We start from the raw sequence: 72089 nt of genomic DNA, 5'->3' as shown, positions 1-72089 counted from the left end.
AGCCCCTTGAATTTGACGTTGGCGACTACGTACTCCTAAAGGTATCACCTTAGAAGGGTGTAGTCAGATTCGGCAAGAAAGGGAAACTACCGCCTCGATATGTTGGACCTTTTAAGATTCTGGAAAGGATCGGAAAAGTCGCCTACAGACTCGAACTACCGGAGGAACTTAGTAACATCCACCCGACTTTCCACGTGTCAAACCTCCGAAAGTGCCTGTCTAAGCATGATTTAATTGTACCTCTCGATGACCTTCAAATAAACGAAACACTGCACTTCGTGGAAAGTCCTGTGGAAATCATGGATCGCCAAACCAAGCAGCTCAGACGCTCGCGCATTCCTATTGTGAAGGTCCGATGGGAAGGCAAACGAGGCGCAGAGTTCACTTGGGAACTCGAAAGCGACATGAAGGCGAAGTACCCGCAGTTGTTTAAGTGAAAGTCTAGAGAGAGAAAGTTCTCAAACGTGATTCACGGTGTTGTACACTTTTCGGCCTAATTTCGGGACGAAATTCCCTAAACAAGGGGAGGCTGTAACACCCCGTGTTTCCGGAAGTCAAAGTCAAAGTCAATATTCAAGTCAAAGGAAGAAAAGATCGCTTATAGCAATCTGTCTCTCCTTGCTCAATCCCTGTTTTGACTTCTTTGACTGTAGTTAGTCTATTTTCATGTTTTTACGTTAGTTGTATTATGTGGAGTAATTAATTACAATCGAAGTAATCGAAGTATATTTCTCAATGCGAACCGCTTTACAACTGTGAATAACAGGAAGTAACAATGCGATAAAGTCAATTAAACGATAATCGAACTAATCTAATCAACATCGCGCTCGCAACTCAAAATTCGCATTTTGGCTTATTGTTATACGTGTGTGTGTGTGTGCCTTATGTGTTACTTGTGCATGTTTACTTTATGTTATGTGTGGTAATCAATCGAATCGCAATCGAAACGCAATCGAACTTAATCGCAAAACGAATACGAAATTACGGATGATTGTACTTTGATATAGTACGATAATTAGTGGAGAAGGGATAGTGCAAGATATGAGTAGTTGGGATTAAAAGTAATTTGAATAGGAAACTCTACCGTATCCGCATCGTTCGCAATCGAAATCGAAATATCAAAAATCGTCGCACCGAACACTCGAATCAGGCCGCTGATCGATCAGGCTACCAGCCGATCGAACAGGCAGCCAATCGGACTGTTGTTCGATCAGACAGGTTGTTCGATCGTGCTGACCAACCGATCGGTCAGCCATTACCTCTTTTGGCATCCTATAAATACCCCTGTCATTGTCAAACTTTCTACTTTTGGAAACCTTTGTCCGACCAGCACGTTCAGCTCACTTTCTCTTAGATTTCTCTCGATTCCGGTAAGATTTCGTCCTAAATCTTGTACTTTCTTGATCTACACGCACTCCTACACCTTTCTATCTTTCAAATCTTAACTTTTAACCGTGAAATCATCAAGATTCAAGTGTTCTAGGATGATGTCATCATGGGTTCTTGAAGAACTTCATGTTTTGGCCTCAATCCACCAAGAATAACTTGGATCTAACCGGTTTCCACATAAACAAACAAAGATCTTTCACAGATCTAAACATATTCACGGTAAAAAGGGATTGAAAGATGGTTTTCCAACTTTCTTTCAACTCTTTTACACTCAATGCCTTCAAAACCGATAGAAACGGAACTTATGCTGACTTACTAATCATCCTAGTAGTTGTGCGGTTCAAGATCCGGGTTCTATCCACGAGGTTTACCGATTTCGGGTTAAACGCTAAACAACCGTCCCGAACAGTTCACTGGCCGGATTGGGTGATTCCTGTCCGATCAGGAGAACCAAGTAAAGACGAGTTTTCTATTGTTTGGCTCGTTCTCAAAATACCTCGATAATACGACAAACAATCAGAACAACCAAAGTGTTAGACGAATAGGCTGATCGGACTGTTGTCCGAACGGACAACCAGTCGATCGAACAGTCAGCCGATCGACCGGCCAGCCGATCGGCTAGCACAAGGTCCCACACTTAATCAATTATTCCTCTTGAAGTTGAGTATTGAACGAACTGTTGTTCGATCGGACTACCGTCCGATTGGATTACTCTTCGGATCATGAGATACTATACTTCAACACTTAATCGATTTTCAACATGTTCGACGCACTAGAAGTGCCACCCGATCGAACAACCGTCCGATCAGGTGACACCCCGCCAAGAACTTGTTTTTGCTGAGGTACCTAGCCGATCGGGTTGCCGGCCGATCGAACGACCATTCGATAGATCGACCTGAAAGGTAAAGATACTTCAATGTTTTAAAATACTACAACAAAAACTTCAAAAGGTCAAACCATCATACACAAACACATCCTACACAAAGGAAGAAACAATCCACTCGAACAACCATCCGATCGGACTCCCGTCCGACCGGACAACTATCCGAACGGACTGTCAACTGAACGGTCAGCCGTCCGATCGGACTACCGTCCTATCGACCGGCTGTCCGACCCTCCAACACTTGTTTTCCGTTTTACGCGTTGCTTATCATTATGCTATCAAACTATTCAGGCTAACCTTACTCTCAAGCGCTCCCTTCAATCCATCAACCACTGTGAGTATACTCGATCCCTTTTTGCTTTAAGCACTTTTGGGTGTTACATACGTTACTTATACGAAATCACATCGAACACACTACGCAACATTTTAAACGCTAACCGTTACCGCATGTACTACGTGACTAAATGAATGCTTGTTTATTATGTTTACACATGGAATGCTGTCTACCTGCCTTAACGACGATAGTACTATAGTTTGGACTCAGCACCCGTTCACACGGGGGTTGTTAAGGACAATTACTTGCATGGATTACGGTGGTAATCATGTATTGCGAACTGCCTCGGGCAGTCAACCCGCAGTCATTGGTATCGATAGATTCGTGTCGATAATTAACATGCATCATTTTCCTCTGTGTACGTGCTGGTTATGCGTAAACTATTTCGAACTCTATTATACTATTATCAAACTTGTATGTTCACCTTTACATTTTATGTATTGACTTTTATTTTAACGTATGTGACAGGTGTTTAAGATTCTTATCTGCTAGGAAAGCGTGGCTAGAATAAAGCTCTAGAGCCCAACAAATAGTTGTCTGTAGTAGTCAAATTTAGGGTCTCTAGAAGCAGATAAACAATTGCTGTTTATTTAAATCTGAGTTGTGGGAACAGAATATTTGCCTGGATTTTATCTGTAATAATTTATTTACTGTTTGAGGTACGGTATGGGACGTATTATTTAAATTGAATAGTAATGATAATTGTTATGGAAAATTCTGGACAATCTGTTTCGCTCAGTGCCATGCCCCGATGATTCTGCCATCGGTTGGGGTGTGACAGTTTAAGATAAGGGGAATTGGCCTGTAATAATCCTACCTAAACCTTATTGGCCATTATTAATCCCACCTCAGAATATTCCCCCCACCAGTCCCACCTTTCACCTATTTTTCCTACAATGGTCCCCTGTTAAAAAAACTTAACGGAGTTAAGCTTTTTTCCAAATTACAAACAGATTTTTTAGGGTTTTTGATCAGAACGATGATACGAGTCCATTGTTGTAAAACTTACTTCGAAATGGTGCTCCAAGTTACTTGATTTTGGTTAATTGGAAAGTTAAACACCCGAATTGAAGCGTCGTTTTCATTGTTTAGAGCACCGCTTCGAGGCAAGTTTTACATCAATGGACTCGTATCGTCGTTCTAATCAAAAGCCCTAAAAATCTGTTTGTAATTTGGAAAAAAGCTTAACACCGTTAAGGTTTTTTAATGGGGGAATATTGTAGGAAAAATAAGTGAAATGTGAGACTGGTGAGGGGAATATTCTGAGATGGGATTATTAATGGCCAATAAGGTCTAGGTGGGATTATTACATGCCAAATTCCCTTAAGATAAATGGGTCAAAATATCGATGCAAAAGACTTGGTTCCAGGCCTAAAAGACACAGTCCTAACATCTGAAACTGGGTCAATTCGCTTTGGTCATTTTGGTATTGTTATATTATCTAAAAAGTTGCTTGAAATATTGGTGTTTTTGTTGTTACTTTTAGTGAAATTGACTTGGAAACTCAAAAATGGAACTGTGTTTGTGAAGATAGAGCATGATGAGGTGCCATTTAGGTTCAAAATAGATTAAAGATTTTGCAATATGGACAACAAGAAGGCATTTGAAACTGATCCTCATAATAGGCAATCTCTTTCTTCTAGATTCCACAATATACTTATATTAATGAGTCGGTAGTTTTGAAATCAAATAGTTTTGTTTAGAATGAAATTCAATATAGTGCATTATGACATTACAGTCGGACATGTATAAAGATAGTTGCCAGAGTTATTAACACATGATTTGACAATTCTACTTTTTAAACATATTTACTATAGTTTAATCATTCGACTATTGTGTGTTCACTAATTAAAATGATAATTATCAAGAAAAAAGTAAAAGACCACATAATTCATTAATTTAAAAGTACTTATTTGTGCACTAGATGCCACCTACATGTACAAAATAGAGCTCACTTTTTACCTTTTTATGAGAATAAATGTATTTTCAAATATGTATTTTATTCTATATTGATTTTCATGAAAGATAACTATTTTAGGGAAAAAATTTAACAAGAAACTATCAAACCATAAAAGAGAATTTTGAATTTAGAAAGTGTTATGGTTGACTTTGAAAGTCATGTTACAGATTGCAGGTTCACTATGGGTGCATGATTCAGCAGTAAGGGATGCCCATACGTTGATAAAAGCATTGACAAATAACTTCATTGATCTTTGATCTTGAAGGTGCAATATGCAAGTTCTCGACGCTATCCATACTGATATGTTTTTTTTTCCTTTTTTTTGTTGAATCTGCATAAATATATTGAGTTAATTAATTTAATGAACTAAAAACTCTCAATTAGATCATATTATGTTTGTTTTGTGATCAGGCTCTTGATTTCGCTCATCTTACGAATTATGTATAAAAGGTTGATAATTAGTCATGGTGATGTAAGTGTTTATTGTATCTTTGAGATATCATATATTATATATATTATGACTATTTTCAATAATTAAGCTTACACATATACGGGTGAATGAGTAAAATTTGGTGGAGCGATTTTGAAATACTACAACCTTAAGGCCTAACATTATATATATATATATATATATATATATATATATATATATATATATATATATGAGCTTATTTGTTTTAAATAATCATAACATATCTGTTTATGGCAAATATAAATGCAATGAGGTGGCTGTTGTTATCTTTCGTTTATTTTATATCAATAGTACGTTAGTTTGTTCTATTTACTTTATAAACTTCAGATTTTCATAATAATTTCATTCGTAGAACTTTATTATGTTCATCATAAACGTAATTTTTTTTGTCAAAACGTAAAAGACATATCATTTTGTCAAAACCGCGATATTTGCGAGTATTAGCACTAGTTCTATTATATATTAACATATCTCAAAATGGTTTTCATGGTAGCCATTGTTAACTCATGGTTTCCCTTTTTTTGTTTCCTTTTCTTATTTTCTTTTTTTTTATAGTTTTAGTCTTTTATTTTTGGTTTTTTTTGTTTGTTTTTTTCTCAAATATAATGTGTTTTCACTAGACGGTATAAGTTTGAATGACTTTACGTTTTAATGTTGCCTCAACGCCCGATACCATTCTTTAACTAAAAAAAAACTACTTTCTTACATGTTTTAAGTACGTTTCGGCATAACTTCAAGTTGGTTTATGTTTTGACGTAATTTTTTCTTGATAATGAGTTAGATCAAATATAATATATTTTCATTCTTATTTTTATGTATGTTTTCATTTGTTCTACATTTTGATGTAAATTTTGTTCGAAACAAGTCAGATCAAATATTTAACAATATAAATTCGAGTTATTTTAAGTTTCATTGCCGCCGCAACGTGCGGTGGGTGAAAATACTACTATATAACTATTCACATATAGCAAATCAATGTAGCCAAGTGATTTGCTTTTCCCTTTTTTTGTTTTTTTTATTTATTTTAAGTACGTGTCAGAATAGATTCAAATTGGTTTACGTTTTGTCATACATTAAAAGGAGTCTGGTCAAACATACATCATACGTTTTTACTATGCGGCATATAAGTTCGAGTTACTTTATGTTTCAACGCTTCTTTAACGCACGGTACCATTCTTTAACTTAAAAAACACTATTTTCTTACGTGTTTTTTTTTTAAATATGTTTCAGTGTAAATCTAAGTTGGTTTACGTTTTGACATAATTTTTTCTCGGCAATGAGTCAAGCAGGTCAAATATAATACGTTTTCGTGCTTATTTTATGTATGTTTTTAGTTGGTCTACGTTTTGACATAAATTTTGTTTGAAAACGAGTCAAATCAAATATTTGACGGTACAAATTCGAGTTACTTTAAGTTTCGACGTCGCCGCAAAGCGACGAGTCAAAATTCTAGTTTTAAATAATGGTTGAGATCAACATCTCTTATGTCCATGAATCGGGATCATTCCCTTCCCATATCTGATCCGTCATGATCAACTGAAAGTATGATCCGATATTGAAAACGGGTTGTTTTTTGGTTCTTAACTATTATAAGTGCCTGATGGCTAAAAACAATATATTTTTTTTGGAAGGAGACTTTCTCTGTACAAGACCGAATTGGTCTCCGGGGTCATGTCAAAGACATTCCCCCGTCAGCCCCGTTCTTCCGGACGCGATGTTCGATCGGGCCCCGGCCGTTGCGCAAGCTGACTTCCGCCCGGAAACCATACTGCCCCCACACGAGAGACTCGCTGGGGTAACAGCTGGGTAAAACCGGGTTACCCTCAGGACCGCACCATGCCTCGGTAGGAACGATCCATCATTGGGACTCCCACCCCCGTATGCCGCAGCCAGAAGTCAAACCGGCGACCTCCAAGGAGGAAGCCGGCCCAACTTAACCCAAGTGGGGATACCCAACTGGGCTAAAAACAATATATAACTAAAAAGTTATGCTTAAGAGTATTTAATAAGTGCCTGGTGGCTAAGACATTTTATTTTTTTCAATCTTTATCTTAGATTTTATATACTTTTAACTATGTGTTTTAGACTTTTAGGTTCTGTTTGTTTTCCTGCCAGAAACACTTCTGGCCACTTTTGTCTGCGTCGCGCAGACGCGCGCAGACCTTTGGGTCCTGCAGCTTGTTTGTTTTCTCGCAGACCTTTCATTAAAAAAGGTCTGCGAGACCTCTTCCCCACACAGACATTAGCCCATGTCTTCTAACCTCTTCTCACCTCTTCACCAATACTCCTCTTCTCCATCTCCTCCGAAACCCACCAACCAACCATCATCTTCATCTGCAAACAAAACCTCCAAATCGAAACCCACCACCACCGCTGACATCATCAGCATCATCCAAATCAAAACCCCCAAATCGAAACAGAGAGTTATAGGAGAACAGGGGAAAAAGATGGGTGTTTACCGGTGTGATGGCGGTGGTGAGATGAAGGCGGTGGTGTGATGGCGGAGATGAAGGTCGGAGACGGAAGGTCGGAGACGGCGGCGGCTCCGCCAGTTCTCTCCTCTCTCTGGTTCCCTCTCTTTCTTTCTGATGGCAGCGGTGAGATGATGGCGGCGGTGAGATGATGGCGGCGGTGAGATGGAGGTGGTGTGATGATGGCGGTGGTGTGATGATGGCGGTGGTGAGATGATGGTGGTGGTGCTATGGCGGAGGTGGTGGTGGTGGTGCTATGGGCGGTGGTGGTGCAGATTGTAGAGAGAGAGAGAGTAGAGAGAGTAGAGAGAGAGAGGAGTCTTGTGTGTGTGGTGTGTATGAGAACTGTGAAGTGGTTTTATTAGGAAAAAAAAAACAAACGCTCTTCTCCTTGCAGACTGCAGACATTTGGTTCACCTCTTCTTCTGCAGATGCCTGCAGATGTGGTCCGCAGACTGCAGACATTTTCCAGCAGAAAAAACAAACACAACCTTAGTGCTATAAACTATTTTTCATATTATTTGTATACCAACTCTTGTTGTGTTATTAAAAAGTTAATGAAACCGACGAAATGCTGCGTGTATGTTATCTTTATATTTTGTTTTTATTTAATCAAAAGTTAATTTAAAGACTCAAAGTTCGAGATGAGTTTTGATCATTACATGTCCAAATATGTCCATGGTATTTCGGTTGTCTACTTCCAAAAATATGAAAGCCACATTTACAAGCATAATATGTAGGTGCTATTTTATAACATATTTACATAATATAAATTAAAGTTAAGAGATTGTGGTGTTGTACTCATGTTTTGAGGGTTTTTTTTTTAAAAAAAAAGAAAAATGATATTTCACTTTACACCATAAAATACATAATATAAATTGTAGTTTTTAGTTTTTCCAATATAATTTCACAATTTTTCTACTTTCAACTTTGATCCCTTATGTTTTCCATATTTTTGCAAAAATTTTCGTTTTATGTTTAGTTCTAAATTTTGCGAGTTAACACGGCACAATGTGTGTGGGGTTCAATGATTTTACCTTTTGTTATACGCTTCGTTCTAAATTTTGCGAGTTAACATGGCGCAACGTATGTGTATGGTTCAGTGTATTTATGCCGTCTGTTTTTTCCCCATTTAATAAGTTCGTCACAACGCGCGAGTCCTAAATCGAGTTAGTTATTATTTTCTATATTTTATATGTCGGTCTAATTTCTCCACGTTAAGACGTCACAACTTCAATGTTGGTGGTCGTTGGCTATAGTGTGGCATTGGTGCTATTTGTCACGGTTTTACGCGCCCACCGCAACGCAAGGGGCTTAATACGATAGGTTATATATATGGATACAAGTCATGTAACGTAGTAATTATGACACCATTAATTGTATTGAGCTTATTTGGTGAATTACTTATTTGTATAAGATAGTAATACAGACTTAACCGACAAAAACATCTTTAACATATTGTAAATGTGAATCTGATCAACAACATGTCAATTTCTTTGGCCGCAGCGCAACGCGCACGGGTCAATCTTCTAGTTAACTAACAAAAATGACAAGTGAGCCGTTACGAGATTACCGAGTCTTAAGAAATAACCAAAGTACTAAAGGGTTGTTTGTTTAGCTCTTAATGGTTCAAACTTCTCATTGTTTCAGCACTTCATGGTTCAGACTGTTTGTTTCGCGAGAAGATGTCTGTCTGAATGATTCAAACATTTGCCTCTGAATGGTTAAGCATTATACCGAGTCTGAATGGTTAAGATCTCTTATCTGAATTGGTCAGACGTTTGACTCTGAATGGTTAAGCATTATACTGCTTATTAATGGTTAAGACATCTTACTGGTTCAGCACTTACCCATTCAGAAGTTGCCAAACAGCCCCTAAGTTGCTAAGTAATACTTGACGCCACGATACCTATTAAAACGTTTATGGTAGCGTGGTCTGTCCAAATGACGATTTGTTTTCATTTGTCAGACGTGTCTATACTCCGTTCATTTATGCTTTCATCTTTAGGTTTTAGGGTTGGAACAACCTTTGATCCTATGTTCGAGTTGTCTGTCTACAAGCTCTAGAGTTGGATAAGTGATGTAAATTACAAGTTTGTTCGACAAACATAACTTCAAATTATTATTGCTACAACGACATAACGTCAGAAAGTCGGTTTTATTAATTTTCTTGTTATAAAGCTTCATAAGTTCTATACGATAGCTGCTCTAAAGTTTTAATAAAAGTTTTATTCAAGTAAGGGGCTGTTTGTTTACCTCTTAACTAGGCTCTTAATGGTTCAGACCTCTTACTGGTTCAGCACTTAATGGTTCAGACTGTTTGTTTCACGAGCAGATGTCTGAATGGTTCAGACATTTGCCACTGAATGGTTAAGATTTATACAGAGTCTGAATGGTTAAGACCTCTAATCTGAATTGGTCAGACATTTGCCTCTGAACGGTCAAGCATTATATATGCTCCTAATGGTTCAGACCTCTTACTAGTTTAACACTTAATTATTCAAACATCATACTGGTTCAGCACTTAACCATTCAGATGTTTCTAAACAACCCCTAAGAGTAGCAACTCGAGTATATAATTTGGACTTTTGAGCAAGTTATTAAGAACTCATTCAAGTACACGTTTATTAACAACTAATAACTACAGGAGCGGATCTAAGCCATTTTTGTGGGTTCCCAGGAACCCATCCGGTTTGGAAAAATAGAAAAAAAAAATTAGTCAGGACCTTGTATGTTTAAAAAAAAATAGTGAGAATTGATGAGAATCTACTAAAAAGAACCCATTAAAAAAAGTTCTTAGATCTGCTACTGAATAACTACTTGGTGAAGATAAAAATAATGAATACAACAAAAAATAATAGTTTACGTTTGCTCATCAATTAAGGTACATATATCTCAACTATGTTCTCTTGCTACTAGTGTGCTATAGAACTATGGATATTTTTCGTTACGTTCTCAGTTCATTTACATAATCAATTGTGAAAACAACATAAACACTTAAAACACCAGCTAAAAGGCATTGAGACATCTGAAATATTAGACACAACAAGACCATCGTTCCGAGAGGTGCCCCAAATTTTGGCTTAATTTATCTTATTTAAAGGAAATAGCTTCGTGTAACAGCTAGGAAATTGGTGGTAACATACAAGATCAACTTAAGGGTTTCACCAAATATCTACGGTTTGAACCTTTCAAGTGAGACATCGGATTCAATACTAGCGGTGTTCCTAAAGATATGATTTATGTCTTAGCCTCTTAGGGTTCTGTAAGATTTTATCGAAGCAAACTTGTATTTCTCCTTTTGTTATTAGCCTTACTTTAATACTCAATATCTTATCTATACTATATTATAATGCATGAGGAGGGATATTTTAAGATACCCAAAAAAGAATAACATTTCCCTCTTTATTTATAAAAACACCCCTAAAACGAGGGTGACTTTGTCTTTTAAACACTAATTATATTTTAGTCCATCGTATTATTACATTTAAATCCCTTTATTTTAACAAAATTATGGCTAATTAGTTACATTTTTCCCCTTCCACAACAAACTTATAATTCTTTTACGTATGTCTGCCATATCTTATCTATACTTACTATATTATAATGCATGAGAGAGAGGTATTTTAAGATACCCAAAAAATAAGAATTTCCCTTTTATTTATAAAAACACCCCTAAAACGAGGGAACTTCGCCTTTTAAACACTAACTATATTTTAGTCCATCATATTATTACACTTAAATAACTTTATTTTAACCAAATTATGGCTAATTAGTTACACTTTTCCCCCTTCCACAACAAACTTATAATTCTTATACGTATTTTTTCCACATCTTATAAAATATAATGTTTTAAAAAAATCTAAAGGTACCGTGATGACCTACTCATTTTTGTCGACGTTTCGATAGTTGTCTTGGTCAGTATTCTTGTGCTGATTAAAATGTACAAGTAGATGACGCATTAGTATACAAGTGATTAAAGCAATGTTTCCTATCACATTTCAAATGCTCAAGACTTTTATCACACCCCGATATTTCCACATATTACCGGTGTGCCCGGCGGGGAGTATCGTGACGTAGTTGACATTATCATAGTCAAATATACACAGTTTATTGCACATCGGAAGTCTTGGTAGAAAATACTATTACAAACCGAAATGTGAAGTACGAATAAAATATTATACAGACGGTTGTAAGAGGATCCACAGGCGGATCTAAAATATAATACAAAACGTTGTTCAACAGACTTTAAGCATTAAGAACTTGCAAGATTCTTTAACTAACGCTCAGAGCTCCCATCCAATTTCGTATAGCACCTGTCACTTAGTCTTTTTGAAAAATACGCCAGTTTTCACTGGTAAATACAATTAACCGACTCTTTTGAAAGCATTTATGAAAATTGATTTAAATGCACAACGCACAAATATTCTTTTATAACTTGGGACAATTATATTAAAAATAATCTTGTATCAGATTTACATGTTTGTCCAAGATTAACCAACACACCACAAATATAATCCCACGGCGGGTCACCCCAGCAAGTGAGTATATCTTTTACATACGCAACTGACAGGTGTATGCCTACACCCCGTGCTTAAGTCGTGGCCATTTACGATTTTTAAATGAGCCAAGGATATCCAGGACACGGTCGTTAACCCCCAATGTTATTTGTTATCAAGCAACACTGATTAAAGCGGGATTATGCAATTTAACCATATCCGATTAAAATGTTTTTACACCCGACCAAGCGGTAATATTTTACCGAATCCCAAGCCCATATAAGGGAAAAATAACTTAAAAGTATTTATCTGAGCTTAAAATGCAAGTTTTGTATACTCAGCCGTATAATCTACTCAAACAAGTGTAAGTAGCTTCTACCAGGGCTCCTAATCTAGAACGAAGATTTTATTAACCCTTTAGATTACTAACAGGTCTTATTTAAGTTGTAAACTTAGACCGGTTAGTTTAAAGAAAGGTTTACGGCACGAAACGCTAGATTAAGCGATGACCGGATTGGAATGTAATTTAGACCCGACAAGTATGGAGACTTGTATAAAATGGGTAAACTAAATACATTCTGGATTTTGAAGTTAAAATGATAAGAATTGACCCGTTTCGGCTAATTTATGCAAACTAATTACATAAACCGTACCGAACGCGTATATGCATAACGGGTAGCCGGATGAGTCATGTACAAGTTCCATAAGTTATTATGCTTTAAATATGATATGATATCAGTAGGATATCAACAATTATGCCCCAAATGATTTTAAAACCAATTTAAGTCCCGTAAGGGCATTTTGGTCATTTTAAGATTAATAAAAGAGGTTTAATCATAAACTGATGTTTTGGTCTAAAACATTCTGGAAAAAATGTTTATTTTATAATGTTATAACAGTAAGATATCATACATATGTGTGGTTTACCATTTATGGCCAAACTATGCACCGTAGAGGCATTTTGGTCATTTCCCATATTTCTTTTAAGGATAAAATTGGAAGTCTGAGTTCATGACTTATACCTACTGTAAAAGTATTAAAATTTATTTATAAATTTAGTAGGTAACAAGTCTTAGGTGTTAAATATGGTTTTAAACCATACTATGCATCTAATTAGCGTAAAAATAGATAATTGACGATATTTGCGATGTTTATGAAATTCTGAGATTTTGATCAAACTTGTATGTTTAAAATATTTTATTTTTCATATAAAATCAGTAGGAAAAGGTTTGGCATGTTAATCATATATAAATCTCATTTTATTAACAAAAAGGGCATTACCATCATTTATCGAATTTATACAAGAACTCAATGATATGGTCAGTTTATAATCTGACCCAATATTACAAAAATCCCTAAAACTAATATCATAACAATAGGTAATAAGTTTGGTGCCAAAATTTGGTCTAAATATGATTTATGCACAAAAGCGTAGTTTAATTAATAAAAAGTTCAATTTTTAGATATCTTGTGTCACACCCCCAAAATCCACACGCGGAGTACCACCGCTTGGGAGCGTGACTGACCAGGATCAAGCCACCAATCATATCGAACATGTAATTAATATCAAGTATAATAAATGTAAACCAATCATTCAATACGATAGGTGGTCAAAACATAATCATAGTTTCAAAGTATAGCGGAAGCATAATAATGAAAATCCAAAGTAAAGTTATGAGTTCAATTGTTTAGCATAATGTCTGCGATCTGAATCCCACAACGACCTGCTCCTCCTTGTGCAAGCTCCATAAGTACCTAAGGTCCTGCAAGGCATGCAGCAGAGAGTCAACAACTAGTTGAGCGAGTTCACAGTTAACAGTTCAGTAATAGTATGGTATGAGTAATAGTATGTTCGTTCGTTTATATCATGTATCATGTTTCCATCGCGGCCTCCCAGGCAGGTGTGCGAAGATATTAGGGGATGTTCCTCCCAAGTGTTCTAGACTAGGTTTATTTGTATCGCGGCCTACCAGGCAGGTGTGCGAAGATTAGTAAGTTCAGTTCGCGGCCTTCCAAAGGCAGGTGTGCGAAGTCGGTCATAATATCGCGGCCAACCCTTGGCAGGTGTGCGAAGATCAGTTCAATAAGAGTTACTAGTCTAGTTGGTTCGTATTCGTTAGGTTCTACCATCTGAGTATACACAATAATCCATCAAATCCCATTCCCACCCGGGAACCCATGCCTTGGCTGTGTGAACTCACCTTGGGTTTGCTCGGTATGCTAAGTTAAGTGCTCACAATAAATCAGTCAAGCCCTATAGTGCACGTATACTCAATCAGTTCACGTTCGTAATATTTCGCATGCAATCAATATCAGAGAGTGTTTTTGACAGTTGATATCATATAACATACATCAGTTAATCATGTTCAAACAATCCATGTTATACATAGAGGTCTTTTTGTAGTTTATTCTAATATGACAGTCCAGTAATTCACTCAACAGAATTAGCATCCAAATCAGAACTAACAAACTGATTGGGTTTACAGAACTAACAAGGTTAATAAAACACAAGAGCCGAAAACACACACATGGCCGAATTCACTATATGGGCCGAAATCACCTTTAGTGATTTCGTCCAGTTTATAATTGTGGGGTGTTTTCGTTAATATCATCATCATCAATAACACGGTTACATGCAATAGCACCCTAATTATCTCAAACAGTTTCCCCTACTGTGACAACCAATCGACCAATCAGAAATTCTAAATCCTCTAGTGGTTACCCCTTTTAACTAATAAATCAATTTAAACATGTAGTGCGGCATATGATTTCACAACCATTTAAAGCAAATAAGTGGTCACGTGATATTACTTACACAATTCATGTGTGTCAGGCACATGTGAGATCCCTGACCTATTCCCTTGTCATCGGCCCAATCACAAAAGGTTTAACATATTCATACACAGCAACAAAATAATGATTTCCAAATATTTGGTTGACACCCATGTATAAGTGGGCCGATAATAGTGACCAATGCCCTTATAAGGGCCGCCCATACCCACCAATCAACATGGAACTTTCTTTGTCACACAAAAATGAATTTCTTATTCACCTAACAGATCCCCATGTATGCCAAAGACTTATTCTTGTAACCTGCACCATACCAACCCACCATTTGTAGTAATCATTCCCCCACCACTATCAATTTATCATGAACCGACAACTTTTAACCACCTCAATGTTTTATTGGCCAATTAACTCGGTGGGTTTGACACTATACAACACTCCAAATTTCAATTCATTTAACAGTGCAAGAAGAATATCAAGGAAATAACATTAATAATGACAATCATCAATAGTAAAAAATCATCACAGATGACAACTACAATATCGATAACGATGCCAAAAGCTCATTGGCCGACAACTATAAAAATCAAATATCATCACAGACGACATGCAAGAATAGTATTCAAATAATCGGTTAAAAAAAACATATAATTGGATAATGATTCACAACTAACCACAATGGTTCTTTGAGGATCTCGCCGTCACAAAATCACCGTCGGTAGGGAAAGGCTCTAGGGTTTTGTGATTTCTTTCATACGTAGAATAAGAGCAAAATATTAAACAGCCTACTAATGGGCCAAAAGCCCAACTTATCTTTGCTGGCAACATGGTGGACGAAAACACACTAGGTGTTTTCAGCCATGAGGTGTTTTCATGAGATGCTAGTTTTCGACTAGGGGTGCTAGGCACTGTTCCATTTTTGATCGATTAAACAAAATTCAAATGTGTAAACCTATGCACACATACAATACATATCACAATTCACACTTATATTGTACCTCAACTTAGTTATTAAACACGCTTGATAACACAACGGATATATAGTCACAATACGATTTAATGTATTACCAACGTGTCCAATTGTAAAACCAACAAGTCGCGTAAACAAACAATCTAAACAATTATCGTGCAATAAATGCGAAGATATAAATCGTGGAAATTCGAGTTGTCACATTCTTGCATATCTTTAATTTGAGACCAGAAAATTATGTCAAAATAGTTTTGACATATTTATATATCAGTAACTAACTTATCTATATGACCATATAATTCAAAAATCTCATTTTTAAGCTATAAGGGCATAATAGTCAAAATTAAGCATAATAACGGAAACATGCAATAAACTCAGATTGCTAAGGGACCAAGTAGTATAACCTCAGAGAGTTATACTAACATATAATATGGTCACAAAGGAACCTTAAGGCATAAAGAAACTAAGCTAATTCGGGTCAGAACTGAAAGTCAAAGCAAAAGTCAACTTTTGCGACTTTCGGTTGTGAACCGATTCTATACTCAGAATTGTCGGGTTGAACATGTCTAGACATGTTCTAATAATATTTACCAAGTTATTAAAGTGATAAAACATATTTTATAGCTTCTACATTATCAGTTATGAATTTTTATTAAAAACTGACCCGTTTGACTTTTATGTTAATTACTTTGACCCGACAATTAACTAAGTAAACGTGATAATTAGTAGGTGCCCTTTTGAGGGATTAACACCTACTTAATTATCAACACATAGCCACATTCGTTTAGAACCATGGCTGGACCATTTAAGTTTAAACTAATAGTCAAAGCCTAATTACGATTACTTTGACTTTCGGTCCTTAGACATATAAAAACTGAACTATAGAAGCTAAGAACACTTACACAAGGTCCTAGCTCAAAGTTTTAACTGATGGGAGTCTCCTTATAGACCAGGATGCTCCAGAGAAGAAGTTGTGAGTGAAATTTGAGAGTGCAAGTTCAAAATGATCAAACAAGCACGTATACATAGAGATTTAAGGGTCCTTGAGATCATTCCAGCTGTTGTGGGGAGTTACCAGATGATTACACATGTTAAGGTGGCAGTAAAACCCATTAAACAGCCCCTGGTATCGATTAGTAGCCATGCAATGGCGGTGGACAGGCCTGTACATGCAGCTGTCCAGTTTTTGGTCGCTGGAAGGTCCCTCGCGGGCTGCGTAGACATCAAAGGGAGCTTACGCGCCCCGCGACACTCCCTGTTTCCGGTTAACATCTTTCAAATATTGCATTTTCAGTCCCTGGTCCTTTATAACTTGAAATATCTTTCATTTATTGCACTATTGACCCCCATAGTTAACTTTTAAGTATCTTGGGACATATAATAAACATCGTTAGGCTTCCGATCAGCTATGAGATCACCCGAAAGGTACTATTTCTTTTCGTTGACGCTTTTAACCCTTCTTCTTGGAATTTGCAAATTAAATCATTTAATTGCACCGACATTTCATGAAATCATTATCCGACATTCGTGAGAGTATAATAAAATATTACAAAGCCTAGGGATCGTTAAAAGGTCACTCAGAGGTAAGAATTAACATGTTGACACGTTTAACCCCTGTGCTTTATAAACTTTCGATTTTAATCACAAACGGCTTCTTGCGTCCGACAATTTACTCATTAAAGAATACGAACATCGTGTGAGGTCAATCAGAGGCACAAGTTTGGCATGTTGACGCTCTTAGTCCTTCCACATACATCTTTACACTGTTAGTCAACTTTAGTCCCTCAAAGTTAACTTTTTACATGATTAGGGTTTATGACACGTGTCATTACTATATTGGACATGATTTTGCGAGGTGTTACAACTTTCTACGTTGTTGTCATTATTATCAATTTAATAATGTTCCAACCCTTTTCACTCTGATTTTCGTTTAATTAAGATTGTTCACCAATTTGTTATGGCAACAAGATAAAATTTCGAAACCGTACACATACGGGTTTGATGTGAGTTTTGTTCGTATTCTGTATGTTTGTGTATTTACTTGGTTGGGTGCACACACTTACATGGGTTTGCAGGTACTAAATTGACATCAAACAAGCTCACTTATTTTATCTAACTGGTTATATTAAAATAATGTTTAATTAGTTTTCTCCATCTAATAGTGTTTATACCTAATGAACTGGTATGTGGCCGTAATGAAAAAGAAAAACCTTTAATAGGCTAAAACATAGTTGTTTTAGTTGATGATGTCTCCTAAATAATGGAATAACCTTTTTTTTTGTCAATTTTAGCAGATTATTTGCATTGCGCTTTTTAGTCGAAGATCCACATGTGTATGCAAAAGATATTGTTACATGTCCATAATATTTTATTTTAAAGGATAAGCAGGTTGAACAGAAGTAAACACCATAAAATAATATCATTTTACTTGTGCGGATGAAAATGTACAACGGTACCTTGTTCGGGTTTGTCCAGTTTACATTGTCACATTCCAACCCTTTTCAACGTGTTTCCTACAAGCATAACGGCAAAAAAAAAAACAATAAAAAAGCCTGCAGCCAGATCAACAACAAGCCCACGAGCAGATGACCGAGTCCACCCAGCCGCGAAGATAATTTTGACCTGATCTTCTAAGCCGTTGAAAAATGTTGCTGTTTATTTACAAAAAACAAGACAAAGTCAGTAATTATAAACAACTTAGTGAAATCCTCCTTTTTATATCAAAAATAGTAGCTCGTAATTAATGATAGTTTACACGGTCCATAACTAAGAACTCAACTAAAATAATTGATTAACGAACCAAAACCGAAAGAGCTAACAAAGCAAACAAGCAAACCAAAATAACGAACCTAAGCTAATAACTGACAGTTTGGTCTTTTTAACAGGTAGTTACGCTTCAATATCGGTTATGCCTCGCTCTAAAACCAAACTGAACAGAATCAAACAACACCGAGCTTTTTCAAATGTTTATTGTTAAATATATAGTTCAATATCATTATTTTTGGCCAAGAATTTTTAGCCCTAATTTATTAAAAAGACGATAACAAAAACTTTAGTACAAAAGTTTTTAGCCCAATTATTTTGGAATATTTTTATAGGCCTAAACGTTTCAAACCTAAATGAAAAAACTCATAACTGAACTGAACCGAACCCACACGTAAAAACCAAAACTAGAAAACCAAAACCAGAAAACCAAAACCGGACAACAGTCTAAAACTTAAAAACCGGATTTTCCGTTTTTGTTCGGTTTAAGCCCAAAGCTGACACTTATCGACCCATGCAAATCCTTGCTGGTATTAAATTACAAAAAGATTCTCAACTTTTTGTAATTTATATCATATAGCAACATGAATGAAAAAGATATGAGAACTTGTCTTATCAGAGACATGTCTCCTACAAGTAAAATAGCTATAAACTAAACTAAATTAAATGCAACAAAAATAGCGTTATATTTCGCTGTGGTCAGTGGCAGAAATATCTAATTAAATCTATGTTCAATGAAGCTTCTTCATTTTCCATACCTTTTAATAAATATATCGTAGAAACTTTTTGTCATGCTATAATAAATATCTAATTAAAAAAACTTATATAAAAGCTATTCTATTCGTCTTAAAAATCTAATTCAACAAAACTTTATATAATACCACATTCAACAAAATGGAATTTAGTTTTCATAAATAAAATTATAAAAACATTTTTAAAAGCATTTTAGTTTTCATAAAACCTTCTTTTTATAGACACGTTTTTTTAAGTTTGGTAAATAAGTTTTCCACCAACAAACTTTTAAGAAAAAACTTCATAATCTAAGCATAATACATCTTCAAAATCTGAATACAAAACACAACACACTTTCTAACTAAAGGGGTGCCAAATCTGATAGAAAACAAGCAGGAAATACACTCTTTTTAAAATTAAACCCTAATGCACTACTAAAGTTATCCTATAAATACATAATAATAATGCATATCTCTATTGCCAAACAAAGTAAAAAATGGATCAAATTCCAGATTCAACTCTTTGGAAAGACCGAGCATGTGAGATTCAAGCTTCTAAGGTCAGTTTGGTAAATCAAAGCAATGCATATACAATTTTTTTACTTTTATGTGAATGTTATCAACATATTTGATTTTTCAGATTATGTTGCACGATGAACATAACAATTTATACAAGCTAATCGCCGTACAAGCTTCTAAGGTATTGATTTTGCATATTTTTAAGATTTATTTTTTGTGTACATCTTTCATATTAACAAGTTTGTTATGTTAATATATGTGTTTACTGCAGAATGATGGTGAGAAAAGTGTTGATATTATTTGTTATGGTGCAATTTTTAGTCAATATAAGTCTGATTTTCAACATGAATCTAGTGAAGAGGTAATTTTAATGTATATTTAATCTTATCTTTAACTTCTATATTTTTTTTTCATTTTTAAGGATCAGAAGTTTGAAACTTAAAGAAAAGATCCAAGAGCCTCTCTGAGTGGAAATGGAGTGAGGTTATTAACTTAGATGACACTGGTGACCATGACAAAGAAGACGGATTAGAAGATACTCTAGATTCAAGCACAAACAAGAAAACCCGATTTAAAATACATTGGGTCTCAATTCAGAAGCGGAACAGATTTTATGCAGTATATTAACATAGCTATCAAGTTTGTTTTTTTTTTTTTTTTGAGTTTTTCCATTTTCATTTTCTCATGTTCGAGCTAGACCTATGAATTTTAATTTATATTTGAACTTAATTTTTGGTGTTATGATGAATTTTATTTTATACTTGAACTTAATATTTTGATGTTGATAGCATTAAACTGCTGTTAATGAATTTAAAATGTTGACTTTAAAAATATTAACTTATTTTATTTAATTAAAAAACTGCATTTACTATGATATTTAAAAATATTGACTTTAAAAATATTAACTTATATAGATCATGAGAAATTGAAAAACATGTTTTTAAAATATATACTATCCCTTAAAAAATTCAAAAGACTACTAAATTATAATTGTTCAATAAAAATTTGAGTTAATTACATAGTTAGTCCCTGCGGTTTGCACAAAATAACATACTTAGGTACTAATAGTTTAAAATCACCTTTTAGGGTATTAACTTTTCATTTTGTAACGTTTGGAGGTATTAATGTTAATTGTTTGTTAAACTATTAGTAACTAAGTATGTTATTTTCTGCAAACCACAGAGACTAAGTATGTTAATATCCTAGAAGTTAATACGTTCAAACGTTACAAAATGAAAAGTTAATACCCTAGAAGGTAATTTTAAACTATTAATACCTAAGTATGTTAGTTTGTGCAAAATACAGGGACTAACTATGTAATTAACTCTAAAAATTTAGACCTTTATATGTGTGCTTCTATATTGATTCTTAACATCCTATTTGAATTTTATATGTATAATTATAGATATAAAATCTTAACATCCAATTTTTTTATAAAAATTATTTATTTAAGTTTTATAACAATAGAGTTTTTTGTATTTATAAAAATGAAATTTACAACTGAAGGTAAAGGTCAAAAACATATTTAAGAGTCAAATACTATTTCAAATTTTTTACAATTTTAAAGTTAATTGGATGAGTACTATATGGATATTTAAAAAAGTTATGAACTTTTTAACAGTAGACAGTAGTAGTAGTAGTAATAATAATAATAATAATAAAGAAAAAAATTAAAAACTTATCAATTTAACCATAAAATAAACTTACTTTACAGCTACAACAACTTATTTTTTATTTTTTTTTATCTCTTAGTATTATTTTTGTTAAAAAACAAAACTTTACATGTCTAAAACAAACAATTTTTTTATTTTATTTTTGAGATACACAAAACATTCTATTTAAAAAAACAAAATAATGTATTTTTATAAAAAAAAAAAAAAAGCTTGTAAAAGGTAACAAAAAAGTAATCCAGAAATTTTTAACCTTGACTAGATACTTACTAGATTATGTTGCAATTTTAAGGGATAATAAGTTCAAACTATATCTTATAGATAAGTAAGGGATAATAAGTTCAAATTTTATTCTTATGGATCAGACTAGTTAGTTGCAAAAAAGCTTTTTACTTAACTAGATACATACTAGATGATGTTGCATTTTATTTAGAGATTATAAGTTCAAAAATACTCTTATAGATAATATTAGTTAGTTGAAAAAAGCTACAAGTTATTTAATTCGTTGGTTTATACGTTCTATATATAGTATAGTTATTCATTAGTTCTTTCCCTTCAAGAAATTTCTTGTTCTTTAGAATTCTTGGTTTACAGGTACCTCTGTTGTGTATAACTTTGATTTATTCTTCTAGAGTAGGAGTTGGGTGGAAAGTCTATTTTTCCTAGAAAGTCTAGGAAGGAATAAGAATTGGACATGTGTCATTGAGGGATTTTAAGTAGAAGGGCTATCATGTAATTTCACATTTTAATTTTATTTTTGGAATATATCTTCATTAACTAAAATTCCATGATTTTCGGAATTTTTATTATTTTCGAATTCAAATTTGGAAGTCAATGTGTTCATTAACTAAAATTCCATGTCACGTTACATCGCATATTCCATTGTTCAGAAGATTACTGGAATTTATCAGCATGTTCTTGGTGCTGTGTCTTAACAGTTTACAGGGCTAAAGTCAATTTTTTTTATAGATCCCACAATATAAAGATGGTAAAACACAGGGTATGAATCTGATTGCTGTTAAAACACAACTGTATGAATCTGAATGCTAAAACACAACTGTATGAATCTGTTTGCAGTTAAAACACAATTGTATGAATCTGATTGCAGTTAAAACACAACTGTATGAATCTGAATGCTAAAACACAACTGTATGAATCTGCTTGCTGTTAAAACACAATTGTATGAATCTGTTTGCTGTTAAAACACAATTGTATGAATCTGAATGCTAAAACACAACTGTATGAATCTGCTTGCTGTTAAAACACATCTGTATGAATCTGGATGCTAAAACACAACTGTATGAATCTGAATGCTAAAACACAACTGTATGAATCTGCTTGCTGTTAAAACACATCTGTATGAATCTGCTTGCTGTTAAAACACAACTGTATGAATCTGTTTGCTGTTAAAACACATCTGTATGAATCTGAATGCTAAAACACATCTGTATGAATCTGCTTGCTGTTAAAACACATCTGTATGAATCTGGATGCTAAACCACAACTGTATGAATCTGCTTGCTGCTAAAACACAACTGTATTAATTTGCTTGCTGTTAAAACACAACGTCAAGAAAACGGGGATGATAAGAACAATATTTGAATGGTGATGATGAACTCGGAGATGGAGAAGTGTTTTAATTTGATCCGGTGCTCTACATCGTTTCTAAAGTTATATTCTTCCATGATTGTAGTTATTTTTGGTAGGGATTGGGGTTTCCAAGATGGGTTTGGAGAGAGAGAGAGGGAAATCGCTTGAATTTAGGAACTGGGCAGTTATCTAATTGATTTAAAACACGGCCATTGACAAAATTGCCCCTACTCATTTAAAACAATCAATTAATTAAACTCAAATATTACAAGATTGCCATTGATTTAATCTCAACCCTTAAACGCACCAATCAGATGGACCAGATCGCTTCCTAGACTTTCTAGGAAAAACACACTTTCCGTGCGAACCCTACTCTATTCTTCTATATGTTCTATATATAGTATAGTTATTCATTAGTTCTTTCCCTTCAAGAAATTTCTTGTTCTTTAGAATTCTTGGTTTACAGGTACCTCTGCTGTGTATAACTTTGATTTATTCTTCTATGCTCGCACTTAACATTCATCTTATTTATTATTCAATGGTTTTGAAGCTTCAATATTCATCTTTTCAGATCTTTACACAGGTATGTTATTTCTAAAACATGACACATTGTTTTCTTTTATATTATGTTTAACTGTGAATGTCGTTTTTTATCCTATATTATATATAACGATAACATGATAAAAATATATAACTAAAATGCTTAACATTTTTTTCAGTTCCCCAAAGTGCTTCAACTACAGCTACTACTGATGTATCAGTTAAAGAGGGGAACAAAGAAGAAACTCATGCTCCAAATGATGTAACAATCAAACATGAAGAGATAGAAGAAATTATGGAGGATGTTGATCTCGATGATGACAAATGGTGGTGTGACAATATAGATGACATATTTGAGATGTTTAAGCCGTATGATTACTAAATTGATCTTATCATGATGCAAAGTACTTGACACTTTAACTTTTAGTTTTCAACTTTTATGTTTAAGACTTATATTTCCGTATTCGTGTGCTACTTTATATAACTTTTATTTATGTTTAAGACTTTTTTTTCTTATTCGTGTGTTACTTTATTGCATCAATGGTTTCTTGAAATACTTGATAATTTAAATTCTAAATTTAATAATTACTAGACATGTGTAACACTTATGACATATATCCACCACAATAATACTACCATAAATATTAGGTTAAAGGGTGTGGGAATCATGATTGGGACATGATTTGCCACCTAGGAACATGAATGGAAGGCTACACCACCCCCTTGCTTGATCCACCATGGTTTGTATGGATTAAACAATGACAACCATTGTCCTCCTTTCCATTTTTTAACAAACCATTTCCTTTTTCTTTAGACAAAGATAAATTAAAATAAATAAGTAGCTAGTGGTTTGAGTCATGACCACACCCTTAGGGTAGTGGTTTTGGATGGTTGATTATAGGTGGGTTACATGACACTGACATGGAGGGTAATGGTGATCATAAGGGTCATGGCCACACCCAATAGCCTTATACGAATAAAAAAACTACTAGAAACGAATGACGTAATGCAAAGTGTCGCCCCCACCGCATCACGCGGACACCCAACTAGTTACTTATAATACTAATGATATCTATGGGTGTATTTAAAAGGAGGTTAATACCCGCATATTTCTAGAAATAGAAATATGAATATGTTGTGAAAATGGTGTGAAACTCAGGGCTTTTGTTGGACGCACAAATTTCGGCCCATTGGCCCGTTCACCGTTGGGTGACACTCTAATCCGGCCCGGTCTCTTTGGGTTCTTTTTAGTTTGCTTATTGGGCTAAAAAGTTATCTGGTATTAATTCGACTACATGGTAAAATAACCTTTTTAGATAATGGGCCAAACAAATTGGTTTTGGTTGACTTTTTTGAATCTTTTGTTTTGTTTGTTTATTAATAACTAGAATTACCACCCGCCGCAATACGGCGGGGGATTCATTAGTCATATATCATGTTAGATGAAAGACAAATGTTTCTCATATGACCACGAGCCTGTGTGTAAAACCGAGAAAAAAATAACTAAGTCGATCTCTGACTTGCACGTTGCGACAGACCTATCAAACGGGGAAAAATAGACGCGCTGCGACGGACGTGTCAAACAGGAAAAAATAGATGAAAAAACGTTGAACCCCACACACACGTTGCGGTGTGTTAACTCGGAAATTTAGAACGACATGTTAAACGGAGAACTTATGAAAGATGAAAAGTATATAAGAGACTACAGTTAAAAGTAAAAAAATGTTGAGATTAAATTGCAAAAGATGAAAAGCTTTGGGTTGAAAGTAAAAAAAAAAATAAAGGGGTTAAATTGCAAAAGATGAAAAAACTTTTGAATTAGAAGTGAAAAATCAAATTAATCAAAAGAGATAAATAGATTTAGTTAAATTGATGTTTAATAATATTATTATTATTTAATAAAAGAGATAAATAAAAAAACATGAGTGAGAAATTATCAGAGAATGACATGTGTCCAAAAAGGATTTTTGTTTATTAGCATAGAAAGATTCAATAAATAATTAGTTATACTTGTAAATAGAGTTAATTGACAAAATCGTCCCTAAGGTTTTAGCAGGTTTGTCATTTTCGTCCAAAATGACATTTTTGTATCAAATTGCCCCCAACGTTTGTAACTTTTTGCCATTTTCATCCAAACCACTAACTTAGTTTATTTTTTCTGTTAACTTGAGGATATTTGGATGAAACTGGCAAATATAAAACCACAGGGACGATTTTGGCAATTTACTCAAACTCTTTTAAATTTCTTTTATTTAATTAATTTTGTTACATATATAATAAAAAAGAATATAGATGCAATTTTTATATGAAAAAAATAATAGCTTTGTCACATAATTTTTATAAATTTTTATCCAACCACTAACTAAGTTAATTTTTTCTATTAAGGCGAAGGATGTTTATAAACCAAGACAAAAATTAATTTCTATTTTTTTATATAGATCAGTTTTATAAAAATAAAATCTACTTAAACCTCTAAATTTTTAAAACTAAAATGTTGGTGACCTTATTGAAAAAGGTCAAATAAAAACATTTTATTTCTACCAACATATTTCCTAGGTGCTCAACACATTTAAAATATATTTAACGTTTTACAATTTTTTTCTATCTCTACAACTAATAAATATTAAAAGTTGTAATCGAATGTTATGTGTTGCACACCAATGACGTTTTATCTTTATAAAACTGATTTATATAAAGAAACCGTAAATTAATTTCTGTCTTAATTTATAAAATTTAAAACATCCTTCACCTTAACAGAAAAAATAAACTGAGTTAGTGATTTGGATGAAAATTTATAAAATTATGTGACGAAACTATTAATTTTTTTTCTAAAACTCCATGTATATATTTTTATTATATATGTAACAAAAATAATTAAATAAAAGAAATTAAAATGGGTTTGAGTAAATTGCCAAAATTGTCCATGTGGTTTTATATTTGCCAGTTTCATCCAAATATTCTCAACTTAACAGAAAAAAATAAACTAAGTTAGTGGTTTGGATGAAAATGGCAAAAATTTACAAACGTTGGGGGCAATTTGGTACAAAAGTGTCATTTTGGACGAAAATGACAAACGTGCCCAAACCTCAGTGACGATTTTGACAATTAACTCTTGTAAATATTTTATTTTGTTATCTGAAATAAAAAAACAGTCTAGAACTTTTGACAAATTTATCAACGCTTTGCAATTGTTTGTGTATTTGAGCCAGAGCTTGATTGGTTTTTTTACAAGACCTAAGAAATATATTTAGTATAAACTAAATGTATAATGGCAGATTAACCTAACATAATATAGGGTAAAGTTATTCTACAAAGAATCATAAAAATAAGAAATGTACAAAAATACAATGGATCGCAAAATATAACATGATGTTGAGCAAAATATAACACAATGCCAAAAAATATAACACAACATCGAGGAAAAAAGACAGAATGAGTCGTAAAAAAGACACAATGACGCAAATATAGAAAAGGTACAATGATAAATAAAAAGACACAATAATGTAAACAAAAAATCGAAATTCTACAAGCTAAACATCTAGAAGCAAAAACCTAAAATCTCATATCGTAAAGTTCGATAAACGATTCCAATGCCGGTTGAATGAGGTCAATCGAAGGTCGTTTAATACCCTTCTTACGATTTCTTATTTTTAGGAGACTTTGTATTTTATCCTTGTTAATATATTAACAAAACCATTGGGTGTCAGCCAAATGGTTTTGTTAATATATCAATCAAAGGTTTTAAGGATAGGGATCCACTTTTAAAAACTTCACGAATTTAAAACTTCACGAATTTAACCAAGATTTAAGCTGCAATCTTTTAAAACAATTGTGTTTCTAGATTACAATTAGAATAGAACAATAATGACTTAAAAAAAAATTAAATAAACATATTATGACATGTCAACAACTTATATGACTACAGTCACCAAAAACAGGGCCTTCAAATTTTTGGGGCCCAATTAAAATATTTAAATTGGGCTGTCCAGTCCACTCTCTGATTTCTGATTTCGTCTTTGGGTCTCCGGTCCACTAACCAACACGGCAACACACTTTCGGGTTTTCATCGAATGGTACGTACAAAATATATTTTGAAGGGATTTTATTTTTAAAGAAATGGTTTTTTTTTTCACTCTTTCATTTCAGGCATGGATTTAATACGTGGGAAAAAACAACTGAAAATTTTGAAACTTGAGCTATGTACAACCGGAGCTTGACCAAAAGTACTATAGTTTATTTTTATAAATTTTCATACTTTAATAACAAGTCACCATAACTAATGATGATTAGCTAAATGGAACAGAGTTCGGCTACAATGAGATCCAAAGAAACTTGAAAAAAAAAAAAAATAAAACATTCAACTAAGGAAAACATGTTTGAAAACACCCAAGAGATAATGAAAACAAAATAAAAGATAAACACCAAATAAAAATAATAAAAACAATCTTCCAAATCAAAATTTATAAATTAAGTACGATGCTCTTGCATCATACTCTCCTTTTTCGACAAAAAATCATCCACGAGTTTGCCTCGAACCAGTGGCGGACCTAGAAGAAAAAATGAGGGGTATCCTCAGTTTTTTTTTACCTGTGGTCGTTTTTGAGAATTAAAAAGCCTGTGCGGGTAGTAAAAATGGGCCCTTGGTTTTGTTTTTTTTTTTTAATCTGGGCCTGTCCCCTGAGAATTCAAGAGCCCTTAGGGGACCTCGGCGGCTAGTAAAAATGAGTCTTAATATATATAATTACACATATGTGTGTTACACGGGTTGAAATTATGTATTGTTAGGTATAGACACATTTATATCGAAATTATTTTTGAAAACAAAATCGTTAATTATTTCTTTATAATCCATACTCTATAATAGAGTGTTACTCTCTAATAAAATGTGAGAACAAAAACTATTGACTTGCAAGATCCGAATATAATTTTATTTCTATATACATTGATTATCATTTTTTACTAATGAGTGTATGAAACACATAGTAGAAGGTTATAAATTATTTTTATAAAACTTTAAATGTTATTAAGAAGTTTTATAGATATAATTTGTAATAAAAATATATTCAACAACAAAAAGAATCAAAAATTAAAAAAAAAGTTAATCTAATACTTTTTTTGAACGACAAATTTGGATCACTGACGGACCACTGGAGTATCATCGTGCCACCAGCGGAACCACCCGATCATATCCATCTTCACTAAGCATAATACACTTAATAAAAAGGATAAACAAAGAAATAAAAAAAAGACAAACAGATAATGTTTACAGTAACAAATTAAATATACTAAATGTTTAGATATTAATTAAAGTAAATTGTTTTTTTTCTTGGTAAATATTTGCTTACAACATTTTGTGGTTTTATTAATACTGGCCTCTAAGAAAAAATAGAGTAAATGGTTAAATGCAATAGTTTAACTATTGACTTGAATATAACTTCTGGCATTCCAACTTGTTTTGTTTTTTATGTTTCCAATGCTCCTTACTATTATTATTTATTAAACTTCATCTTTTCCATCTTAAACAATTCTTTTGCACGTCGACCGGAAACGTTTCCGTCGATGGAAAATTTTGATTTCATTTCATCTTCACCTATTTTCACCTTAGGTAGTTGTTTAGGGGTGTCCTCGTAGTTGTTTAGGGGTGTCCTTAGTATAAAAATCGAAAAAAAATAAAAAAATTTACACTACCGGAAAAAAATTGAGCCGTAGCCCGGGCTACGCCTAGACCTACACTAGGTCCGCCCCTGCCTCGAACCAAAACCATCTAGGTTAAAGGGAATGGCCTATTCTCTTACAAGTGTTTGTGTTTTTTATCACATCTACGGTAAGAAATATAAGTTTAGAGATTATGATCATTGATTTTAGAAAGTATAAATGGGCAACTATGTCAAATGAATGGAAATATGGAATTGAATGCAATACAGTCGCATGTTAAATCATTAAGTTCTCAAGTATCATAATTTTATTATTAAATTAAGATTTATTGTTTTTAAATGATACTTTTTCTGATCAACCATATTTGTATCAGTAAATTACACTTTGCATTCTTTATATATTACTAGAATTATAAAACGTGCCTCTAAAAACAATTACAGATTATGTCTAATATCACTATGTTATGTAACTGTTTTTATCCTCTAGGGCTAACCTAGTTAAGAAACTCAGTTAACCTCGATCTATTTAAGTGCAAAAATGTCTATTCACATCTTTGACTCTAAAACTCAGTAATCGAACCAACAAAAAACACCCAGATCCCCTTTTCCCTATCCCCTGACATTGATCCCATAAAAACAAGTATTTTATTCTCTTTAATTTGAGTATAGAATTATTAATTTTTTTTAATCTAAAGATGGTTTTTTAAATTGAATATTCTTATCTATATTTATATCTATACTATATACAATGCATAACACAAGGTCATTTTAGGATATCCGAAAATTACAAACTTTTGTTTTGCTCAATGCATAAATTACAATTTAAATGTGGATAAATTAGTCTTTTAAACATTAATTAAATTTTAATTCTCTCATCCTAATTACACTTTAAGAAAATTATAGGAGTAAAATACTCGGATAGTCTCTGTGGTTTTGTAAAATAACACCTCTAGTTCTAAACTTTTGGAAATTACACCGGTGCTCCCTGTGGTTTGACGGGTTGTTACTCGGATAGTCCCTGGAGTGAATGTCCATTAGTTTTTTCTGTTAAATCTATGTAAAATGACAAAATTGCGGTTTCCTTTTATTAAAATATAAGAAAAAACTAATTAATAATTTAAATATCAATTGGACTCCACAATTAATTATTAATAATTAAATACAAATATATAACACCCCACCCCCACCCACCCCACCTCTCTCTCTCTCTCTCTCTCTCAATCTAAATATGTGAATTTCTTTTCAAAACAACCACTACCACCACCATGCCATCACAAAACCACCAGTCACCACCACCATACCACCACAAAACCACCAGTCACCACCACCATACCACACCACATCTACCAAACACCACTAATCAACCACAATCACGACGCCGCACCACCACCGCGACATCCCAAATTCTCTCTTTAATCTCGCAATAACCCACTCAAACAATCTGTATACATAATCCCCACCCCTTTGCCCGTCGCTCCTTTTACTCTGCAGATTTTATCGGTGCAGCTCTACTTTTAACCTCCTATATGTAACAAACCATTCATACTTTTGGCTACATTTAATTAAAAGAGTAAATTGTCATTTTAGTCCCTGAGTTTTGTTCAAATTTGCCATTTTAGTCCAAATAGGTTTTTTTTGCCTCTGGGTCCCTGACTTTTCTCTTTTATTGCCATTTTGATCACATACACTAACTCCATCCAAAAACTCCATCTTTAACCAGGGGTATTTTGGGGATTTTCATTTTAAATGTTTTCAATTTCCATTTTGATCCAATTCCAAAAAATCAAAAAAAATTCCAAAAAATTCTAAAAAATCATAAAAATTCTAAAAAATTCTAAAAAATCCAAAAAATCCGTTTCGGCGCGAACCGTTTCGAGCTGAACCGTTTCGACGCGAACCGTTTCGACCCATACCGTTTTGACCCGAACCGTTTCGACGCGAACCGTTTCGAGCTGAACCGTTTCGACGCGAACCGTTTCTAACTGAACCGTTTGGAACCGAACCGTTTCGAGCTAAACCGTTTCGAGCTGAACCGTTTCGACGCGAACCGTTTCTAGCTGAACCGTTTTGAACCGAACCGTTTCGAGCTGAACCGTTTCAACGCGAACCGTTTCAACCCGTACCGTTTCAAGCTGAGCCTTTTCGACGCGAACCGTTTCGACCCGAACCGTTTCGAGCTGAACCGTTTCGACGCGAACGGTTCGGTTCGAAACGGTTCAGCTAGAAACGGTTCGGTTCGAAACGGTTCAGCTCGAAACGGTTCGGCTCGAAACGGTTCAGTTCGAAACGGTTCGCGTCGAAACGGTTCAGCTCGAAACGGTACGGGTCGAAACGGTTCAGCTCGAAACGGTTCGGGTTGAAACGGTTCGGGTTGAAACGGTACGGGTCGAAACGGTTCGCTTCGAAATGGTTCAGCTCGAAATGGTTCGGGTCAAAACGGTACGGGTCGAAACGGTTCACGTCGAAACGGTTCAGCTCGAAACGGTTCGGCTCGAAACGGTTCGGGTTTGAAACGGTTCGCGTCGAAACGGATTTTTTGGATTTTTTTGGATTTTTTAGAATTTTTTGCAATTTTTTTGATTTTTTGGAATTTTTTTGATTTTTTGGAATTGGATCAAAATGGCAATTGAAAACATTTAAAATGAAAATTCCCAAAATACCCCTGGTTAAAGATGGAGTTTTTGGATGAAGTTAGTGTATGTGATCAAAATGGCAACAAAAGGGAAAAGTCAGGGACCTAGAGGCATAAAAAAACTATTTAGACTAAAATGACAAATTTAAACAAAACTCAGGACTAAAATGACAATTTACTCTAATTAAAAAGACAAAAATGCTGACAAAATAGTACATCATCGATTAAAAAGACAAAATAGTACATCAACGATTCAGCAGAGCAATTGCTATTACATGAGTTCTATTTAGACCGTGGGGTATGATGGGGTATGGTGAGACATGGGTTGGGGCTTAGGTTGGGCATTAGTTGACACGTGGAATGGGTGGCAGACATGGGCTAAACCCACATTCAACACGGTATGGTAGGGCGGGGGTTTGGGGCGTTTTGGTGGGCTTCGCTGGGCTGACCCGCTGGGCTATTTCAATATTATTTAAAACAACAAATTTAATTTTTTAAATATTTTTAAATAAAGAAAATTACAAAAAAAAAAAAAAAATCCTAACTTTTATATTTGGTTTTTTTATCTCTTCTCTCAACGCCAAGACTAGTTGTAACTCGTCACTCTGTAGGTGATCAATCGGCTGGGATAGAATTTTCAAATTAGCCCGTCTTTGTTTCAGGGCATCTCTAGCGGCATCTCTAGCTTCTTTGCTCCTTCGTATTTCGGCCCTTTGTTGTTGGAATACATTGAATATATCCAACTTGCATGAAAAGTCATCCAACTGGTCGCTGTATATTCCCCTACGCGAGCCAGAACTCCCAGCTGAAGGCGATGTCGTATCAGATCTAGATTTTTGAGCACGCCTTCTTGAGACATTTCTTCCATACTCAGGCCGGTTTGGGCTTGGCGAATCATCCAAAAGGTCCTCAATGCAACTTCTTCAGCATAGACCCATTTTTGTTAAGAATACCTAAAGTTGAATGTTGAGATTGTTCACACCAAGCCCTCGCCAATGCAACTTCTTCAGCATAGACCCATTTTTGTTGTTTTCGTTTGGCGGTTTCAACTACTTTATCCTCCTCGGTTTTTTTCTTATGACTTCTCTTTTTGATGGGTTTCGATGCGGAAGGACCATCATTGGGTGGTTGAGTTTCGGGAACGGATTCGTTTTGTGAAAGGTCGATGGAGGTTGGTGCAAGGTCGATGGACGATTGTGAAAACGGGGTAGGTATCGAATCGTCGATGTGTGGGAAGTTAGTAAATAAACGATTCCCGATATACGATGCATAACCCGCCATGTCGGGCATGGGGGGGGGGGATATTCCACGGTCCTCCCAACCGCCGAGGTAGGAGAGTGTATGAAAAATGGACGAGCTATTGGACGAGTAGGTGGTGGGCTAGGATTATTTTCTTGGAATCCATACGGGTTGCTCGGGTCAAAAGGACGGTTGTAAGGATGCATTTTTTCGTTTTATAGAAGGAGAATTGAAGATGTATAGAAGATGTGGTTGAATGTGGTAAAAAATGGAAGAAAAATGTGAGTTTTATAGTGAAAAAATGGAAGAAAAAATTAATTTTTTTTAATATAGCCATTGGCCAACGGCTAGCCCAACGGCTCTTTTCTTTTGGCTATACACAGCCCGCCATGTCAGCTCCCTTCCCCCGCCCCCTGCCCGGCTTGAAACCCAAGCCCCAAGGGCCACGCCCTAACCCAAGCCCACCCGGGGTGATGCCTTGGGTGTTTTCCCCCAACCCACGCCCCAACCCAAGCCCATACCCCATGACCTTAGGAATTAGGATTTCATGTTGTTTCTATAGCGGTGGCAACTTCAACCCCCTTTTGAAAAGGGGTCGGTTGAGGTTGTATATTGATATTACTGAGAACAAGTAAAATGGGTGAAATACAAAATTTTGACTCTAGGAAACTGATTAAATGGATTGCAGGAGCCACCGAGCCAAACAAGTTTAATGTTGCTTTAAGTGTATTTATTTGTTAAAAAATCAGATTCGTCTTTACAAAACATTGTGGTAGTAAGCGCATGTAATAAAATTCAAGTAGAAAGAAAGAGACGTGACATAAACGACATCTAGCCTTGAGGGGGTGGATGGTGGCAGGTGGTGGTGTGGGGTGGTGATGCTGGTAGCGGCAGGTGGTGAGGGGGGTTTTCCTGTGAGAGAGGGGGAGGGGGGGGGGGGGGGTAAAGAAAGTCGGAGTGTGTGTTAAAGAGAGATTCTTATATTTTAATAAAAGTAAGGGGTAAATAAGTAATTTAGATGGACTTAACGGAGAAAACTAACATACATCCACTCCAGGGACTATCTGAGTAACAATTCGTTAAATCACAGGGAGCACCGGTTTAATTTCCAAAAGTTACGGACTATAAGTGTTATTTTACAAAACCACAGAGACTATTCAGGCATTTTACTCAAATTTTAGATAATTAGTTTGTAGTTACACTTTATACTTTTATAAAAAAAACTAAGTATCCCACAATTTTCAAACGATCACAACTTTTTTGTACGTAAATATTAAATAAAATACATTATAAAGGCGAGTATTTTATTCTCTTTAACTAGGGGGAACACCCGTGCGATGCACGACATGCATAATAGTTATTGTTTTTTCCTGGAACGACGACTGATATAGATAGTGCGTGACACGGTACGAAAGTGCGAAAGTGCGAATATAGTATAGATTTTTAAAACAAAAACCGGTTTTTTTTAAAGTTAGCCGTTTGACCATGGTTATTTTGACCAAAGTCCACTCCTCGTTCGGCGCTTTGTGGTAGCACTACCAGTCAAAAAAAGGCCCAAAACGCCCGAGGGTACAGTGTTCCCCCGCGTTTTTAAGACGCTTTGAGAGAGGTTTGCGCCCCACCACATGTGGTCTCACAAAACTTCAATTCTATGGACGTGTGGTTTCTCAACCCTCTTCAAAAGACGTCACAGTTTTCAATTTTTTTTATTTTTATTTTTTCTTTTTCATTGTTTTAGATGGTGTAAAATAGATGTTAAATATATATATTATACTACATACACATATACATATAAATTCAGTTTTGACATCTAAAAGTCAAATTGCAGGTTTTGTTCCCTTTTATAGATAAGAAAGCAGTTTATTATTTATTACTAAAATGTTGTATTAACTTTATTCTGCAACATATTCTTTATAAACTATGCTTACCTTGACATAACCTAATAGTTATATTTCCTTATTAGAAGTCTCTTATAATTGAAAATTAGTACATATTATTACCTTGCTGGTGAACACATTTACTCTATGTTTAGGGAACAATTTGATTAGGTTGCTGATATTGAATTGAATATCACACCAAATTACAATAGCAGTTTATATTGCTACTATTCACCCAAATCAAGCACCTTAAATAAGTCAGTGTTTCTCTATATTCAAAAAACGAACTATAACTGACGATTATTAAATTGCAATAGTCAATTCAATCCAAATACTGCAATAGAAACATAAAATCTACCACAATTCGTTGGTTAATCACGTATAGTTCTTAATCGATTAGAATCAGAAAAAAGGAAATTGACTCACCGTAACTTAAAATCAGGAAGAAGGCGAACAAAGGGGCGGAGTTTTTCGAAATCAATGACCCCTATCTTTCATTGTTATTCCTTGAATGAGGTAAGCAAGACCCCATACTACACACTACATACACATACATAAAAATTGGGTTCTATATTATTTGTATAAACACCGATTGGAAACCCTCACATTGCATTTGATGAAACCCTAATCAATATAAACACACACACTAACACTCACGAATCGAATCGAATTTATAAAAGGAAAAATTCGGGCTGTTTTTACCTCTTGCTGCTCCAAATCTTCATTACCATACATTATCTTCATCTTAGAGATATAGATATTGCACTTAAAGGTCTCAACCATCAAAATACGATCCAAGGGCTAAAAAGTGGTTCCTAATTATGCAATGGTTATCATTTGAACCTTATTCCATGAGACTTGAGGTAAGATGCAAAGAGCATTCTTTTGAGTTTTAAACCATCTGTAATTAAGTTCATTATTTAATCATTATTGTTGCAATTATTAGGTATTATAGATAATAATACCCCATGAAATTACCTTTTAGTAATTTTTGTTTCTAATTGGTTAGCATCTTTTAAGTTTTAAAACCATTTATAGTTATAATTAAATTCATAATAACGTTGATTAAGTTTTTTTATATTTAATTATTATTATTATTATTATTATTATTATTATTATTTATTTTTATTTTTATTTCATATGATGTTCATCAACTATCTGATAAAATTGCAAAAAAGGCTGTAACCTTATTTGTATGATGTTTAGCAATTACTAAACCAAATAATAATGACTTAATTATAAAATTCAATTAAGTAATCGGTTACGGAGAACTTGAAATGGAAAAGCAATGTAAATATGAGGAAGGTGATGATGTTCAACTAAGTCAAATGATTTAATTCTTTATCAAGTATTTAACAATACTTAATTTATAAAGTTATCAATTTAATTGTATTTATCAATTTATGCTCATGTAGAAAGACTAATTCCCTTTACTAACTTCATTGAGTTGTTGTACTATAAGCATAATATGTTGCAATTATTTAAATTTGGTTGGAACCCTTGTGAAATGCTTTATACGATAGTATAGATAAACGCAATCAATTTAAATCTTTTGCGCAGGTTGAAAACATCCGAGCCCTTAAAGTTTGCTGCCCAATCCTGTCAAACAATACCTCCTCAAATATTTCCTCTGCATCTATATTGCCTATATATAGTATCAATTAAATCACACAAAAGCATCATATGTTTAAAAAAAATAGTAAAGTAGAAATTAAAAAAGGAAATACCAATAGGCCAAATAAATGTCTATCTCCAAATGAATAACTTTTCTCGTACCCACCCTTTTACACCTCCATATACATGAAGCTGCAAAAAGGAAAAAGACTATAAATTTATGAACAATTAAACAATACATTGGTAAATGGTTCCAGATACTATAGTCATGCAAGGGTACCTTGATGAAGTATGAAGTGTCTGTCTTTTTGTATCCAATAACCTGTGTGTATACTTTATATGTAATATAAAATCATAATTTGAAAAAAAAAAACCACTAAATCACCAAAAACATAATAAAACATCAATATAAACTAATAGATTATGTAAAAGAAAACTGTTATCCCATTTGAATATTTTAAGAAACAAACCAAAGTTTTTTCGAATAAATGTTGAAATGGGTATAAAAGAACACACCTTTCCACCAAGATAAATAAATTTCATATCAACTTATCTCTTTCTTATCTCTTTCTTTTCGACTCTAACTCGCACAATAGTAGACAAAGGAGTTGATGTTGAGTGAAATGGTGAATTTATAGCAATGATAGGAGATTCCTTAATCAGTCAAATTTATTATATATTGATTGAAATTGGACTTTTGGAGTGCTTTTGCGGTTTATCCCAATAGGTTTCGTTTATTAATTGCAATTAAGAACCGAACTTATTATTGTATTATTATAATTAATTGTGATTATATTCTCATTTAATTATTTTTTTATTTTTTAATATTAATGTAGAAAGACCATTTCACCCCTTACTAACATCATTAAGTTATTGTACCATAAGTATAAAAGATTGTAATTACTTAAATTTGGTTGGTATCCTTATGAAATGCTTTATAATATAGTATAGATAGATAGATATAGATATAGATAATTATTTTTTTTTATTTTTTAATATTAATGTAGAAAGACCATTTCACCCCTTACTAACATCATTAAGTTATTGTACCATAAGTATAAAAGATTGTAATTACTTAAATTTGGTTGGTATCCTTATGAAATGCTTTATAATATAGTATAGATAGATAGATATAGATATAGATAATTATTTTTTTTATTTTTTAATATTAATGTAGAAAGACCATTTCACCCCTTACTAACATCATTAAGTTGTTGTACCATAAGTATAAAAGATTGTAATTACTTAAATTTGGTTGGTATCCTTATGAAATGCTTTATAATATAGTATAGATTAGGTTCTAGCATTAATGTACTGTACTATATGTTAATATGGTGTTTCATGCATTGCTTTGTTGCAAATTGTGTTGTTTTATTTGTAAATTATTATTATTATTTATAATAATCTAATTAATTTAGCCAAAATCTTGTTAATAATATATTAGAATATATATATATATATATAGTTATTTTAATACTTTTATTATTTTAATATTATAATAATAATTCCTTTTTTTACTGTTTAACTTTAATTTAATGATTTTTTAGTATCACGGGGTGGGATAAGCTTGGTGTCAACCGGTACTGGTATCGAAAATACCGGTACGGTGTTGTTTGGTATCGGTACAAATAGTAATTTTAATATTTTAATAATATATATAGTTTTTTTATATATTTTTATTATTTTAGTATTATAATAATAATTCTTTTCTTTACTTTTTAACTTTAATTTAATGATATTTTTATGATACTTATGATCTTTCGGTTTAAATTTTATCTTAATCTATTAAATTCTGATACTAATATCATGGATAAGTTCTTAATATTTGATATCATTTGGATCCCTTTACCTATTTTTTTATTATATGTTTTCTTTGAAAATATATTGTTGTGTTTTTATTACGAATTATATTTGAGCTACTTTTAATATATTAGTTACTTCGAAATTTAAATTTATGGTTACCTTGTCAAAGATCATTTTATAGAATAATCATAAGTTTGGAATAATTATCTTTAAACCAATTATTAAAACAAATTAAGATCAAAGTTAACTTTAAACTAATCTACCTTTATCTATAATATATTATTTAGTATAATGTGTTATTGATGATATTAATTTTAATGATTATTGATATATAATTATTTTATTTTATTTTTTATCTTATCTCTTATTTATTTAATATAAATTAAATGCAATTAATAGGATTTTTATAGGATGATGCATTTAAAACAACCATAAATTTTGGTTTTAAAATAGAACATATAACTAAACTTTAGAATATATATAGCTACTTTTAATATATTAGTTACTTCGAAATTTAAATTTATGGTTACCTTGTCAAAGATCATTTTATAGAATAATCATAAGTTTGGAATAATTATCTTTAAACCAATTATTAAAACAAATTAAGATCAAAGTTAACTTTAAACTAATCTACCTTTATCTATAATATATTATTTAGTATAATGTGTTATTGATGATATTAATTTTAATGATTATTGATATATAATTATTTTATTTTATTTTTTATCTTATCTCTTATTTATTTAATATAAATTAAATGCAATTAATAGGATTTTTATAGGACGATGCATTTAAAACAACCATAAATTTTGGTTTTAAAATAGAACATATAACTAAACTTTAGAATATATATAGATTTTATTTTTTATCTTATCTCTTATTTATTTAATATAAATTAAATGCAATTAATAGGATTTTTATAGGACGATGCATTTAAAACAACCATAAATTTTGGTTTTAAAATAGAACATATAACTAAACTTTAGAATATATATAGATATAGATTATTTTGTTTTTTAAGAACAATACATTGGTAAATGGTTCCAGATACTATAGCCATGCAAGGGTATCTTGATGAAGTATGAAGTGTCTGTCTTTTTGTATCCAATAACCTGTGTGTATACTTTATATGTAATATAAAATCATAATTTGAAAAAAAAAACCACTAAATCACCAAAAACATAATAAAACATCAATATAAACTCATAGATTATGTAAAAGAAAATTGTTATCCCATTTGAATATTTTAAGAAACAAACCAAAGTTTTTTCGAATAAATGTTGAAATGGGTATAAAAGAACACACCTTTCCACCAAGATAAATAAATTTCATATCAACTTATTTCTTTCTTATCTCTTTCTTTTCGACTCTTACTCGCACAATAGTAGACAAAGGAGTTGATGTTGAGTGAAATGGTGAATTTATAGCAATGATAGGAGATTCCTTAATCGGTCAAATTTATTACATATTGATTGAAATTGGACCTTTGGAGTGCTTTTGCGGTTTATCCCAATAGGTTTCGTTTATTAATTGCATTTAAGAACCGAACTTATTATTGTATTATTATAATTAATTGTGATTATATTCTGATTTAATTATTTTTTTATTTTTTAATATTAATGTAGAAAGACCATTTCACCCCTTACTAACATCATTAAGTTGTTGTACCATAAGTATAAAAGATTGTAATTACTTAAATTTGGTTGGTATCCATATGAAATGCTTTATAATATAGTATAGATAGATAGATATAGATATAGATAATTATTTTTTTTATTTTTTAATATTAATGTAGAAAGACCATTTCACCCCTTACTAACATAATTAAGTTGTTGTACCATAAGTATAAAAGATTGTAATTACTTAAATTTGGTTGGTATCCTTATGAAATGCTTTATAATATAGTATAGATTAGGTTCTAGCATTAATGTACTGTACTATATGTTAATATGGTGTTTCATGCATTGCTTTGTTGCAAATTGTGTTGTTTTATTTGTAAATTATTATTATTATTTATAATAATCTAATTAATTTAGCCAAAATCTTGTTAATAATATATTAGAATATATATATATATATATATATATATAGTTATTTTAATACTTTTATTATTTTAATATTATAATAATAATTCCTTTTTTTTACTGTTTAACTTTAATTTAATGATTTTTTAGTATCACGGGGTGGGATAAGCTTGGTGTCAACCGGTACTGGTATTGAAAATACCGGTACGGTGTTGTTTGGTATCGGTACAAATAGTAATTTTAATATTTTAATAATATATATAGTTTTTTATATTTTTTTATTATTTTAATATTATAATAATAATTCTTTTCTTTACTTTTTAACTTTAATTTAATGATATTTTTATGATACTTATGATCTTTCGGTTTAAATTTTATCTTAATCTATTAAATTCTGATACTAATATCATGGATAAGTTCTTAATATTTGATATCATTTGGATCCCTTTACCTATTTTTTTTATTATATGTTTTCTTTGAAAATATATTGTTGTGTTTTTATTACGAATTATATTTGAGCTACTTTTAATATATTAGTTACTTCGAAATTTAAATTTATTGTTACCTTGTCAAAGATCATTTTATAGAATAATCATAAGTTTGGAATAATTATCTTTAAACCAATTATTAAAACAAATTAAGATCAAAGTTAACTTTAAACTAATCTACCTTTATCTATAATATATTATTTAGTATAATGTGTTATTGATGATATTAATTTTAATGATTATTGATATATAATTATTTTATTTTATTTTTTATCTTATCTCTTATTTATTTAATATAAATTAAATGCAATTAATAGGATTTTTATAGGATGATACATTTAAAACAACCATAAATTTTGGTTTTAAAATAGAACATATAACTAAACTTTAGAATATATATAGATTTGAGTATAGTATTGCTATAGTTTTTTTATTTAAAAAATTGATATGTTATATAACTAACAATGTCTAGGGTGAACAATAACAGAATCGTTAACCAAAAACTGACGAAACTGAACCGAAATTAACAAAAAACTGAATTAACTGAAAACCGATTAACCGGATCCTGAATTAACTAAAGAGTTATCGATTTTTTGTACCCTCGTTTAATCAAAATTAACCGAGTCAAACCATTTATATTTTCAGCTTTTATACCTCCAGTTCATTTATTTCATATTTATTCCGTGACTTTAGGTATTTATATTTTAATTTTATGTATTATACATCTATTCCATGTATTTTTATTTCAGTTTCATGTATTTTTAAGCAAAAAGTTTTAACCCGAGTTTGGTTTCGAAAATTAACGGAAACTAAAAGAATCAAACATAAAACCGTCAATCTAACCTATTAAACCAAAACAATTGGTTAATAAAATAGACTAAAATGACTTATATTTCGGTGGAGGATGACGGAACCGACCCAATAATGTCTGACAGTGTTTGTGTTTCCCGTCGAATCATGCGAACGCCTAATATAATCACTCAAAGCCACGCGCTCGACCACCGTAACAATAATAAGAAAAATAGAAAGCTGACATCCACTCACCCGTTGTCGTCTCGGCAAGCGGGCGCTTCCGTCGTAACCTCTTTGGAGTCATTGGCGCGTGTGTTTCACCTTCCGTCATACACAAGTACTCTGTACTCATTACCCCCTCAACGTCTTGCAATCATTCAAAGTACTTTCACTTGCTTTAATTGCTCTTTTATGGCCCATAAAAACTTTTAAAAACAATTTTTTTTTTCTAAATGTTTTAAAGGCACTTTTTAAATACGTATACAGTTTTTTTTTTTTTTTTTTTAACTTATGGATCAATAATGGTGCAATCAAAACTATTTAATGACTAATAGTAAATATAATAACAGTTATGGATTAAAATATTTATGAATAACAAAATATTTCACCCATGTTTTTTCTTAATCATAAAAGTATTTAAAAAAAAAATCTTTTAAAACTCTCATGATGGAATTTACCAACTTGCAATAGTTCTGGCTATAATAATATCAGTTTTATACTCGATTATAAAATTATGTATCACATCTAGTATCCTTCGGATTTACAAACATATTACGGTCTTATGTGGTTAAAATATACTCGTTTGGATGCCCACATAAAACCCGGTCTTGAACTCACATCTAAAAATGAATTTAAAATATAAAATATTCAACCAGATGTCTAATAATTTTATCAAGTTAATAATTCATATCTCTAATTACTTTAGCATACTATTTATCATACTTTTTAAATCATATAACAATATAATATGTTAACTTATTCAGTTTTTAAGACTTTTAACCCGGCAAGTATAATCTTACCTCATGTGTGTCCCAAACCCGTAAAATATTTCAAAACTAATTCCAGGTTTGCAAATCCCTTCAAGTAGCATTTTTTTTACCATCCTAACTCGCTGGTGTCGTCAGTTCAGTTACAAGCTAATAGATCGAAACACAGTAAAAACCCGAGGGACCGAAAGTGAAAAAAAGAAATACTTGGCTTCTCATTTCTCCATTACATGATATACTGAATTGGTCTGTGTGGGTAACCGAGCATCTCACATGCACGGAACGACCTTTTACTTTTTGTCCACATTTCACCCAATTCAGTGACGCTTAATTCCATGTAAGTTTTATAATCACTTTTCTCTATCGTCAATTCTGTTTCATTTTTGTAAACTTACTTGATCATGGCATTGTGAATTTGTGATAAGTTTATTGTTGTTGTGGTTGAGTGAGGGTTTTTGGGTACTGAAATCGTCGATTTTTGCCCTAGTTAAAGGTATTGTGGTTATTTTGAGTTAGATGTGATGATTTCTGCAATTTAGAGCAAGCTCGGGTAATTTGTTCTGCATGATATATTGATTGATATGCGAATATATATGTAACTGGTATTGGCAATTTTGGTTAGGTTTTGTGTATCTACTGATTTAGTTGCTTAAACACTAATGATTTCTTCAGAAGGGTTAACTAGGTGTACATTGATTTAGGAGCTTATGAATTATGATTTCTTCCTAATATGAATGTAGTAAGAACAGAGGTGTACAAAAAAAAAAAAAAAGGTTTGAGCCAAAGCGGGTTGAGCCCCGGAAAAACCCGACGGTGTGAGAACAGTTTGGGATTTCAAATCTAAAATCGATTCATAAACCGAACCGCTTTGGGCCAAATCGGTTTATAACCTGCTTTATAATAGGTTTGGGCCCAAACCGGTTTAGAACCGGACCCAAACCGATTTGGATGGGTTCGGACTGTCAAACCTAAAAGTGATTCATAAACTGAACTGGTTTGGGCCTAACCGGTTTGAACTCATGATGAAAAAACCAAGTCGGTTTACGAACCGAACTGGTTTGGGCGTAAACCTGGTTTTTGTACATCTCTGCCAAGAAGTATGAAACTTGGTTTGAATGCAATTTGGATTGCATATTTTGTTGTTTGTTTGGGTGATCCTCTTTACTTGCTATGTGTCATGGGTCATTTGGCTGTGTGCTACTAAAAATGATTAGTGTATAGGGCTGTTCATGAGCTGAGCCGAGCTGAGCTAGGCCAAGCTCGGGCTCGGCTCAATTATAAACCGAGCCGGCTCGGCTCGGATTTAAAACCGAGCTGCAAATCTAAGCTCGGGCTCGGCTTGTAGAGGTGTACAAAAAAACTGATTTTAGAATCGAAACCGGAAAAAAACCGAAACCGGTTTTTTTTAACCGGTTTTTTTAACCGCCGGTTTTTATACCGGTTACTATTCTTGACTTCAAAAACCGGTTATTAACCGAACCGGTTATAAAAAACCGGTTAAAACCGGAAAAAAACGTTTTTTTTTGGGAAAAACCGGTCCCAACCGGTTATACCGGTTATTGTTTTGGACCTCAAAAACCGGTTAGTAACCGGAACCGGTTATAAAAAAAAACCGGTTTTTATTTTGGGTGAAAAAACCAAAACCGGTTAATAACCGAAACCGGTTTTTGAAAAAAATCGATTTGTACACCTCTATCGGCTTGGTTTTAAACCGAGCTGGCTCGATTCGGCTTGGTATGGCTCGAATTCAAAAAGAAAAATTTATATATAGCTCTCAAAGTTCAATAGTCTAAAATATTTTCGATAATTTATAAGAGCATATCCAAAATGAGTTCAACCTTATACATTACAAGTGAAAATCAAGTTCAACAACACAAAATAAGTTTCAAATTTCAACGAAATACAATATAAGTTTATTAGCATGGTAATCCACTATCAAATATGTCATAGGTATACAATTACACTCATAAATACATGTAAATAATAATTTTTTTGTAATATATTATAAAGTATATAAAAAAATACACTAAAAGTAAAATAATCCGAGCTAAGCCGAGTCGAGCTAAAAAGCAAGCCAAACCGAGCCAATTTGGCTCGTTACGAGCCGAACCGAGCTAGGCTCACTTTCTTACCAAGCCGAGCCGGCTCAGCTCAGTTTCAAACCGAGCCATATCGAGCGAGCTTTTTCCGAGCTAAATTCGAGCGAGCTCCGAGCCGCGAGCTCTTTGGACAGCCCTATTAGTGTAACTTAACAATTGCGACTTAAATTGCAATATTGGTTTAAATTTAAACACGCAACCAAGCACCCCCGCACCCCCTTGGAATTCTTGCTATTTCATATCAGTTTCAGATACTAATATAACCTTTTTCTCTCAAAAGATTCCCGAAAAACAAAAATGGTACTGGGACTAAAAACAAAGAGCAGGAAGAACCCGTACGTCCAGCTTGATTATATTATCAATCTCATCGAGATTAAGCCATGGCCTCCCTCTCAATCATTACGATCACTTCGATCCGCATTTCTACAATGGGAACACGGTGACAAAAATTCAGGGTCTACTAAACCAGTTGCTCCACTTATTTCTGGTTCTGGCGTCGGTGACGGTAAAATCGTATTTAACGAAACTTTCAAAGTTCACGTGACACTAACAAGAGACCCGTCAGTCAAAACTGGGGACGACGAAACTTTCTTAGCGAATTGTATAGCGTTTAATATGTATGAACCACGTAGGGACAGAATTGTAAAAGGCCAGTTGTTGGCTACTGCAGTTATAGACTTTGCAGAATATGGTATTGTTGAAGGGAGTTTAATGATTAGTGTGCCTATGAACTGCAAGAGGACTTTCGGTAATACGGCTCAACCTATGCTCTTTGTTAAAATCCAAACGGTTGAGAGAAATAATCATGCGAGGTCATCGTCTAGGGAGAGTTTGGTCAGAGAAGGATCAATGGACACGAACCAAAGTGAATCTGTTTCCGCTTTGATGAATGAAGAGTACGCTGAAGAAGCCGAGTGTGCTTCCGTTACAGATGACGATATTTCGTCTCAATCTTCATTGGCTACCGGTTCTTCAACTTTTGGATCCAATGGGATATCAAGTTCTCAAAAAGAGGTACTTGAATTTGCTCTATTTTTATTTAGAGTAAAATGCCATCTCGTCCCTCACGTTTGGTCAGTTTTGCGACTTTCGTCCAAAGGTTTGTTTTTCTGCATCTGGATCCAAAAGGTTTGAAATTTTGCCATTTTCATTCAGCTCGTTAACTCCATCCATTTTCTCTGTTAAGTCAGGGGTATTTTCGTCTTTTTTTAACTTAAAGGGCAATTCGGTCTTTTTCACTTTATGTACAAGCATTTAGCATAATGTACAAGTATTTAAAATATGGAATTTTCCTTTAAGTTAACAAAAAAGACGAAAATATCCCCGACTTAATGGAAAATCAATGGATGGAGTTAACAAGCCGGATTATAATGGCAAGATTTTAAACCTTTTGGATCTAAATGCGAAAAAACAAACCTTTGGATGAAAGTCGCAAAATTGATCAAACCTCGGGGACGAAAATGGCATTTTACTCTTTTATTTATTTTTTAAACTAAAAACAAATTGGATTTTAATAATTCAAACCTGTATAGGTTATTATCGGCCAACGGGTCATAGTTTGGACTAGCCATAAAAAAAATACTGAAATTCACTACTAATTTAGCGAGAGAAATTAAGATTGTTGAGCCGAATTCATATTAATCGGGTGCCAGTTAATTGCAGAATGGATATGAAGCTATATGTGGAACCACAGAAAAAGTTAATGGTAAAAAGGTCTCTGTTCAAGATAAAAGGGCTGCTTACGAAAAAAATATATTATCATCAAAAGATTTGTATACTGAAGTAGAAAATGCGCGTATCACTTTATCAAACATCCGTAACTCAAGATTCACAATGCTCCCAAGAAAGGCTGTTGCCGATGATGGCACAACTGAACAATGTGTACAATCCAAAATTTTGGATGCAAGTCAAAATGGTCAAGAAAGTCAAAGTCAAACCATTGGCGATTTTCGATTTGACGCTGATAGATTACAGAATGTGAACTCTGTCGGTTCTTCGTTGGATTCATGCCTTAACAATGGATTTGTAAGGGCTAGCAAAGTTATAGAGAGATTTAAAAATGTCGGTGTTCATGATCGGGATAACGGAAGGAAAGATATGATAAGCAAGGTACAACAATTGGAACAAAGAGTACAAGTTCTTGAAGGTGAACTAACGGAAGCTGCAGCCATTGAGTTTAGTATTTATTCGGTAGTTGCAGAACACGGAAGTTCTATTAGAAAAGTTCATGCATCGGCCCGTCGTCTTTCTCGGCTGTATTTTCATGCATGCAAAGAGAGTTCTTTGAGGAAATCGAACTCAGCGAAAAGTATTGTTTCGGGATTGATTTTGGTTGCAAAAGCTTGTGGAAATGATGTTGCAAGGTAGATTTTGACATTTTGTATCAATGAGTTACACGTGTAACGTGTTTGGTTGGAATTATTGAGTTTTGATGGTGTTTCTGTTCTTGAATACAGGTTGACTTTCTGGTTGTCAAATTCTGTTATGCTGAGAGCGATAATACACAAATCTATTGAGAAAGATACGTGTTTGGACGGGAGTAGAATCGATCTACACACGACTTCAAATGAATGGGATGACACTCGTGTGATTATTTCTGATCTTGAAAAAGTAGAATCGTGGATGTTCTCACGCATTGTTGAATCCATCTGGTGGCAGGTGCTCGGTTTTAGTTATATATGGCAAAATGGGTGGGGCAGGTGGGTTGGGTAATGGGTCAAAACAGGTGGCTTTTCGTATGCGTCTGGCTGGTTGGGTTGACCTAAAACATTTTTTTTTTTACCAGAACTTCTGACTTTCTTTTATAAATAAGAGTAAAATGCCATTTTAGTCCATGAGGTTTGGCCAGTTTTGCGGCTTTCGTCCAAAGGTTTATTTTTTCGCATTTGCATCCGAAAGGTTTGAAATCTTGCCGTTTTCATCCGGCTCGTTAACTCCATCCATTTTTCTTCGTTAAGTCAAGGGTATTTCCATCTTTTTTGTTAACTTAAAGGGCAATTCGGTCTTACATAAAGTGAAAAAGACCAATTTGCCCTTTAAGTTAACAAAAAAAGACAAAAATACCCCAGACTTAATAGAGAAAAATGGATGGAGTTAACAAGCCGGATGAAAATAACAAGATTTCAAACCTTTTGGATCCAGATACGGAAAAACAAACCTTTGGATGAAAGTCGCAAAACTGACCAAACCTCATGGACGAAAATGGCATTTTACTCTATAAATAACTAGTGTTTCATATATGCCTGCAAAAATCATATTATTACAATAACAACATAATATATTAAATGTAATGATTTTGGAGGCTTTATGCATCAATAATACACTTTGGGTGGCTTTCAACCAGTTCAAACCATTGACCCCATTTCCTTTTAAGTTCTTTTATCCCTTTGACCCGTTAGAGATAAAACATTACCCAAATCGATTCATTCATAAGTAACTGGGTTAAAATTGCCATCTGTTAACTTTTTTGTTTGGCGAAGATCAATTTTATAGTTTCTAACCTCGTTATCAAAATCATCTAGACTCTTGCTCCTTATATGCAATCCACTACCGCAAACGGGATCGTTATAGATTGCGGATCCTCTAAATCTTGTCAAACAACTACCTCTTTCGAGCTTTGGAAAACGGCTTTCAAGGATGTTTGTGAACGGATTTGTCCCGTTCGAGCTGCAGGACACAACTGTGGTTGCTTGAGCGTGCTGTCTATGTTGGTAACACATTTCTATTTAGCTCGATAAATTTATACATGCCTAGAGGGGTGTATGTTATTAATATGATAAATGATTTTTATTTTTTTATTATTTTTATCATAGATAATGGAACAATGCGTGAGTAGATTAGATGTAGCTATGTTCAACGCCATTCTTCGTGAATCGGGTGACGAGGTTCCAACCGACCCTGTGTCGGACCCCATTAGTGATTCTAGCGTTCTTCCTATTCCATCGGGAAAAGCAAGTGTTGGAGCCGGTGCACTACTGAAAAGAACGGTTAGTAAAACTAAATTATTCTTAGGTTTAATTCACCTGGCAGGTAGTTTTTAATACTTTCTGTTTATTTTGGTCATGTGCATATAGGAAAATGGACCGGTTGGGTAACTGATCAAACATGTAATTTTTAATATTTGTGTTATTTTGGTCAAGTTTAGATAGGAACGCGAACGGGTTGGGTAACAGGTAGGCCTGTAAATGAGCCGAACGAACACGAACATAAATGTTTGTGTTCTTTCATTTAACTTTAACAGAACACGAACACGGACACGAACACAAACATATAATCGAACACATTTCTTTGTTCATATTCGTTCATTAAGAAAATGAGCATGTTCGTGTTAGTTTATGTTTGTTCGTTTAAAACCTAAACGAACAACATGAACCTAAACGAACATAATTTAACAAACAATAACTAAATGAACATAATTGAACAAACATAAATTAACACAAATGAAGATAATTGACTAAACATAAACGAACATAAAGTAATCTTTTATATAAATTAGTGATTTACGATAAAGTTCTTTGGAAAACCATTTTATTACTAGAAAGTCCAATTACCAATTAGTTATATTTATATAAGTAGTTAGAAAGTTCCTTTTATGTTTAATATTTATATAAATATAACTACTTATGTATTTAAATTGTAACGATCATAAACGAACAAACATAAAACGTGTGTTCATGTTCGTTCATTTAATTAAATAAATAAAAATTGTGTTCATGTTCGTTCGTTTAATTATATGAATTAAAAAATTGTGTTCATGTTCGTTTGTTTATTAAATAAACGAACAAAATGAACTTCCCGCCAAACAAGTTCATGAACGTTCGGTTTGTTACTGGCCTAGTAACAGGTCAAGCAAGTATTTTTAACATGTGTTAATTTTGGCCAAGTTTAGATAGGAATATGGACGGGTTGGGTAACGGGTCAAAACAAGTATTTTTAATATGTGTGTTATTTTGGTCAAGTACATATGGGAAAATGGACGGGTTGAATAACGGGTCAAATGGGTAGTTTTTAGTACGTTTGTTATTTTGGTCAAGAACGTATAAGAAAACAGACGGGTTGGGTAACGGGTCAGATGGGTATATTTTAATCCGTGAGTTATTTTGGTGAAGTACAGATAGGAAACTGGTCCAGTTGGCTAACCGATCTATTTGGCACACCAATCACTTTTCATCTCCTTACTGCATTGAGTGAGCTCATGATGCTTCCAAAGGACATGCTATTAAGCAATACGATCCGAAGCGAGGTTTCTCACTTTTTATAAAACCAAAACTATTATTTAAAATCTGCTAATCTGATCATCTCCTTGAGTTTTAAAAAAATCTAACTCTTTTAATTTGCAGGTGTGTCCCACTTTTGGTGTACCATTAATAAAGAGGATCGTTGATAATTTCACCCCCGACGAGTTTTGCCCAGACCCGCTTCCTAAAGTGGTGCTTGAAGCACTGGATTCAGAGGTCAGTTTCTCGAAAAACGAGTTTTGTTCGTATTTATGACAAAATGTGTGGGCTGATAAAATTAGGGGTGTGAATTTCAGATACAGACGCTACATGAAATTCACGGGTTTGGGTTTAACCTCAACGGGTTTAGTTGGTTTTGGGCCGAACTCACGAACACATTTAGCTAAACGGGTCCATGTTTGGGTCGTCCTGGTGGGTTCACGGGTTGGCCCGTTCAATTATACGCTAATTTTTTAAAATATGTTTTATGTAACAAGCAATAACTTAAAACTGATTTTAATAGGTTTAGTCAGTTTCGGGCCGAACTCACGAACACATTTAGTTAAAAGTTTCCATGTTTGGGTCGACCTGGTGGGTTCACGGGTTGGCCAGTTTAAATTTTATACTAATTTTTTAAATGTGTTCTATGTAATAAGTCATAACCTAAAACTGATTGGGTATTTTATGCCGAGATGCTAAAGATAAAAGAGAAATAAGCCTCGAGTTTTATGGTTTAAACTTTAATTACTTTATATATATATAGTTGTATTTTTTGCTGTGAATTTGTATTTTTAGATTATCAATTTGCAAAAAAAAAAAAAAAAAAAAAAAAAAAAAAAAAAATTAATTAATTAATTGGGTTAAACGGGCCGTGTTCATGTCAATATGCAAAACTTCATGTCGTGTTTGGGTTCATGTGTCTGACACGATTTATCAGGTTCAATCTGTCAACGGTCAACCTGAAACACAACCCGTTTAACACTACTATCCAAAATGATGAACTTTGATCCTTTTGATCAGGATTTACTCGAGAGTGGTGAAGATTGTGTCATGAGTCTCCCATGTGCAGCAGCTCCTATTGTATATCACCCTCCATCTGCATCTTTAATAGGATGCATTTTAGGAGATGATGGAAGCCCGGCCCGTTTGTCACGCAGTGGATCTTCAATCTTACGAAAGTCAAACACAAGCGATGATGAATTAGATGAATTGGAATCACCTTTGACTTCAATTGTTGACTCTTCTCAGGCTGTTGCTGCTTCAGTGAAGCCCGTGTGGTCGTTGAAAAACGTCGATGGTTGCAGTAATGACAGGTATCGACTCCTTAGAGATGTGTGGATGAATAGTGATTAGTCATCATGTTTGACCTTTTCCGGAGTTGTAACCAATGAAGCTATTGTTGGTTTTCCGGCCAGTGTGAATTATGTGTATGATCTGAACTCAATGTTTCTAACCTATAATCATAATTAGATTAGAAGTAACTACATTTTTATTGTCTATATATGGTTTGGACCAAATTACAAAATACAAGAATAACCATTATCAGGACAATCTCACTTATAGACAAGCTATTTGTGGTGTATGAAGAGAGTGTGATGTAGGCGAGCCTTATCTCTATCCCACGAGATAAAGAGGTTGCTTTCAGTGACCTCAACTCCAAGGCCATATCCAGACATAAAAGTCAAATAAAAACATACATAGACACATACATAGCTACCAAAAATATTCTTATTAAGCTACCAAAAAAGAAATTTGGTGAAAACATAACAAATCATACAGACACAGGTAAACGATGACATGCAAAGGCCACTAAAATAAACTGAAAAAACAAGCTACTAAGACAAGAATCTAACACCAAACCGTACTATCTTCTTAAAAGTTTTTAACTTTAATCATATGTCTCCATGAACTTCTATATTTAACCATGTAATGGAAGATATGTCAATTATGTACTATTGCTATAGTCATGAGATATGCAATAGTTTAGATGCCCTTGTCTAATTTAACATTGCTTTTGAGTTTTTATTTACTTTAGAGTAAACTGCCATTTTGGTCCTTGTGGTTTGGTCACTTTTGTCACTTTAATCCAAAACTCAAACTTTTTTGCATCTGGGTTCCTGTGGTTTCAGTTTTATTGCCATTTTAGTCCAAAAATGAAATCAGGTCATATTTGCCTTATAAAATCCTGCTATTTTGTCATTTTCTGCGGGGTAAAATGATCATTTCTCTTTTATAAATAAATACCATATTTTATAAGACAAATATGACCTGATTTACCCCTAAGGAAAATGACAAAATTGCAGGATTTTATAAGACAAATATGATCTGATTTCATTTTTGGACCAAAATGGCAATAAAACTGAAACCACAGGGACCCAGATGCAAAAAGTTTGAGTTTTGGACTAAAGTGGCAAAAGTGACCAAACCACAGGGATCAAAATGGCAGTTTACTCTTTACTTTAAAACTGAATTTCAAAATATTAAGAGTACAACACCATTTACCACCCTATGTGAAGTTGTGAACTTATTGATGGAAGACGGGAAGGATTCAAAAGAATACGCTAGATACATTCTAACAAACGTTGAGATAAACATTCAAATTCAGAACTTTTATATCTTATGTCATGAGGGTCTTTAGACATTACACGGCTCTATTTATAGTTATTCATATCGAAACTTTAAATTCGGTTTAAGTAGTTGACATATTAACAAGGGGTGTGAATTTCTGACACGACCCGAAAACACAACACGAACCTAACACGAAATTCGTGGGTTTGGGTTTAGTCTAAACGGGTTCGGGTCAGTTTCAGGTTGAACCCGCGAACCCATTTAGCTAAACCGGTCAGGTTCGGGTCAGCCCATTCGGGTTGGCGGGTTGACCCGTTTAACCCATTTGTATTATATTATATTTTTTTAAAATATGTTTTATGTCATAAATTAAATTGGGTGTGTATTTTATGCTATAAATATAACTTATAAATGGAAGTTGACATAAATTTTTATGATTTTAATGTAATTTTATTATATAAATTTGTGTTTTTTTGTAGTAGTGTTAAATTTAATATATTAATTTGCTGAAAAAAAACTATAAAATTCGAGTTGAACGGGTCGAGTTCGGGTCAGTTTGCGAATATTCGGGTCGGGTTCGGGTTCGTTTAAAATTTTTGGGTTTGGGTCGGGTTGAACCCGCCAACTTGCGAACACGACCCGTTTAGCACCCCTAATATTAACTGAGTTTGAAAACCACAATATTATTTCTGATCAAAATAACTAATATATTAAACTTAATCCAGATAAATAAAGAATTGACAAAATTAAACAAATACTAAATTATCAAAAAGAAAGTTATGGACGTGTTCTATTTCTATTTGTTTTTTTTTTAGCATTTACACTGAATCAAATATAAGTCACTCAACTTATCGGTTTCTTTTCATCCACATGACTTGACATTTTTCATAAGGGTGTTAACTACACTCCAAATCCAAATTGGTTCACCCATTCTCAAGTTGTGTTGTGCAAGTTGTCCAATTAAACAATTCGTATACATACGAACTTAATTATTTTATGGCTACAAAAATCTTTGCTAATAAGTAGCTGGTGATTGGAAGCTGTTAGCTGTTAGCTAGTAACTGTAGCTTTTTAGATGTATTTGGTGTTTGACAGAGTAGCTATAGCTTTTAATAAAATGTATAAAATGACCAAATTAGACATAACTAAAATTTTAAAAAGTTTGTGCATTAAAAAGTTCATTATCTTTAGATGTTAAAATAGTCATTTTTCTCTAAAAGCTTGTAGCTCTTTCTAAACGCTTCAAGATACGTTAACCAAACAAGACTTTTTATTGAGTATGAGTTTTTTCTTAAAAACTTAAAGCTAGAAGCTCCTGAAAGCTACTAAAAACTTCATACCAAACATACCCAATATATGTATACAAACTTAAATATTTTGTGTCTGTATAAAACTTTGCTAATATAAATATAAATAGTCAATATAAAAGGTATTTTCATTGAATTTCCAAGAAATTTTCCATTTCGTACGGATGATAAAATATTCAAAGCCAAAAAAATCAAAATTGTACCTTCCATGCAGATCACAATCAAGATGACTTTGACAAAAAAATAAAATAAAATAAAAAAATTAGTCGGTTAGGCTTATGAACGCCCCCACTGATGTGGAAATATAGGGCATGAAAAAGGATAGCGGGCGTGGGTTGGGTAGCGTCATGTGAAAGAAGATGGTGGTGTATCCCGTCCTTTTCGGTTAATCAAACATTTTTTTTAGAGTAAATTGTCACAATCGTCTTTAAGGTTTAAATAGGTTTAAATCTATTTGACAGTTTCATCCAAAAGACCTTTGGCATTTTTTGTTATTTTCATCTAAACTACTAATTTAGTTTATTTTTTCTATTAAGTTAAATGATATTTGGATGAAACTGGCAAATATAAAACCTCAGGGACGATTTTGGCGATTTACTTAAATTCTTTTTAATTTCTTTTATTTAATTAATTTTGTCAGATATATATAAAACAAAATATACATGCAGTTCTTATAAAAAAATAGTTTTGTCACATAATTTTTATAAATTTTTATCCAACCACTAACTCAGTTATTTTTTCTATTAAGGTGAAAGATCTTTTAAATTTTATAAAGTAAGACAAAAACTAATTTCCAATTTTTTAATGTACATCAGTTTTATAAAAATAAAATCTACTTCCAACCTCTAAATTTTATAAAACTAAAATGCTAGTGACCTTATAGAAAAAGGTCAAATAGACAAATCTTATCATATGTACCAAGTTTGTAATTCATCTTCTACTATTTTAAATTTGCTCCTAACAAAAAACAGAAGGCACTGCCCCCCCCCCCCCTCAAACGACGTATCGTTACCAAGTTTTAAAATTACCCACCAAATAGTATATTGCCATGAACCAACTCAAACCACTCGGAATAAATATTAGTTAATTAGATAAATGTTTTATTTCTGCCAACATATTTCTTAGGTGTTCAACACATTTAAAAATATGTAACGTTTTATAATTTTTTTCTATCTCTACACTTGATTAAATACTAAAAGTTGTAATCGATTGTTATGTGTTGCACACCATTGATATTTATTTTACATGTTTTTTCTTTATAAAACTGATCTATATAAAAAACTGGATATTGATTTCTGTTTTAATTTATAAAATTTAAAACATCATTCACCTTAACAGAAAAAATAAACCGAGTTAGTGGTTTGGATGAAAATTTATAAAAATTATGTGACAAAACTATTACTTTTTTTTTTTTATAAAAAACTGCTTGTATATTCTGTTTTATATATACATATGTGACAAAATTAAGTAAATAAAAGAAATTAAAAAAAGTTTGAGTAAATTGCCAAAATCGTCCCTGAGGTTTTATATTTGCCAGTTTCATCTAAATATCCTTCAACTTAACATAAAAAGTAAACTAAGTTAGTGGTTTGGATGAAAATGGCAAAAAATGCCAAAAGTGAAGGGTTGTTTGGTACAAAAAAGTCATTTTGGATGAAACTGGCAACCAGGCCTAAACCTCAGGGACGATTTTGGCAATTTACTATTTTTTTTATTTATTAGATCTAAAAAAGAGTTATGTTCTTATTTATGCCTAAAATTTACAAATTTATGACAAATTCGCGGGTTTGTGTTTAATCTAAACAAGTTTAGTCAGTTTCGGGCTGAACTCACGAACATATTAGCTAAACAGGTCCGTGTTCGTGTCGACCTGGCAAATTCATGGGTTAGCCCGTTTATTTTTATACCATTTTTTTTAAATCTGTTTTATGTAATAAGTAATAATTTAAGGCCAATTGAGTATTTTATACTGAAATTCAAAAGATAAAAGAGAAATGAAGCTCGAGCTTTATAGTTTAAACTTTTAATTATTCTATATATACTTGTTTGTTTGTTTTTTGTTGTGCATTTGTATATATAGAGTATCAATATGCAATAAAAAGGGTAAACGGGTTGTGTTCATGTTAATATACAAAACTAGTTTTGTATTTGGGTTCATGTGCTTGACATGATTTATCAAGTTCGATCCATCAACCTACAAATACATCCCATTTAACACTATTACCCAAAATGATGACCTTTGATCCTTTTGATCAGGATTTACTCGAGAGTAGTGAAGATTGTGTCATGAGTCTCCCATGTCTAGCAGCTCCTATGCATTGCATATCACCCATCTGCATCTTTAATAGGCTGCATTTTAGGAGATGATGGAAGCCCGACCCATTTTTCGTGCATTGAATCTTCAATCTTACGAAAGTCAAACACATGCGATGATGAATTAGATGATTTGAATTCCCCTTTGACTTCAATTGTTGACTCTTCTTAGGCTGTTGCGGCTTCAATGAATCCCGTGTGGTCGTTGAAAAACGACGATAGTTGCAGTAACACCAGGTATCGACTCCTTAGAGATGTGTGGATGAATAGTGATTAGTCATCATGTTGACCTTGGCTGAATTGTTCTAGGGCCAGTGTGAATTATGTGTATGGTTAAGAAGTATCTGAATCCATGATTTTGAACCTATAATCATAACTAGATTAGAAGTTAATTACATGTTTTTGTCTATATGTTCTGGGCCAAATTATAAATATTATTGCTATATTTATGCGATTGTGTCAAAATACATGGATCAACACAAAAACTTCTTTACTTAACACTAAGAACAAAATATAAACAAATCTGTAACAGTGAATGATAACACGATGATCAACACGATGATCTGCTACTCTCACAATGTTAGATCTACAGAGAAAATTTAAGATCTCAACTCAAGATCTTAACAAATCTAACATCAAACGTGAAAACCCTAAGAGAGAGAAGGTACTAGACTCTAGAGATGATTCTGGAACTTTAGAGAGAGAAACAAATGTGAACTATGACTTCAACACTGTAGAGACACGAATATATATCATGCGAATGGGGCCAGACTTCTTAACAGCTACAAGCAGTGTTTCCAAACCCGTACCGGGCCGGCCGGTCGGACCGGTCCGGCCGTGACCTGGAGTCTAGAGCGGGCCGGTTCGCTTGTTTGAGCCGTTTCAACATTGGGCCGGCAGCCGGGCGGTCAGGCCGGCGGGTCAGAGGCGGAGGCCGGGCCGGTCATGTTTAAATCCATTGAAGATGAGAGAGAAAATACCCCGATTTGATAGAAAAGGCCGTTATAACCATGAGATTTGAAGAAATTATCAACGACTTCGTTACGGTCGTGAGCATCGGGACAGGAAGAAGTGCCACCGGCGGCAAATTTGTCGTGGCCACCGCCGGAGAAGCAGTTAACGACAGAGGAATTTAGGGTTTGTGTTTGGTAGAGAAAGGGTCTTTGGGAAAAGGAAAATAAAGAGGTGTAAAAATAGCTAGATAATATATGTTGAAAAGTGAATGGTGTTTTAATTTTGATATAAATTAGATGGTAGGTTTTCTTGAAAAAGGAAAAATGATATTTTGGGAAGTGATAAGCTGTTGATTTGCTTTATGAAAAATATGAATAGAAACTTAAAATCTCATTTGATAGTTTTGATGGATACGTATGTATATATCTATATCTATGTAATATATATACATATTATATATACACACACCGGTTCTTAAATCCGGTCGGACCGGTCCGACCTTTGACCCCGTAAGGCGACCGGGTCGACCTCCGGTCCGGTTTTGAAAACATTGAATATACTCATACATATATTACAATTTCATTATTATTAATTATGTTACATATGTTAAAATGTATTGGGCTCTTTATTTGTTGTGTTGTTTAATGTGTTAACAGGTGGGTTACTCAAGTGGGCTTCTGAATTGCTGAATGGGCTTGTAGCCAATGTTTTCAGAACCGGACCGGAGGTCGACCCAGTCGCCTTACGGGGTCAAAGGTCGGACCGGTCCGATCGGATTTAAGAACCGGTGTGTGTATATATAATATGTATGTATATTATATAGATATAGATATATACATACGTATCCATCAAAACTATCAAATGAGATTTTATGTTTCTATTCATGTTTTTCATAAAGCAAATCAACAGCTTATCACTTCCCAAAATATCATTTTTCCTTTTTCAAGAAAACCTACCATCTAATTTATATCAAAATTAAAACACCATTGACTTTTCAACATATATTATCTACCTATTTTTACACCTCTTTATTTTCCTTTTCCCAAAGACCCTTTCTCTACCAAACACAAACTCTAAATTCCTCTGCCGTCAACTACTTCTCCGGCGGTGGCCACGACAAATTTGCCGCCGGTGGCACTTCTTCCTGTCCCGATGCTCACGACCGTAACGAAGTCGTTGATAATTTCTTCAAATCTCATGGTTATAACGACCTTTTCTATCAAATCGAGGTATTTTCTCTCTCATCTTCAATGGATTTAAACATGACCGGCCCGACCTCAGCCTCTGACCCGCCGGCCTGACCGCCCGGCTGCCGGCCCAATGTTGAAACGGCTCAAACAAGCGAATCGGCCCGCTCTAGACTCCGTGTCACGGCCGGCCCGGTACGGGTTTAAAAACACTGAGTATATTTTTAACAACCCCCCCCCCCCCCCGTTTCATTATTGAAACAAATCAAACAACTTCAACTTTTTGCACAACTCAAGATGAGTTTGTACTAATACTCCTTTTGTGAAAATATCTGCAAGCTGATTAACAGACTCTACACCCAAACACATAATTATACCTTTAGCTATACAGTCTCTTAGGAAAAACAGATCTATTTCGAAATGTTTGGTCCTATCATTAAACACGGGATTTGCTGCTATAGCAAGTGCAGCCATGTCATCACAGTACAAGTTAATAGGAGTATGACAACAATATTAAGTTCATTCAATAATTTTTTTAGCCACATGACCTCACATGTTGCTACACACATAGCCCGAAATTCAGCCTCTGCTGAAGACCTTGACACAGTATATTATTTCTTACTTTTCCAAGACACAAGACAATTACCAAGAAATACACAAAAACCAGTAACTGATCTCCTGGTACTTAAAAATTAAAAGAATCCGACTTGGTAAATAATATACCTTTACAAGGAGCTGATTTAAGGTATCTTAACAAATGGAAAGCAATTTTTAAATGACCTTCAGTTGGGCTATGCATATATTGACTTAAAAAGTGAACAACATATAAAATGTCTCGTCTAGTATGAGACAAATAAATCAATTTTCCTATTAACTGTTGATAACATACTACATTTTCTAAAGGACCATTGTTACTATTAAGAATAGCATTCACAACATGACGCTATTCTATTGGACACCGGCTTACAAGCCAACACGCCATATTCAGTTAACAAATTAGTGCAATACTTTCGTTGCGACTTGCAAATACCATCACCACAATTGAACATTTCTATTCCTAAATTTATTGCAGAACTCCAAGATCTTTAATAATAAACTTCGACTTAAAACATTCTTTAACTTTATTAATCTCAAATAATGAATTTCCAGTTAGCACAATATCATCAACATACACTAATAACACAAGAAACACATTAGCAACATTTTTAACAAACAATGATATGTCACATTTATTTTGGACAAAACCAAACTCAAGTAATGCACCAACTAATTTCTCATTCCACATTCTTGGGGGTTGTTTAAGCCCATATAAAGATTTCTTTAATTTACACACTTTAGAATTATCATTGTTGGTGCACTACGTCTATTGACTTCGTTTTTTATCGAGTCTTATGTCTAGAAAGGATAAGCTAGCACACAACAGGGTTGAAATTAGGGTTTTACATGTAAAAGTGGGTGATTCCGCTTGAAAGTGTCAATGTCCAGTTCAAGCGAAATCAACAAGTTAATTCCGCTTGAAATGAATATGTCATTTTCAAGCGGAATCAGCCACATTATACATAGGTTGTGATGCTAGTTGATTGGTAACTTTCCGATTCAGAGCCGAGGTGCTGCCTGTGTGTAAATTGACTTGTAAAAGCTGTGAATCGAGTAATAAGAAGATAATTAGAAGAAAACAAGCTGAATCACGTCTATTTCTCTGATTCCGCCTTTGAAATAGATCTTGAACTCTTCTAAACGACTCATTTGGGTCACACGACGATCCAACAAGTGGTATCAGAGCTCAGGACGAGGAGTTCATACCAATTCAGCTTGATTTTACCGGATTCTCTCACTTCTACTCTTTATTTTCTGATTTGAACGAAATTTAATGGTCAAAATGGCTTAAAACTCACATATATCAAGCGAAACATAGTTTTAATTAATCCGTGAAAGTATTGGATCTTAATTCGACTTAAATCTGATAAAAACTTGTAATTTCTCTTGAAAAACTATTCGATTTGCTGACATCATCTTGATTCCGCTTGAACTAGCTCGTGTAATTTCAAGCGAAATCAGCTTGAAATCAGATTCCGCTTGAAAGATATTGTCTAATTCCGCTTGAATCTGTCAGTGTTCTTTCAAACGAAATCACTTATTTCGCTTGAAAACACTTGTTATTTCAAACGAAATTAACTTTTTGGTTAATTCCGTTTGAGAGTGTTGACTGTTTCATATGGAATCACTAATTCCGCTTAAAACTGCTGTTGAGTTCAAACGGAATTACTTATTTGGCTTCAAATTGTTCTTATTTCGTTTGAAAAACCTTATTTCGCTTGAAAGCTTATTCCAGTTGAAATTTGTGTGCAGGTTGATTCTGTTTGAAGGGTGTTATTTCCATTTGAATTCATAATTCCGTTTGAATTATTTCACATCAAATCTGATTCTTGAAAGATTGGTCAAAATGTTTGACGAAAAGGAAAACGTTAAACTTGAAAGATTAAACAATTGGTATAGTTGTTCTTATGATGTGAAAAAGGAAGATATGGTTGAAAGATTTGAATATTTTTCATGTAGGAAATATGAGAAGTTTAATGATGTGGAAAAGCGATATGATGAATTACTTAAGGGTTTGAGAAGGTATGAGATAAAGATATCAGATGCTGAAAAGATATCTAAATTTGCAGATGCATTACCTTCAGAATGGGATGAATTTTTGTGTAAACTGAAAAAGGATTCTAGGTTCTCAAAATTTAGTCCAGGTGACTTCATCAGAGAGCTTAGAACATACAATTGTGAAACTGAGAAGAAAAAGAAAGAGTTTATGAAAGAGTTAGAAAGTAGCTCAGAATATATAAGTTTGGATGTGATTTTTGAAATAATCAAAAGAATCAGAATAGGTCTTAGCGCAAGAAATAGGATGAAATATGATTTCAAGAGAGGTTGTTTTTTAAATGATGATTTGAATCCTGCTGATGTGGTTAAAATTTTTCTTGCAGGAACGTCAAAGATTGAAGAATCCAAGAAGGATGAAACTTCAAAATGTGAAGTTGTGTGTTCAAAATGCGAAAAATTCGAAGCAGAAAATGTCAAACTCTTGAAGGATGTGGAGAGTTTGACATTGGAAATCAAAAAATTAAAAGAAAATGAAAAAGATTTTCAAAATAAAATAACAGTTTTTGAAAATGAAAAATTAAAAATTGAAAAAGAATGTGAAAATCAAATAAAAATTTTAGAAAATGAAAAATCAATTTTTGAGAAAAATAACTTGGAAAAACAACTATCAATAAATTCTCACATTGAGAATATCATTCGACTTAAAAAAGAAGCCGAATGTGATAGAAATAAAATTGCTGTGTTAGAGAATAAGTTGAAAGGTTTTGTGACTTCTGCATCACATATTTGTCCAGAACCAATCAATTCAGTTCCAATAAGTGACGATGTCACAAATTTTGACAAAGTCAAAATTGAAGATTGCGATGATAAATCTGATGATGAGAAAGAAAAAGAAGAAAAAAGAAAAATATTTTTGGAATTAAAAGAAAATTTTAAAAATACTGATTTGCAATCTACTGAAATAGGTGAATGCTCAATGCAAAAACCTGTTAAGAAGAGTGTAGAACAGAAACAAAAAGTTAAAAATTTGAAAAATTTTAAAAATGAAAATAAAAGCTCATCAGATCAGTCATCCAATCATTATGAAAAACCACAAAAGTTTAAAAAATCAAAACTTACAAAAAGTTGGTAATAAGTGGTGTAGGTTTGACCACAGTTCTCAAATGCCAAATCAAGGATACAAGAAAGGACATGATTACCACAAGGCAACTCAATGTTATGATCTAAGTGTGTGGTATGAAAATGGTGTATGGTATGAAAATGAGGAAAGGTATGATAACAGAATGTGTTACGTATGTGGTTATCAGGGACACATTGCTGTTAACTGCCAAACTCAAAGATTTGAAACAAGAAGATGCTATGAATGCCAAATCAGAGGCCATATTGCAAGAGATTGCCCAATGAGATCAAAGGAAAGATCGAGGGCTGAATCTCAGAAAATGGTGAAGAAATCAGTCGAAATTGAAGAAAAGCCTAAAAGACAGAAAAAGGAGAAAGTGAAGTTATCACAGGGCAGAAAGATCGACTGAGGAAGAAGAGAAAGAAAGCTAGAGAGTATTTGGAAAAGATTTTGTCCTCGGATACAACTGGTAATCCGAGAAAAAGTTCTGATGAATTGCTTTCCTCAACTGAAAAGGCAAGCAAAACGAATTCATCAGATGCAAATCTGAGGATAAAAGGGGTGATAAAGAAAGAAAAATTAACTAATCAAACCAACAAAAAATCAAAGAAAGTTAATTTTTCAGACAAAGCCTTTATCAAAGTGTTTAAGTATAACAAAGATTGTGAAAAATCATGCACGTCACGAGTTGACAAATTTGGAAAGCTTAAACATTGTAGAGATTAGGTTCAAATAAAGAATGGCGATGAATTTGTTTCTGAAAAAACAAAAGAGCCATCTTCTGGCGATGAATTTGACTTGTCAAAGTCAAAAGAACCATGTTCTGGCAATGATTCTGACTCGTCAAAGTTAGAGGAGTCATGATCAGGCAATGAATCTGACTCGAAAAAGTCAGAAGAGCCACAAATTGAGGTAAAAAGTGGTGAATCTGAATTGTCAAAATCACCCAAGGCTGGTCAGGCTTGGGTGAATCTGTTTAAATGAAAAACCTGACTTGCTGGAGTTCCCAAGATGGTAAGTGTGGAACAGGAATCGACATCTTTCTTGAGAAATTCACAGGTTGGTAACTGTGATATTTCGAATTACAAAAGTCTAATCAAGGACATGAAGTTGTACTTGATTTATCTTTCCGACAAGTGGTTAAAGGAGAACAAGGTGATGAAACCCCAAGTTTGTGAAAAGACAAACAAAACTAATTTTCCGGAAAAACCATTTTTGATTAAAACAAACTTAAGTGTTTTGGAATCATAATGGGAAAATAGTTTGTTGTCAGGGGGAGTTCTGATTGTTTATGTCAAGTGAATGGCGAATTGAAGTGATTTGATATCAGTTTGTCACTTTCCTTGTACAGTTTGTTTTCAAATTTTTCTAGAAAATCAAAATTGAAATATATTTTGATTTTAGGGGGAGAAAAAATTTAAAAAATTTGAAAATTTGAAAATGCCAAAAACATTGAAAAAGCTAAAATGAGTTTTGTTGAGAAAAGAGGAAATGATAGTAAATCAGTGGACTATCACAGCATGCCAAAGAAATGAAATGTCAAATGTAATAAACGGTTTCACTAAAGATGTGACGATAGGCTCAGCTAGACTAGTAGATTTGCAATAACGATACAAACATAAATGAAAAAAACTAGTTCTAGTGGGAAACATGGTTGAAAGCATAGTACTTAGTTTTGTCCTTCGTGATTGTGTACCTACTCAGTAATTGCTGAATGCTAAAAGAGCATAAAAACCGGTCAGTTTGTGAATTTTCACAACTTACTGAAAAAGTCATTGTGATTGTGCATTTTATTTTGCAAAGATTTAAACTTGTTTTATTTCTTTATTTTGTTTAAGCATTGGACATCCTCTGCGTATATGTGAGTATCGACCTGGATGTTATTGCCTAAACGTTCTGCTTTATTTTATTTGGTGTTTCGTTTAAGCTTTGGATCACCTCTGCGTATACGGGAGTATCGACCGTGTGGTTAAAGCTTAAATAATTTCAACTTGTTTTATTTTCTTATTTTGTTTAAACATTGGACTTTCTCTGCGTATCGAAAGATCGACCTGATTGTTAATGTTTAAACATTCTGCTTTGTTTTTGCACATATCACAGTTGATGAAAGTTTAAAAGCATTACTTGAGTTAGTGTATTGCATGATGAGGGGATATGCTGAAATCGTGGGGTCCATAAGAATTTAGTGCAAATTAATATATCTTAACGTATCGGTAAGCATTTCGAAAGTTTTTAGATTGAGTTTAAGATGACAACTATATCGTCAATCTATGTGTTTCGTTTAGAACTTAAAATGATTAAAGCTTAACGGTGCTAGTGATTTGTCACATGAACTGATATGATCCTCTTACACAAACTCACAAAAATATTGTCTATATATATTTCTTTACTGCATTTCTCTAAAAACATGTTTCCAAAAAGATTGTGTTTTTAGCATAAACTTTTGAAAATTCAAAAAGATTTTAGACAACTGATGTTGGAAAGTGGATTTTCAAAATTTTAAGTGCTAAACATGATGAACTATATTGGGTTGGGAAAGTTTGTTAAGAAACTTTGAATGTCATATACAAATACTTTGAAAGATTGTATGTTTATCAAGGTCATTCATTTGAACTTGATGTAACTATAACAGTTTGATGAATGATTTCTACCAGTAAGTTTATTTTAACTGTCATAAATTTGTGAAACTTACGTTGAGGTAGAAGATGTGCAGGTTAGTTGAGATAGATCAGCTTAAGGGGAGTTTAAAGATAGAAGTTTAAGGGAGCTTTACAACGATAGAAATGTTGTTTGAACGCAAGGACTGATGAAGACTGAAGACTTTGAAGACTAGACACTGCAGACTTCGTTGACATCCAAGGGGGAGTCTGATAGTGCAGTTTGTCTGTCAACTTCATCTGGTATCAAGTCTTGCATTGATTCATGACACGAAGATCGAGAAATCAAGACAAAGACTGAAGACTCGACGCCGAAGACTTCGTCAATATCCGAGGGGGAGTCTGTTGGTGCACTACGTCTATTGACTTCGTTTTTTATCGAGTCTTATGTCTAGAAAGGATAAGCTAGCACACAACAGGGTTGAAATTAGGGTTTTACATGTAAAAGTGGGTGATTCCGCTTGAAAGTGTCAATGTCCAGTTCAAGCGAAATCAACAAGTTAATTCCGCTTGAAATGAACATGTCATTTTCAAGCGGAATCAGCCACATTATAAATAGGTTGTGATGCTAGTTGATTGGTAACTTTCCGATTCAGAGCCGAGGTGCTGCCCGTGTGTAAATTGACTTGTAAAAGCTGTGAATCGAGTAATAAGAAGATAATTAGAGGAAAACAAGCTGAATCACGTCTATTTCTCTGATTCTGCCTTTGAAATAGATCTTGAACTCTTCTAAACGACTCATTTGGGTCACACGACGATCCAACAATCATTCATACCATAACCTTCATGTAAACTCATATAAACCTCTTCATTTTAATCACCATAAAGAAACACATTATTTACATCTAATTGATAGAGTTGCCAGTTATTCCACACGGCTAAGGACACAACACATCTAACCGTGACAGCTTAACAACATGAGAAAATGTTTCTTCATAGTCTATTCCCTCTTTTTGGCTATACCCTTTAGCTATAAGTCTAGCTTTAAGCCTTTCTATTTCACCATTTGATCTATACTTAATTTTATAGATCCATTTACAACCAACTACACTTCTGTTTTTAGGCTTATCCACTACATCCCATGTATTATTTCTATGTAATGCTTGAATTTCATTATTCATTGCATCAATCCATTTGGGATCCTTAATAGCCTCTTTGTAGCTTTTAGGTTGAAAACTTTTAGTTAAAGCAGATGCAAAACACTTAGATACAAGTGATAACTTTGAAAAAAATTACTACTTTTTCAATTCCAAATTTAACTTTACTATTAACAACAAAATCATCAAGTTTTCTTGGACACACAATATTTCTAGATGACCTTCTAGGAACAAAAACAAATTCGGACCCACCTGTGTCTGCCTTAGCAGTTTCAATAGTTTCATTTGTGGTATTCATATGATCAACCTTATATGCAAATGCACTTGCCTCATTTGTCTGTTGTACATGTGACAACCCTCATAATTACATGTATCCGTACGATTAATCAATGTTAAGTAAAGTGCTTGATGACTGTGCTGAATTACTTAACTGCTTTCTAATTACTACGTCATACTTACATGTGCTTTTTAACATACTAGTCTTGTGCAGAAAATTGACTAAATGGTCCTGAATAGTTTCCTAAGTGTTGGGAATTAAAAGTGTTACAAAAAGATACATAAAGAACACTATACAGAATAACTTAGCACTTTAACGGAACGGTATCTAACCGAACAACCGGATATTACCCGGGACACCAAAATATTGTTAAAAATATTGTTTCACTTTTTCTGAGCTAGACATGGTTCCTGAACACTTAAACACACAACATAATACATGTAACACACTAAACACTAGACTTTCACCATTTATCTTCCACTAATTACCTTTTACCACTTAAATTTTCATTTAACCTCCCCCCCCCACCTTGCAAGTAATCGGCCCATGGGGGCCCCACACCACAAGATTTCTTAAATCTTGCACAATCCCTATGTAATCTCACTAAAGATTATGAGTTGATCTTGTTAGTACTATTGGAAACATTATAACCAAAGGATATTAGATCAAGATTTCATATAAGAACCAACATACACCTTATCATCTCATTTCACCAACACAACACTCCTCTTTCTCCCTCTACAAAGCTTGCGGCCGAACACCCTCACCGACACCCACCATTTTCGGTTTTTCACTCATACAATCCAATGCCATCCTAAGGTGCACAAAGGTGATTTACGAAGTGTGGAACTCACAGAACTTGAAGGACCACCTTCGTTTGCTATTATCCTCCACATTTTCACTTGTGATCTTCCCTAGCTTTAAGCTAGTTGTAAGCTTCTTGAACACTCTTGATACTTCATGTTTTTAGGTGGTTAAAAGATATATCTTGATGAAATCTTTTGAACACTAAAGATCATACACATAAGCCTTGAACATAAAGCTTTACATAATATGAAAAATGGATGAAACATAATGAAATATTACTAGAATGGTGTTGTCTTGGTTATGTTGATGATTGGTTGATGATTTCTTGGTAGTATGATGATAATCATCATATGAAACTTGTTAAATTATGATTGAAAACATGAGTTAACAAGTTAGGAGGTGATTAGGGGTTTACACAAAATGATCACCTTCATATTTAGACATGAACTTGATAACAAAGTGATTTCTTGAAATATAAGTAAACAAAGTGAGTTGATGATCGTATGGATCCGAGATTTACAAATGATTGTTCTAAATAAACCAAATTCAAAAGATGATTTTGAAAGATCATAACTTTTCTTCCACTTACATTATTTTTGGAAATAAAATAAGTGTAGGAAGGCCAGTGAAACATGAAAAATGTTGTAAATAAATATTTTTGTAAAATATGTTCACAAGTTGTGAACATTAAAAATCCCGAGAATGAGATTTTAAATAAAGTAAACACACTTTGGAGGATAACTAAACCCACTAAACGCCTCACCAAGTTACTACGCGTTTTTATGAGACATCAAGTTCATGTTGGCTTGTAAATGGAATAGTTTGCTCTTGGTAAATTGTTGTTGATTGTTGAATGATTTTTGGAAAAGAAAATGATATGCTTATTAGCAAGGACGCCTCCATTTACAAAGGAAACTATGGCGAAATTTTCTAAAAATTCCAACACATAGAAAATATTTTCTAACAAGTGTTACAAGTATATTTTTAACTATGATCTTTCCACAAAAGTCAGAGTGTGACATTTGAATTATATGGTATGTGATAGAAGTAGTGAGTAGATAAACCGTACGTAGGATACGTGTTATGCATGCACGAAAAACTGATTGTTATCTGTACCTTATTAGGACGTGCTTGATTTCTGACTATTAGAGTAACTAATCTAACCGAGCAAACCAAGGTGAATTCACTCTCTCTACAAGACATGGGATTCCCGGTGGTTTGGGAATGGGTTAAAGAACTAAAACGGAACCTGCATATCCTCCTTGGGTAGGATATGTACCGCCATCCTCCATGGGTAGGATGCCAATATTAATCCTGTTTACTCTCCTTGGGTAAAATACGTACGTTCGTCCTCCTTGGGTAGGACAACAACCTTAAAACTTACTAGACAAAACTCTATCATTAAGTCCCTCATTTTTATATCGACTTAATCGCCGGGCCAATGGCGAGCGGGTCATTAGTTAATAGCGCTATTAGGGTTGACAAGCCTCACACTGTGCCGGTAGGACGGGCGTGTACTAATGGATCTGGGCACTCAGTCAATGATGATAGACATTGACTTAGGGCACAACTTACTTTCGTCAGTTGTCGATATGGTAATGGTCTAGTGGTTCACATGGGGAAGCCCCCACTGATCATGGGTATGGTTTGGGGAAAAACAAAGATACTGGTTAACTCGTGGTTTACGAAACAACTCATGGTTTTCAAAACAAACTTTTAAAACTAAACAACCAACTGTGAACTCGCTCAACTTTGTTGTTGACTCCTTGTTACATGCCTTGCAGGTCGTTAGATGTTTATGGAGCTTGCACGAGGAGGAGAGGTCGTTGTGGGATATGAACTGTCGAGTCCCATGTTAATCATTTAAACTTATGAACTATGAAACTTATGTTTTGGTTTTATGTCTTATGCTTCCGCTGTTTAATTTAACTTGGTTAACTAGTTTTTCAACACCAATTATATTGCGTGGTTGGATTTTATCTATTTTAAATACATTGTTCAATATGATTGGTGGCTTGATCCTGGTCATGTCACGCCTCCAACCGGTGATACTCCGCATGGTAGATTTTGGGGGTGTGACAGTACATCAGCCATGACAACAGGTATAGTATGCATCTCAGATTGTTATGGTTCACATGTTCCCACATCAACCTCACCTTGACCCCTTCTATCATCATAGGGATCATTCACATGTTGATGTTTAGATACTAAATCTTCATACAAATAAAAAAAATCGAGTAGTAACTGTTTTATCTAAATTAGCATCATACATTTCAAAAATAGTTTGTTCTTTAAATGGAAAAATAGTTTCATAAAATTCGACATCTCTTGAAAACATTATTACCTTAGAATCAAGACTAAACAATTTATAACCCTTTTTCTCATAAGAATATCCTATGAAAACACATTTATGTATCACTCTCACTTAATATTGTACAAAAACACAAGCACCCAAACAACCTTAAATGGTCCAAGAAGGGTTTAAAACCAAACATAATTTCATAAAGAGTTTTACCACCAAGCATAGAAGAAGGAGTCCTATTAATAAGATAAGTTGCAGTAAGAACACATTCATGCCAAAATCTAACAGGTAGATTACTTTGGAAAAGTAAAGGCCTAGTCACATTTAACAAGTGTCTATGTTTTCTCTCAACAATTCCATTTTGTTGAGGAGTATATACACAAGAGGTTTGATGTACTATTCCTTTGGCTCTAAACAACATATTCATTTGACTGTTGACAAATTCAGAACCATTATCACTCCTAAAACATTTGACAGTTTGTCTAAATTGAGTTTCAATTATATTAATAAAATCTTGAATGTTTTCAAAAACTTCTGTTTTGTTTTTCACTAAACACACCCATACAACCATGCAATAGTCATCAACTATAGTAAGAAAGAACTTGTGTCCTTCTCTACTTGCAACTCTATAAGGACCCCAAACATCCAAGTGAACTAGTTCCCCAACAAGAGTACTTTTGTGTTCACTTAGAGGGAATGGCCCCCTATGTTGCTTAGCCTTGTGACACACATCACAAGGCTCATGACCAGACCCAAGACCAATCTTAAATGAGTCACTAATAACTTTGACTGCTTGATATGCAGGATGGCCTAATCTAGCATGCCAAAGTTTGTACAAGCTGACACTATTAAAACATACCTTATCAGTAACAATAGCACTACCATACATATACAATCCTTCAAGTTGATCACCAGTCACCGGGACTTTCTTTCAATTTCACATTAATGACAGTTAAAGCAGTGGAATCACTTGCATGCAGATACAATGGATTATCAGGTTCAATTTTACTAATTAATGTCTCACCAAATAAATCAACAGATCATCCATCAGACAGACTTTACGAAACTAACAAACAGTAACAAGATACCAAACAGTATCACGAACAATTAACCCCTAACAGCCAATATGTGTCAGTGACAAGATAGTAGGTTCGTCACTCTAAAGGTGCCTACCCGAGTTTAACACAGAGGCTGACTTCTAGAAAAGAAATCACTAGATTTACAGTAAGACAAATATAACCACAGAACAAACAAGAACACAAAACACACTAAATGCAACAGAGTGTACCCTCTCTGTTGCAGAATAGGAAAAAAGAAAGAAAAACTATAACAAGGAAAGATCTCACCAAGATTGCAAACCCAAGTCAGGATTTCTCTAAATCTGATTAAGGTTTTACAATCTTCGAGGATTGAACCCTAACTAGAGCAGCAGCTTCCAATAATCCTTTCCAAGGAATCCACAACAATCAGATCTGAAGTCGACAAACAAAAAGTTCACCAAGACTCAGATCATAACCCAAACCCTAGATTTAGGGTTTCTGAATCTTGAACGACACAAACTCCAAGACAGCAAGATCTTCAAGATCTGAAACTAGTAGCAAGAAAACTACCCAGATCCACCGAAAGACCACCAGAATCAGACAGATTTCACATGAACACACAACGGAACAATGATTGGAAACCTAATAGCCACCGACTAAACCCCAAGAACAATCAATGCTCTGATACCATGTCAAAATACATGGATCAACACAAAAACTTCTTTACTTAACACTAAGAACAAAATACAAACAAATATGTAACAAAGAATGATAACTCTCACAATCTCACATGCAGATCATCAACACGATGATCTGCTACTCTCACAATGTTAGATCTACAAAGAAAATGTAAGATCTCAACTCAAGATCTTAACAATTCTAACATCAAACGTGAAAACCCTAAGAGAGAGAAGGTATCAGATTCCAAAGATGATTCTGGAACTTTAGAGAGAGAAACATATGTGAACTACGACTTCAACACTGTAAAGACATGAATATGTATCATGCGAATGGGGCCAGACTTCTTAACAACTACAAGCCTACTCATCAATTCAGAAGCCCATATGCAGAATCCCACTTTAGTAACCCACCTGTTAACACATTAAACAACACAACAAATAAAGAGCCCAATACATTTTAACATATGTAACATAATTAATAATAATAATGAAATTGTAATATATGTACGAGTATATTTTTAACAGATTGCCATAGTTTAGACTTTACCCTTGTGTTCTTTAACATTTCTTTTGAATTTTTATTTACTTTTAACCGAAATTTAAAAGTATTTGCACAACATCATTTACCACCTTCTGTGAGCTATTGACGTAGGACAGAAAGGAAAATACCAGATACTTTCCAATAATAAACATCCAAATTGGAAATCTATATCATATATCATAAGTGTCTTTAATGTTACAAATCTATATCATATATCATAAGTGTTTTTAACATTACAAATAACTCTCTATTTATAGTTATTATTCCATTAACCGAAACATTAAGTTCGGTTAAAATAACCAGCATAAAATATTAATTTGATCAAAATAGCTAACATTTTACACTTAGTTCATATATAAATAAAACCTGTAAAAAATGAAAATAAATACTAATTTATCAAAAAAAAATCTTTATAGACCTGTTTTATTTGCTTTTTAAGCATTCTTACGTATTTACATATGAGTAAGTCATTCGAGTCATATGTTTCTCATCATTCTCCCATTGATCGACGTAGGGGTATTCGTGGCTTGGTTTTCGTGGTTTCAAGCAGGTCAGTTGTGAACCAAACCGTTAGTAACGGTTTTTTTTTTTTTTTTTTTTTTTTTGTAAATCGAACAAAATTGTAGAACTTGTAAACTGAAC

The 72089-nt window shown here is 33.5% G+C and overlaps 1 protein-coding gene and 2 long non-coding RNA genes across 5 annotated transcripts; 1 reads left to right on the top strand and 2 right to left on the bottom strand.

Moving 5' to 3' along the window:
- Nucleotides 1–6656: 6656 nt before the first annotated feature.
- On the bottom strand, nucleotides 6657–7759 carry LOC118487312. The gene is made up of 2 exons (XR_004881314.1): nucleotides 7498–7759; nucleotides 6657–7372 (listed from the first exon to the last, which is right to left on the bottom strand). It is a non-coding gene; the product is annotated as an uncharacterized LOC118487312 (long non-coding RNA).
- Nucleotides 7760–36390: 28631 nt separating this feature from the next.
- Nucleotides 36391–36751, bottom strand: LOC110909548. The gene is made up of 2 exons (XR_002575435.2): nucleotides 36708–36751; nucleotides 36391–36625 (listed from the first exon to the last, which is right to left on the bottom strand). It is a non-coding gene; the product is annotated as an uncharacterized LOC110909548 (long non-coding RNA).
- A 6147-nt stretch (nucleotides 36752–42898) lies between these two features.
- LOC110911216 lies at nucleotides 42899–51499 on the top strand. Of its 3 annotated transcripts, none has more exons than XM_022155817.2 (9): nucleotides 42899–43024; nucleotides 45067–45800; nucleotides 46449–47149; nucleotides 47243–47444; nucleotides 48308–48496; nucleotides 48599–48772; nucleotides 49900–50028; nucleotides 50126–50239; nucleotides 51023–51499. In XM_022155817.2, exons 2-9 carry the CDS (start codon nucleotides 45084–45086, stop codon nucleotides 51353–51355), a joined length of 2559 nt encoding a protein of 852 aa, XP_022011509.1. In that variant the 5' UTR covers nucleotides 42899–43024; nucleotides 45067–45083; the 3' UTR covers nucleotides 51356–51499. The 3 variants fall into 3 exon arrangements, with proteins under 3 accessions (XP_022011509.1, XP_035839918.1, XP_022011510.1); XM_035984025.1 differs by having other exon boundaries at nucleotides 50940–51051; XM_022155818.2 differs by lacking the exon at nucleotides 42899–43024 and adding an exon at nucleotides 43046–43180.
- The last annotated feature ends 20590 nt before the right edge of the window (nucleotides 51500–72089 follow it).

This window comes from Helianthus annuus, chromosome 15 (genome assembly GCF_002127325.2).
Source record: "Helianthus annuus cultivar XRQ/B chromosome 15, HanXRQr2.0-SUNRISE, whole genome shotgun sequence".
Taxonomy (NCBI): Eukaryota; Viridiplantae; Streptophyta; class Magnoliopsida; order Asterales; family Asteraceae; genus Helianthus; species Helianthus annuus.
The sequence above is the reverse complement of the archived record's forward strand: the minus strand, read 5'-3'. Positions and strand labels throughout refer to the sequence as shown.

Coding starts and splice junctions, on each gene's coding strand:
- LOC110911216 (XM_022155817.2), top strand. CDS start 45,084: ATGGTACTGGGACTAAAAACAAAGAGCAGGAAGAACCCGTACGTCCAG. Junction 47,445..48,307: donor TTGAATCCATCTGGTGGCAG/GTGCTCGGTTTT, acceptor AAAATCATCTAG/ACTCTTGCTCCTTATATGCA. Junction 48,497..48,598: donor TGAGCGTGCTGTCTATGTTG/GTAACACATTTC, acceptor TTTTTATCATAG/ATAATGGAACAATGCGTGAG.